Source organism: Borostomias antarcticus (genome assembly GCF_949987555.1).
Source record: "Borostomias antarcticus genome assembly, chromosome: 2".
NCBI classification, from domain to species: Eukaryota; Metazoa; Chordata; class Actinopteri; order Stomiiformes; family Stomiidae; genus Borostomias; species Borostomias antarcticus.
Window position 1 is genome coordinate 30688800 of NC_140235.1, and position 71445 is coordinate 30760244.

Consider the following 71445-nt stretch of genomic DNA (forward strand, 5'->3'; position numbering starts at 1 on the left):
TGTGTGTGTGCGTGTGTGTGTGTGTGTGTGTGTGTATGTGCGTGTGTGTGTGTGTGTGTATGTGTGTGTGTGTGTGTGTGTATGCGTGAGCGCGTGTGTCTGGAAGTTTTCCATGCATCATAATAGTTTTGCTAATTCGCTATGCTAATTGAGTAATTAATTCGGGAACGGGAGATTAGAAAGGGGGTGAAGAAAATAAAGAAATAAATAAACAACTAAAGCGTTGAGTGTTACCGCCGGGCGACCATTTCCCTCTGACATTAGAAATGCAAACTGATTCACGTACTCGAGCACTTGCTTCCTTAGCCCAAGGCGAGCACGGTGATGAGCCTAGTGTGCAGGCACAGTGTTGGCATCCCCGCCTCCCACCCAGACATTTAGCACACTCAACAGCAATAGAGCTGCATGCTTCAGCACAGCAATTGAGCCCCGGCGGCGTGGTCAGAGTTATTAGAAGGGGTGACGTGACACATACTGCAACTTTGTTGGCCTGGTTCTCAAGGGAGAGTCTGGAGATGTGCCTTTGGATATAAGCGTCTGCTAAATGACTGAAATGTAATGCTTGGTACTCACCCTCTTTATGTGGCAGGGTTATCCTACAAGCTGTTGTCATCACTACCCTTCTGACTGCTCTCCTCACCATCTTCCTCTCTTTCAAATATGGTAGATGATGACGTTCGTGGGCCTACTTCTTCCTGGTTGGGCCTGCGATTAGCTGTTTGCATCCATACTGTAAAGTAAACAGTTGGCTTTTTAGTCAAAAGTGTCATCTTAGACAAGTGGATCTGTATCAGGGATGAGAGGGGAGAGTCTGACAGACAGGATGTCTAATAGCCCCTTTCGGGACTGCGTCACTATCTGGCTGGTATACGCAGTCCCTTATGCCATGGCAGCGAAATCGTCAGACTATGTCAATCCGCCTGGTTAGAAATTCAAAACTCTGCGATAAAGTGTAGCAGAGAAATTTCAAAGGCACTCGCAGACGCACGAGGGTTGTGTCTTCGATCCCGCTGGAGTTTGAAAGCCAGCCACTGCAAATAAACATGTTTATCTTTAACTAAAACGCATGTTTATCTTCAGCTAAAACAATCCTATTTTTACAAAATGAATCTTACCCAGCAATCACAGTGCTCGCTACCGGCCACTGCTGGTCGGAAGCTATAGTGCAACAAACAAACAAAATATGACGTGTGTTTTAGCTAGTGTTTATTAGCAGCGGCTTGCTTTCAAACCTTGGATTTGATTGGATTCAGATATGAAAATCCCATTTCACATGCAGCACTGCTCAGGGGCAGTATAAGGGACAACAGAAGTACTTTCTGAATGTCGGAGTGAAAGGCCAACAGAAAAAATATTACACAGTGCTTGACGCTGTTCTTAATTTAATCTGTCCCTGCCACCTGCTAAGAGGATGAATGGGTTTCTGATCCTGGCTGCACCTATTATCAATAGTTTGCATTATGTTCATGCTTTACTCCTCTTGTGCTTTTCAGAAGCTGGATGACTGAAATTGTTTGTCCCTATGAAAGCGTTGCTTTTATCCATGAGATTGGGATTTTCCCAGCATATTTTGCACATGTGCGGTCATCATCTGTTTGATCATTAACACATTTGTCATATAGCGTCTTACCAGTGATGTATGGAGAAAATCTGTGTCACAAACATGTTGGTACGCAAGAGCGCCCGTTCTCGTAATGTGCTGCGCATCCTTTTGGCTAGCATGCATCTGCACACCAGTTATCTTCTTTTGGCTTGTTGGCGGATTCCGACCTGTCAATCACACAGAGAAAAATAACCAATAAGCCCGTAGATCGTGCTTAACAGACCATTATCACAGGTTTATTTTCTAAGAATGGATTTTCACCCTGGATACTCACCCTGCTTCACACAGTTAGACTCCGCGATTTTCTCCTGATTAATTTCAATCTGGAGTTTGTGAGGCGTTTGTGCCTTCCGCATACATCGCCAACACCTAGCATCAACTCATGTCACTTGCTCCGTCCGAAATCCACATTTCGTGGATATATTCTTGTGTAAAATAGTTCAGGCCTTTCTGTAGAACGCTCTTAGACAAAGTAGTGGCATTTGACAAATAACATACAGCAATATTGTCAGGAATCCTTGAGGGAATCATCAAGTAGGTTATGTGCTGTTCTGTGGACATTTTATTAACGTGCTCCAAAGCTTGTGGGGCATAGCAACAGTAACTAGGGGTGCGGAACTTTGCCGCCCGAATAGGAAAGGTCTCTCGCGCACCAGTTAAAGGAAAATGCTCGCGAGCCATTCTTTCGGTTTTCAAATACGTGGTCTGTAGCCTCTGTAATATGATCTTTACACTGGCTATGCTCCCTCACATTCTCTGCGCTACGATCGGATTGTTGCTGACGAATGACGACGACAATATTCTCGGCACCAACTACGATCGTAGCGCAGAGAATGTGAGCCGGAGAATAGCAGGCTGCGCGCTGGCCTGTGCGCATGCGTGCAGGAGCAAGTGGGGGAGAGGCTTGTAAAGATCATATTACAGAGGCTACAGACCACGTATTTGAAAACCGAAAGAATGGCTCGCGTAGAGGAATATCAACTGTCGATTCATGCAATGTGATTGATGAAAACAACCGTTTAGCGGCCGAAAATGGATTTTGAGAAACTGCATTCCCTATGCCCCGTGCGCCGCCATTACATGGATATACTGGCTCGCGCTGGATTTTAAATTTCTTCTACAGGCCTCCGAACAACACAAAAGTGATCTGGGTGAGTCAAACTTCTTATAATATGTCGTAAATAAGGTCCAGGTTGTCAAAAACGAGCATTTTCCTTTAAGTGCACCGTATGCATCCTTAAAAGAAAAGTCTGGATGCTAGGTCTGATCACTTAAATGAATTGTGTTTCTGTGCATTTCGTCATTTTACTGACATGATATTAGATGGGAATGTTCTATTGAGGTGCAATGCTCTATTGACTAGTGCCTCGGACTGACAAGTGACAGAGGAAATTGTAACTTTACTACGCACAGCCACTGTAGTGTTGATTCATTCACAGACATGCACCTATTTCCATGTAATTCAGCTTTGGATCCACAAGATGGCACCAACCAAGTCCACAGCCGGTGTCCTCTCTCCCTACCTAATTTTTATCAACAGACACAGAAGCTTCTATGTATGGCTGACAATATAACTTTAAAATATCATCCACTCTAAAAGTTCCAGACTAAATTTCAATATTCCCAGATATCTCATTTTTTTAACAGAGTTAGGGACTGGTAAATGTTTGTTTTTCATAAGAGTGCAGTATGATGATGAAGAGCATAATGATGATGATGACATTATAACCTCTGTCCAGACTTGCTGTCTGGAGGTCTTTATAACATCCTGTGGAAGATAAGAACCATTAGAGTTCAGGACAGTTATTTTCACAGGGCATTACTGAGAAAGAGAGATAGGTCAGATAAATATGAGTAAACATCTGAAAAGTGGAGGCAGTCTGTGTTGTTCAGTCAGTTGTCCACAAGGTGGCAGAATTGAGGTTTGGTACAGAGAGAGAGCAAGGCGGAGAGAGAGAGAGAGATACACCGTAGGTGGACATTCTATACACTTATAGCCTATATACCGTATATATAAATAGACACACACACACTCCAATTCCTAGTTAGTCTCACTGAATTTAAAGGCATTATAGTCCATGGAATCTGAGACTACTGATAATTGCAAATGTTTTAATTGATAATATTATTTTATTTTCCCCCTGCTCTTTTGTTGTATTGCACCTTGAGTGTGACTGTTGCCTTGATGTGAGTTTTATGTTTTATGTAGCTTCTACTGCTGCCCTTCTTGGCCTCGTCTCCCTTGTAAAACAGATCATCTTGGGCACCCCGGTAGCTCAACGGGCTGGGGGCGCTTACCATGTAAAGGCTAGTCCTTTCTGCAGTGGTGTGGGTTCGAATCAGGCCCACGCCCTTTGCTGCATGTCTCCCCCCCTCTCTCTCCCACCTTTCCTGTCTGTCACCTACACTGTCCTATCCCAATAAAGCAGAAATGCCCTAAAAAATATCTTTAAAAAGAAAAAAAGATCATCTTCATGTGACAAACCTGGTTAAATGAAGGTTAAATATAATATAATTAATGAGAAAGAAGCCAGTGTTTGCAGTGTAACAGGTGGTGCAACAATGTTACACTCCCGGACTATACTTGAGCTACAGCAACACATCGCTGGTTTGCTCTGAGAATGTTTGGAGAACTACGTGTCACAAAGGAGTTAAAAACCCTCCTATAATGAAGCGTGCTTCCCCTGTGTGATAAAAGCCATGTGCACACACACACATACACAGAGTGGTAACAATGTACTTAGTGGTGAATTTATTCCTGTTTGACAATCCTATCCAGAAACACCTAATGGGTGTGCAGCAACAAAACAGGTTGCAGTACCTTTGATGTGTGGCACATAAGGGCTTTTAACCATGAGGTGATGACGACAGCACAGCCCAGTTTATGTGTGGTGTGTGTGTGTGTGTGTGTCTGTGTGTGTGTGTGTGTGTGGACGGACTAATGATCCTGTCCTTTTTGCAAATGGTCTTCCCGGTGCTATAATGTACTCTGTATGTATGACACAGACAACATGAATGATCGTTATTTCTTATTTATTTATTGACCACGGACAGTACACATTAATCAACCAAATACAAGTACAAAAACATATACATATACATGATAAATGTGCCAGTGTTAGCCGAATGGCTAATTTTCAACAGTTGTCCTTGCAGGCAGATGTAAAAACCCATACACTAGAACAAAATAAAGAAATCATTATACATTATACAGTTATCACAGCAATGACTTAGCAATATGCCATCACTACCTTGGCATTATTTATTTTGTAATTAAGGAAACTAAGAATAACACCATGTTCAGGTAAGTAACAACAAGTCATCACTAGACTATAACTGAACAGGCAGAACAGGGAAGAGTTGAAGTCTTTCAGACTGCATTTAAATGTGTTGTAAGTTCTGCTGTTGCGTATATTTAATGGCAAGGTATTCCAACAATGAGCTCCTTTAACAAAAAATGCAGACTGGCTAAAAGAGCTTGACCTATAAGGGACGAGACAGGCACCTCTCGAGCCACCCTTTCGTTGTCCTCCTGGAAAAATCAGGTGCTGTATTTTTGTGCACTGTGATCAACTTTTGATTTGAACTCCTTGACCTTGTCCCTGTCGATGCAAAACATGAGCATTTGAAAAAGTTATTTAACGACAATTCTTGATTCCTTGATTCCAATTTCAATACTTTCCATTATGAAACATAGAACTGATTGCAATGTTTTCCTATAACCATTTTTATCCTGCCAAGCAGTGACCTCCTTCCAGTAGCTTATCATATTGGCATATTGGCCTTCATGATTACAAAAATATTACAGATTAATTATGATATCAAGAATTCTAATTGAAATGTCCTTATGTACAACATGTTATCATTCCAATGAATTTGTATTTGAACACTTTGGCACTTGAAAGATGTTTCATGTATAGTATGGTACTTGAACACATCTCACCCTGGCCTCGCCTGGTCATTCCATCAATACATGTGTTGTCCAAATCAATGCGAAAAGTAATTGCCGTGCCTCATCAGATGATGCAGTGCACTGTAGATCTCAATGAGACTTCCTGGATCAATGAAGGTTGAATGTAAACACCTTCACCAAGTATCTATAGCAGGTTTTTTCCAAGGTCAGATCCAGTTGAATTACATCAACCCCCCCCCCTCCCCACACACACACACACACATACACACACACACACACACACACACACACACCTGATTATAAGCAGCCTCCATGGTGTGATGTTATTGGAAGAACCTACCTTCTCTGAGGTGAATGACAGTGACAGTGACTTACGAACTGGTTTGCTGGAATGCACCTCATTGCCAAAGAAAAGCTTTGCTGCCTTCTCAATACGGGTATCTGGACGAAAACCTGGGTCCTGTGCACAGTCATAACCTCAGATATGCAGCATAACCATCCAAGTCGTTGTGCTGCTGGACAGATTGTTGTCACTTGGGCCTTGTAAAGAGAAGTCATAAGAAAGGAGATGACAACGTATCTTTGACAGCACAACGTGCGTCATTTAATTCTCCAACCAACACAACTACTTTACCAGGAATAAGAAGAGCGTCACACATAGTAAGAGTGGACGAAAACAGCCACGACCAACAAAAGTTCCGTTCACAGCCCAGGGTGAATTATGCTAGAAATGCAGTGTGTAACTAATAGAGTCTGCTACACACGTCTCCTACGCCCCCAGAATTCACCTCAAGAGGAGAAGTCAACGTGAAGGGGGGGGGTGGCCGGTCGTGCAACCAGCTGGAGAAGCAAATGATGCTACGGCAATCCATGTTCTCAAACGCCTCCTTGGCGATGCCGAGTTAGGCAGGGTGGAGGTCCCGTGCTCGGGCGTAACCAGCGGGCCAGCTGTGGCGATGCTCGGTGGTGGATGAAGAGAAGGTGGGCTGAGTGAGGGCCAGGGACTCGGGCGGAGGGGCAGTAGAGCGGTGGTGGAGCGGGTCGTCCAGTGATCGTAGGGTCGGCAGTTCGAATCTCGGCTCCTCCTGTCCACATGTCGAAGTGTCCTTGGGCAAGACACTGAACCACAAATTGCTCCCAATGAGCAGGCTGGCACCTTGCATGGCAGCTGCCGCCATTGGTGTGTGAATGTGTGTGTGATTGGGTGAATGAGAGGCCTTCATTGTAAAGCGCTTTGGATAAAAGCGCTATATAAGTGCAGTCCATTTACCAACGCGTTCGAGAGCACGCTGGACATTCCGATAGAGTCCACTCCACTGAGTGTGCACGTGTGTGTGAACAGAAGGTGACAGCGTTGATCAAACTGTTTTTTTGACATCCACCAGCGTCCTGTAGGCGCATAAGAAGTCGAGGAGGGGGACAGATATACGTTTGCTGTGACCGAGTCCCAGCTCTAGTTGTCTCATGCATCTCATATGTGCGATGGTGGTGCCGTTAGCGGCTTCCATATGGGGGCCAGGATGTCCACTCTCCATGCAAGTAGGACGCCCATCTGCATGCCCGTGTCGCACACGAACTACCGTCCGGAGATGGTGTGTAGGATGACAATCTCTGCTTGTATAACCAAGTTAAACAGAGTCCTCCCTAGAGGCCTACTTCCTGAGTAGGTGGTGAGTTGTTGGCTAAACTCACTCTCCCAGTATAAATACCATCCACCCGCGCCGATGAAGAGCTAGCTTTTCATGGAGAGCTAGCATTTAATCGGCATAGCCGGTTAAAACGGTGTCTGTCCCGCGGGAGACCTGGGTTCGAATCCCACCCGTGGCATGCCGAAACAGATGGGTTACACTGGTGCCGTGACCCGGATGCCCTGTGGATGTGGAGTGAGTTTCCCCCGCGGAAGACCTGGGTTCAAATCTCACTCTGGGCACGCCGAAATGTAAGTCCACCTCTCATGGCTACCATTGACTGCTTTGGTGTTTCCCATCGCTGAAACTGCATGGAGATCGGCATCGCTTGGCTTTGGTGTCAAACTTTGCGTGATAGAAACTAGGGGTGTAACGATACACTAATCTCACAATACGATACGATACACTAAGGGCAGGTGTGAAGCGTTGCAGTAGCGCTGCTGTTCACACCAATAGTGCATTTCTCCACATCTCTACTCCACTACACTTTGTGAATTTAGAGCTTAATTGTTGTAATATCATGGATAGGCCTAGAGACAAAAGACGTGTTTGTTACCAGCGTTGTGTAGCCAGTGATCACTTATTGTTTTCACCTTGACGATACGTATTATGACGTTTCTGTATCGCGATATATTGTGGCACGATATATTGTTACACCCCTAATAGAAACACAGACCAGGGTCCTCTCGCCGATTAGGAGCTTTTAGTCTCCTCAACCAGAGCTTGGCAGTCAGTGATGGTAATGTTGGTCAGAGTAGCCCATACCTGAGAAGGTAGCTGTCACTGAAACAGTTGGATGAAGAGGAAGTTGTTGTTTTTTTCCCCCCAGAAGTTTCAGCATCGTGTCCGTGAGTTCAGGCGGTTTGCCGTCTCCGAGGCCTGGTAGAGAGCAGAGCCAGCTGGGCCGCTCAGCAGCAGAGTTCAAAGTCCTAAGAAAGGAGGGGACGACTTCTCTTTGACAGCACAACTTGCAATTCTTCAAACAACACAACTACCAGAAACAGGAAAAGTGTCACACATAGCAAAGTGATGACAGAATGGAATAACTTTGCTTTATCTTGCTGTTGTGACTGATGGCTATAGGAGTGCAGAGCAACATCAGTTTATTTAAACTGCAACCAAAAACACATCAATGGTAGATTCAGAAATTAGGCTACCGAATCAAGGGGCTTAATAACTTTTTAACTTGGTGAAACCTTTATTAGCTTTTAATGGATCTGAGACAATTTAAAGGTTAGGCACTTTCTTTGTTTTTCCTAAGATGTAATTAAAGGATGGACTGTCTGGGACATTAGCTAATGGTCAGTACGTGCGGCGTGAGACCGGTGCACAAAATGTCAGTTCCCGAGGGCAGCTATAACGAGGGATCTCTACGTCGGAAGAACCCAATGCTGCGGCAGACGCACTCGGTTTTGACAAACCGCCGTGTCTCATGTTCAAATCTATACAGCCCCTTTTAATCCAATGAAAAAGGAGACGTGTGCGGTAACTTTGTTAGGGGAGTGCCTAATGCAGCCAGGGGAAAATGGAACAGGAGGACAGGATGGCAGACCCCGCTCTGCCACCACACACGGTGTAAGAGCTAACTTGATTTTCACTCCAGCTAGCTCTGGGAGCAATATCTCCCAGCACTATAACAGAGAATGATTTAATAAGGACGATGAATGTTTGTGTGTGAGCCTGTTAGCTGTGACATCCATGACGCATGTATCTGTGCATATGTATATCATATATCATGTGACACTGGGTTATCTGAAATAGGAGCTTGCACCAAAATGCGTCAGCAGTAATACCTGCCGATGGAATGAAATACTGTACCCTGCTACACGGAATCAAGTGGCTGATCTGAACCCTTTTTCCATTTCGAAATTACACTGGGTTGTGGTTATCAGACTATGGCCAACATTTCAACATCTCATCACGTTCTACTGCTCTGCTGTGTTTACTAAGCGTATGTTCTTGTTGCCCTCTTGAGCAAGACTGCTTCAAATAAATTATGTCAGAGCCATTTCCAGGGCTGGATGACACATATTTGGTCCCTAATGTTGCTGAATTAGTTTTCCCAGGTCCTATCTGGGTGGACAGCAGGACAATGTGATAGTGATTGCTGGTTCCTGATGAACTCTTCCCCTCTCACTTGACCTCAAGGCATTGTGGTCCACATGCTGCAAGCACGTAACGCACATGTGCCTAGGCTGACTTTACAGTATCAAGATTCAAGGTGGTTTATTTGTCCTTATGTGCAAAATATGGGTCCCATGTCCAGTGAAATGAGACAGCTTTATAGACAGTATGTGCCCGACCTTCCTTGTAGAAAGAGATCATAAACAAGCCTTTCCTTTTCAACAAACAACTCTGTCACTTCAAGTCAACACTGTGACCAAAAAGCTCTCTGATGAGCCTAGAATACAAATATATAACCAGTTACTTTATATAACCATTGCGCTACCATTGCTGTGTAATGACAATAAAGTGAATCTAATCTAATCTAGAATATCTTGGTTGAGAGAGATAAGCTACAGTATATGAATGTGCTAAGCTACTGAGAGAGTTGAACTGTGTTCATATTGATGTCCCATCATGGTTTTCAGACAGTGGTCCACACAATCACTTCACCCTGTCTCATTCCCTGAGTAATTCATTAGGAAAGTGAGTAGAATCAGTCAATCAGCAGGAAGCAAGGAAGGAAGGAATGAAGGAGGATGGAAGGAAGGAATGAAGGCAAGAGGAAGGAAGGAAGGAAGGAAGGAAGGAAGGAAGGAAGGAAGGAAGGAAGGAAGGAAGGAAGGAAGGAAGGAAGGAAGGAAGGAAGGAAGGAAGGAAGGAAGGAAGGAAGGAAGGAAGAGGAAGGAATGAAGGAGGAAGGAAGGAAGGAAGGAAGGAAGGAAGGAAGGAAGGAAGGAAGGAAGGAAGGAAGGAAGGAAGGAAGGAAGGAAGGAAGGAAGGAAGGAAGGAAGGAAGGAGGGAGGGAGGGAGGGAGAAAGGGAGGAAAAGGGTGAAAATATTTACAGAGCTCCCAGGAAGGGATTTCATTGGGAGTCAGACCTTGTGATGACCTTGTGCCGACACAGCGTGGGAGGGATCTGACACTTGACCCTGAGTGTCCAGGCATGTGGTGACTGTCATGATAAACACTGACGCTCATACAGTACAGTACACATCACAAAACATGATACATATACTTATAATACTACAATAACTACTGATACTACTACTAAAATACTACTTCTAAAACATTACTGCTACTACTACATTAGAGCTTGGTTTTATTTTCTTATTACTTTTCTAAGACAAATAAGCTCCCATACAGTGGGGTCACACAGTTTACATTCAGACATACTCTGAATGGAGGGGATTAATCATAGTTAGTGTGTTAGACTGTATATTTTCCAGGAATTAAACCACATTGCATCCAGTACAAGCCCCCACATCACACCGGAGAATGCAGACAGTGTGACGACAATGCATACTGTGTGCATACGGTCAATCTGACAAAATGAACAAAATGCCATGCCTAAACTGCTCAACGACACAACACACACTGTTGCTTCTCCCGAAAACACACACACACACACACACACACACACACACGCACGCACACGCAGTCCACCATGGTTATTATCTCTCACTTTGCTGGGTTGTTGATTGGCATTGGCATGGGACGCCCCACGGATGTGTTATTTCCCCGTGGCTCTCCTCCACCTCCTCCTTTTCCTTCCTCCTGTTCTTCTCCTTCACGGCCACCTCCTCCTCCTCCCAATCCTCCTCCTTCTCATTTTCTTCCTCCTCCCTTCAGCCTCCACAGGGGTTAATGCAGGTCCCGTGACTTCAGAAACACTTCACGTGAATTCACCCATGGGGGGTGGGAAGGACTCTGTTATCATTGTCTGTCTGCGCTTCAATAAAACGCGAGGCAACAGTCTGACTGGCATTCCAGTGAGCTCACAGTCACACACACGTATTCGGAATGTCTGTGTTCATTTCATGACGCTCCCATACAGTATTCTGGCATCCATTTGAGTGCATTATATTTGATTTTTTAAAGTGCTTGGTCCCACTTGGTTGGCTGAATGGCAGCCCTTGGACCAAGGGCCAAGCTATAACTTTATTTAGCACTGTTTATTGACTGTTGAGGGTAAACAAAAATGTTGTTTTCAGGGCTGTTAGAGGTTTTAACCAAATGAACTGCTGAGTGATGATGGCCTGTTATCTTGGGCGGATGCTAGATGGGTGAAGGTCATATGAACGTTTACTGTCTTGATTATTGTTGATGATTATTGTGTAAGATTTCATGTTTTTGTATGAATGTTTAATGAAATGTGAGACAAAGGCACATTTCTATCCTCAGACTGACAACCATTGGATTATTATATATTCTATTCTAATTGCATAAGCACTGATTCTTGACTAGATAGTCTTTTCTCAGTATATTATTCTGCTAATAAAGTAAATTAGTGGTCTGAGGAGAAAAGGAAACAACTGTTTTAGGGAAAAGAGCCGCGGGCTGTGGATGAGCTAAAATGTGCCGACCCCTGCAGGGGTCCAGTGAACCCACAGCCCCTGAATAGGAGGAAAGAACATGGAGAACTGGGTGACGAGGCAACGGATGTCAGGAACAAAAGTGAGGAAAGATAAAAACACGTGAGTTCTCATGTTTCTGGAAACTTACTGTTTGTACTTGGTTTGTGACGCCCACGGTTTAGACGGGCACATTATCCTCCTGTCAGATGGCATGTGCTCTGAATACATGAGTCACATCCCCAAGAATCCTCAGAGGATAAGATTTCAAAGTAAAAACATAGCAAAAACAAAAACAAACCCCATACATGTAGGCGCCAATGTTCCTATGTACACATACTACACTTCAAATAAACCATTCCCACATGCAATTTGCTGTTGAACACGGACAGGGGACAAAAACAATTATATACTATTATTCAAACATTCAAACATACTGTAACAACCATTGTCCTAACTTTACTTGGAGGTCATTTGGATTTGTCATTTCTGAGATAGGCTATATGAAGAGTTATTCAATATCAAGGTCCCAAAATGATGCTGCTCATATTGTTTCAATATCCTAACCTTGGTTAGTACAGAGAGAAATAGGACCCTCGCCGCTCATTAAAAGCACAATATATGGGTTCAATTTCAAAGGCAGTTGTATCAGTAGGAACTGGTTTATTTGTTAACAGACGGGGATCGCAGAGAGTGGGACACAGATCCAGCCCCAGTGTATTATCTTAAACACATCTGTCAAAGAGACAGATTTGTTTGTTACTACAGAGTTGAGGAGATGACAAAACAACGGCAGCATGACGCAAGTCCTCTTCTCTCCCAGCGTGTGGAGACGGTTCTGACCAACGGGCCCTGAGGCTGTTGACTCAGCTGAGTCCAGAATCCCCCACAGAACCGGGGAGTTAAAGGAATTGTGTGTGTGTGTGTGTGTGTGTGTGCGTGTGTGTGTGTGCGCGTGCGTGCGTGCGTGCGTGTGAGGTGTATAAAGGTGGAAAGACTGGGAAGAAGTCGAGAGATATAGTTAGATATTCACATGAAGAGTATTTTGTTTCACGCGGTGAAAGTCATATCTCTTGAATTACAAGGCAAAACCTGAATATAAATCATTAAATCAACCTTGAGAAGCAGCACGTTGGCATTTCTTTCATTTTAAATGATGTACCTCTACCTTTTCACTGTAAATGATGTATTATATACCTCAGCGACCAGCCTCTGGTCTGCAGCAGGTCCTGTGTGTCTTGGTGAGGTGGATGTTTGGATGGATTTACGAAAAGAAAAGGTCACGGGTGAGATTGAAAACTCAATACCCCTCCACATGCTGTTTATACAAGTAGAGTTTTGCCTCTCCAGTACCCCAAGAAACACACACACGCACGCACGCGCGCGCGCACACACGCACACGCACACACACTCTTTTTTGGACAGACAGTGAAGATTTGTATCCTCAGAAACATAAACACAAGTAACTTCGGTACAGTGCATTCACCCCCGACTCTGACATTCTACACATTCATAGCTCTGCCAAAAATCTGGATGTGTAATGCAATACATTTAAAATTCAGTTCATGCACTGTAATGGATTTCACAACAAGTTGCATGATACAAACCAGTCTCATATTCAGAATTGAAAAAAGAGAACGCTAACTGTATGATTTACTCCTTTTAAGACAGTCTAAAAGGTTTGTTGACCAATGCAGGAAACATTAATTTCAATCCAATTTCTTGGCTAACTGTGCAGTATCTGTCCTCTTCACAACATTCATCAGACAGTATGAATCTAGAACCCCCCACACCAAAAAAAGATGTTTGTATGTTGTATGTTTTTCATGTTCCATAGACTATAATCGAATTATATTGAAATTCCCTAATTTACAAGGAATATGATTTTATACAGATGTATATTAAATCATGAAAAAAAACGGTCTTATTCATCTTTGATCAACCAAATGAAACGCAAAAGGCCTAATAACAGAGAGGTTACCCTAGGGATTTTGTTTTACTACCCCTTGACATTTTTTCCCATCCCTCACTGTGTGGACCTAAGGCCCAACCTTCAGGGAACCCAAACAATGTGGTAGTCAGGCTCCCTGGGTCCTTCCCACCACTTCATTCCCAATCCAGGAAACACTTCCTGTTTGCATAATAGATTTGTTGTTTTTGACATATCTTGTTCGTTCCCTCTGAATGTGAGTGTGGTGGTTATAGCGCTCTACAACCTCGGGTCAATGGTTTCCGTGACGTCGAGGAGTGGCTACTATCGGGTCCGTTAGCAAAAGGCATGCCCCAAAAACCACCGAGAGCATGAGGGGCGTGCTAACAGGTTTTATCTCGGTGGCCATCAGGAGGATATACTGTCTGTTTGGTCAAGTGTTTCTAATGTTTGACCATGAGCTAGGAAAAGCATTTCCTCTTTGAGGATAATACACATCTAATCTAAAATAAAGTATCGTTGCCAAGCTCAAAAACAAAAAAAATTATTGAGCTGGGTATTGACAAGGACCTCACGATACGATACATATCACAATATGATTATATAATGATACATATGATATACAGTATATTGTGATACATTGCAATGATATACAGTATATTGTGATATATTGCATACTTTACTGAAATTTTAAAAAATAGAGCTGAAAATAAAATAAAAATATATCACTAATACAAGATACAGAATAAAATAGAGCTGCAGCAATATAGCTAAATGTAAGATATGAATTATATAGTGGAAGTATAAGTATAAATATATTGGAAGTATAGGTATAAATATAAATCTATATGATGTTTTGATATGTATACTTATATGTATATTTACAGAAAGTCTATATGTATATTTTACCGAGTATAAATATCAAGTGTTTTTGTGCACAGTAGCTATTGAGTTTAGTCTGGAGTTCAGTGGGCGGTCTCCTCATTCAGGATCATGATGGTCTTGTTCTGTTTATGTTCCTTGTGCTAAAAAAATAGATTTGCCACACTGTTAGATATGTAAAATGATTATTTTGATGTATCGATACGAGGGGCGTATCAGCACAGTATTGCGGGGGAAGAAATACTATGATACTCTGTATAAACTGGACCAATTTTATTGCACAGCCCTGTGTCTTTCATGTCTTTGTCTCAATATACCTGTCTGCCTTTTGGTCTCTCTCTCTCTCTCTCTCTCCCTCTCTCCCTCTCTCTCTCTCTCTCTCTCCCTCTCTCTCTCTCTCTCTCCCCCCCTCCCTCTCTCCCTCTCTCTCTCTCTCCCTCTCCCTCTCTCCCTCTCTCTCCCTCTCTCCCTCTCTCTCTCTCTCTCTCCCTCTCTCTCTCTCTCTCTCACCCTTCCTCTTTCTGCCCCCCTCTTCAATCTCGTCCAGTGGTTTGTCCCTCACCTCCCTGTAAATCACTGCCGTCATAACGTACAGTACGCCATCATCAAAACAGAATAGAGAATCATTAGCGTCAGGCCCAGGAAACAGTGACTGGTGGGCTAACAGAGCGGCTTCTCGTCGGGTGTGTGAGAGAGAGAGGCTGTAAATATTTTCTGAGCCTTGACTGCACCAGGTGGACGGTGCTAGGGAGTTATCCTTGACACCCGCACGCACCACACAGAGAAAATAAAAGCCCAGTTAAAGTCACACCCCTTATGGAGTGTTATCATAGGCTGATACAGTATACGGAGATCGATGTGGCCATGACGAGAGGCAGTTCTGTGTAGGTGGATGTGTGGATATAGAAGTAAAGAGTTACAGTAAGGAGAGAACACTAGCTATCGTTTATCGCCTTGGCTGTTTACATTCGTGACATATAAAGGTCATTATACCAGACAGATTTAGGCTATATTAGTCTAGAGGCCCCAGGAACCGATCCTAACTGAACTGAATCTCCTAACTCACCCATTTTTCTATCATAACACCTTTTGATAAAGATTTAGATTCGACAAGTGAAACCAGTTTATTTCTCGTCACATATCTAACAGTGTGCCATCTGATATATTTAGACAGGTGTTCAACAAAGAACTCTCTTTCTCTCTCTGTCTCTTTCTATCTCTCTTTCTTGCTCTCTCACTGTCCGATTTACAGTGAGCCCTCCACCCCCACCAAACCTAAAGAGTATTGCTTTACCCAGCCAGGTGGGTGGCTTGGCAAGCGTTTGTCATTTTGGCGGGGGAGGGCTGGTCATGTAATGTCCATGTTATTGGTTCTAGCTGTCAAGAGCTTCCCCAGCAGTGTCCTGTGTTCTGGTGGTGGGTGTTAGGTGCTTGGTCAATTCATTCTGCTGCCGCGCTGGTGCTAATACCGCTAATTGTGTTAGAATGATCTCATTTGCTGGACATTTGCGCCCCGCTACGCCTCCGGCCGCGTCAGAGTGATGGGGAAGGGTCCTCATCAGGTTTTAGAGGCGTGGGTTCCATCAGGAAATTAGGTGTTACCTGAAGAAGCATGGACAAATAAAAGCTCCAAATGCTCTACATGAGTTATTGTTTGGATGGATCTCCAATTTAAAGTAAGCAAATCACCTTCTTCTGCATGAATATGGTCCTTTTTAGACAGCATCATGTGTTGTGCATGATGTAGAGGTCCATTTACAAGCAAAGAGTGAACAGTACCAGAAAAAGTGCAAGAACCAACTGCAATCCCCAACAAGCACGGAACTGAACATTTGAGAGATAATCCTGTCACGGGTTAGCCCCGGTCTTCCTCCAAATATGTGTGTGTGGGCCCTAACCCTGACCTGAATCCTACAAATCAGTAGGAAACTAAACAAAATTGGCACATGGCAGTCCCCTCCCAGCATCCCAGCACTCACCCTCTTCTCCAGGCTGGACCAGCACCGTCTACGGCCCCTCTCGGCCGGCGGAGCGCAGGTTTTTGTGTGTTCGTTCAGGTGGGGGACTCCAGTCCTCCGCTGCTGTTTGTTTTGATCCTTTTTAGTTTTATAGTTTTTTTTTTTTAAGTGTCTTAATACAACAGGTCCGTCAATGAGTGACATCCGAATCCGGGCATGGCTATGCTAATGAGCCACCACTGGTGCGACGCTTCGTTGTCGGCAGCAAACGCTCACGCACAGCGCTATCCTCCGTTCCGTACATGGTCTTCACAATTGCCCTTCGTGGACAACGTTGTGCCCTTGCCGTCCAGTCCAGTTGTCTACACCACGGCAAACACACACCTCATTATCCGTTCACCTGTTCCATGTTTAATGGCGCTCATATCGTCCCCTCAGGGGACCGCGCCTGCTGCATCATCACACAGACAGGAAGTGCCACATAAAATCAAATGAGAAAGGTGTATATGTACTGTATGTGTATAGGTGGAAAACAGATGCCTATCTAACCTTGCAACCATCCACAATCCTAACAATACTTATTCCCAAACCTTCTGCTATATTAATCAATGTCTTTGTGTTGCTGTGGAGACAACATCCTGTTCCCATTGTGGGTTGCTTGTAATGTTTGTTTTGACAGAGACATACTGTATGTGGATTTCCCACATTTCACCTCCTCAGGGACTTGGGGTTATGGCTGATTGTTGTTATGAAACTCCAAAAAAGAATACAGGCTTGAGCGTTGATACTGCGCCTCTTCTCATTGCTGTAGCCAAAGGGATCTACCTGTGCAAAGCTAACAGATAACATTGTGATCCAAACACACTTTTTATGGTTAAGCCAAGCATTAATGGAACCCGACTGCAGCGCAGCGTCATTCGGGGGTGTAAATAACACCGTCACTGTGAGAGACCCTCTTCTCTCCTCTTCCTGGTCGAGTAGGAAAGGATGTCAGAAAAGGGAGTCGCCCAAGGCCCTGTCCCAAATTAACCCTAGAGCCGTACCATCTATGCCCTTGTGGAAATATGAGTAGAATGGACAGGCGAAAGCACCATGGTGGCAATCCCAACCATCCAATCAGGGGTTGGAATTGTTGAAACTTTGACCACATTGTTGAAGCTTTGACCACATTGCTTACACGTGGCAAATCCTCTCAGATTTCACAAGGGGGGTAAAGTGGCTTAGGGATTGACCTGGAAAGTGTTGGAACCAGGCCGGTGAATCACAACTGCTGACATGACCCTGTTTGACCCGAGATGTTTCCAGGCGAGGTGGATGAGAGACTGGGGCTTTGTAAAGAGTGACAGTTCCTAAACGAGAGGTCGCGCTCGACTTGGCAGAAGCGACCAAACCAGGACCTCCACTTAGTCTTCAGTTTGTTTTTCCACTCTCTCCTCGTTTGTCTTTGCGTGTCGGGCGACAGGTATCTCTCGATCGGGGACACTGTGGACGAGGGGGGTTTGAGGGCACGGCAGTCCCTCAAAGGTCTCAAAGGTAGTGTTAGTCTGCAGGAGAACCGATTTTTAGTTATGGGCACCTGTCAAGACCGAGACGAAGGAAGGTTTATACTCGGACTGGCAAGGAGTCTTTTTGAATCAAGCGCAGTCAGATTTAATTGCTTTTGCTAGTTGTGGAATTTACTTTCTTTGTATTTTTTTTGGATCCCATAACCTGAATTTTCTGGCTCCCATAACCTGGTTGTTGCACTTCGGGTATTCCATGATGATCTGAATTCCCTCTTCGTTTATCTTGGCCCCCATAACTAGACCCATAAAGACACTTTCAATTAAAGTCAACTAGACATGACTGGGCCAGCATAATCAAAATATAAATCTACTGTATGTGATATTTAAGTACTTTTTTTATTCTTACCGTACAGTATACAGTGTGTACTTAACATTTTCACCTCAGGACAATAAAGTGTATATTATATATGACCTTGTCACTGCATACGCCAGATAAACAGATAAATGAGTGACAACTGGATGACAATGGAAACATGCTACTATTCTAAGGCACCCGTTGGCGGCAGAAGTAACCCTACCCCATCACCTACAGTACCAGCCTCCCCCTGCCCATGCCATCTTAACACCCCCCAATCCAAACCAAGGGCACTGCTGAGGCCAGCTATTAATAAAGCACTTATACTGTCAGAGTGAGCCAGGCTATTCTTCTCACTCCGAAGAGAGGGGGGTTTCAAGTGACAATGGAGTTACATCGCTGAAGACAAACGGAGGAGGGAGGAAGAGAGAGAGAGAGAGAGGAGGGGGGAGAGGAGGGGGGGGGGGCGAGTGGTTTGACCAGTATTGAGTGGTAGGGGTGGGGGGCAGTTTTCTGTGTACACTGTATGTTTCTGTATACAAGAGTGAGTGTGTGTGTGTTGCGTGTGTGCGTGCGTGTGTGTGTGTGTCAGGGAGTATCACTGCTCATCTCACTCCTCCAGCTTGTCCAGTGGAGCTGTATCAGGAGCAGTCAATACCAGTACGCTGAGGTGGTCTCTCCCTCCTTCTCTGAGGTAGCTACAGCCCTCTGGTTCAACACCCCAGGTAAGAACTATGCCTTTCTCAATCTCAGGAAGATACCTCAGACATACGCCTTCTTCTATGGATATATACAGAATTCTCATCTATATTTAATGTGAATGTCTTGTCTATTGTGATGTTTGATCAGCTGTACCTTTTCAGCAGAAACATTTTATTTATTTTTCACTGAATTCAAGAGTGAGCAAACTGTTCTGGTCATCTCTAGTAGTCATTTGAACAAATTGCTGGATTTCCAATACTTTAATTCCAAATTCTAGTAGAAAAAACTTTTCTCCGTTCGGCTAATTATGCCACCTGTTGGACTGTTAGTCTTTGTGGTTCATGTGAAAGTCCAGTGTGGTCAGGGAACCTGGATCCTTTTGTAAATAGACTGCAGTGTGGGAATGGATGGGAAAGAGCTCTTTTACCAAGGGAGAAGTGTCTATGTACAGTACATACATGTATGAACCGTAGCTGACATTGCAAAACTTCGAATCCCTCTGGAGAAGAGGGATCGCTTCCTGATAAACACCAGCTGCCGGTTTCTCTTAATAATCCTCACTTATGAAGGAATGAATTCCCAAGGGGAGATGGAGAGACGAGGAGAGAGAGAGAGGGAGAGGGGCTGGAGAGCAGATGGTGAGATGGACAGAGGTGAAGAAAGGGTTAGTGAACGCAGAAACGGAGGGAGGGATGGAGGGAGGGATGGGTGCTGTTATATGTCTAGATAGCGACATGATTCTGTAATTGGTTGGCAAAAAATAAGAATGAGAGGGCGTCTAGGAAGGGGCCAACGGAAGAGAAGAGGTAGAGGAGGAGAAGAATGGATTGAAAGAGAGGAAGCAGGGAGGTGAAGAAGGTGCAGTGCTGTGTGTGGAGTTAGAGGCCATGCGAGTGCGCGGGGGACGAGGGACGAGGGAGGTATATCGAGCCAGAGTGAAAGGTTGCTCACAGAGTGGTGGGAGGCTTCCTCCCTCTCATGACCGTGTTTAGAGTGTGGGCTGACCTACATTCCACAAGCACAGCTCCATTGTTGATCAGCTCTGTATTTATTTCCTCACCCGTGGAGCTCATTGTCTTGTCCCTCTTTGTGGAATACGGGAAACATAAAATTACTCTTTTCAAACAATGAGTGTTGAAAACAATGATTTATTTATTTATTTCTACATATGGACTATTTGAGTGGACTAACTTAAGGAAGTTGTTGACTGTTTCAAGATTGCAGGGAGTGCAGTAAATAAAGCTTCCAAAGGTCAGGGATGTTTTGCATTGAGTTAGCTAACGTTTATGATTATGATTATTACTATTATTATTATTTATTAAGATGTGTCCATTTGTAAACAGTATGCTACAATTAACTTAACCCTCAAATTTTTTAAGCGTCAGAAATGACCACACACTGTTTAGCAGAGAAAACCCCCAAAATAATATTTTTTCAACTTGAAATTTGATGATCTTTCCTAGCGTCACCCCAACATTAGGAAAAGTGAAACATCGCCTTCGTTCTGTGTTATGTCCACCTCCGAGGCCAGCCCCTCCGATGTTTGAGGCCTCCCCGTACGCTCGGCCCACTGCGGTCGAACAAAGTACCCCATCCTGTCCTTGGGCTGGTCTCGGCCCACAGAATCAAACAAACCTACCCACGCGTGGATCAGACCCATTTCAGCCAAACTATAGGCACGGATCCACACCCCCATTAAAACCCATTCAGTTTAGACTGCCTGCCATTCATTCTCTATGGGGGGACTTTTGAGACCCCTAGCTCAGCCTCCAGGGGCGGCTAGGGACACAGGGTCTTGGCCAGGGTGTACGGGGGCTGCTCCTTGCCGTTTTTCCAATGTTTTTGCTCTGTATCTATTTACTTATTTTATTTTTATTGAATGGCCCTTATTTATCAAAAGGAGTGCAGATCCGAGTGCAGAAATTATGGTACGATAGCGTCCAGGCGTGATCTATCAAACATTCATATGCCGCCAATCCCAACGTACAAATTATCGGGCGTTGATAAATGTGACGGATGAAAACAATCGTTACTTAAATATCACGCCCCTACATATTCTGGCCTCGCCCCTGTAATTTATGGCATAGAGATACGAAATACGGCCAAAACGAGAAGTTTCTCCGACTCTCGTCCAATAACAATTCTTCACTCTCCATGGAAAGATTCAGAAAAAACATCTTGCATTTCACAATTTTTTAAGGTGTAGTTCACGCATGTAAACTCACACCAGACAGCATGCGAGCTGGGCAGTTTCCTTGTTTAAAGGTGGGATAGGTAGTTTGCTTTTGGCTTTATTTGGTAAAATTGGCATAATATCCTTTCAGCTATCAGTAACAGAAGTGCTCTGAGAATAAACTTGGATCTCCGTGTTTACCGCTGCCTCTGTATTTTGGATTCAAAGAATACCAGTCATGTTTGGAGGGAGGGACTACATCATGATTAGGGACTTTAAGCAGCGACGGTTTGAGGGACGGCTACGGCGTTCGAGAATTACTTTTGCGCGTCCCCGATTCTGTTAGAATTCTGTGCCGTTGCAGCCCGACTGTCTACTACGGGGGAACAGCTGACTTGGTGTAGTCCCTAAAACGTCTAAGCATTTCCATGTAAATATTGTATTTTAGACAGTAATCCTGTTCAGACTATGTTCTACTAGTAATAGCCTAATGATTCTAAGTGTATTTGTTAGATATACCCGCAAATTATATCGATTTTCTTGTTTGTCTACAGACATGTCATCTTCCTCGTCTAACGTTGTCACTCCAGCTAACGTTGCTTAGTGATAATGGATTTCCACCGCTACGGCAATGCGTGGGAATGTTCACGGATGCCGTAGCCGTCCCCAAACCGTCGCTGCTTAAAGTCCCTAATGACAGGAGGGAGAGGCGGGTTCTTTTGAAAAGGATGACCAATCGGAGGCCTTGTTGACGTTAAACTACATACCCCACCTTTAATTCTATTCGAGCACACCAGTCGCGCAAGCACAACAGACGCTGTTTGCGCGGGTGGATTTGAGCGGAGCCGAACCCACCAGATGCTGGTTCAGAGCGCACAGCCGATATCGCGCTTTATCGCTGTGTGTTGTTTCTGTAAAACTCAGCAGTTAGATCATATAACTCTCTTCGTTTTTCCACTTCAATGATCAGTCTGATGTCATCCGTCTTCTGGGTGAGAGTAGTTAGCTACTGACGTACTTTGTGAAAGTTTAATAAATACATTGGGAAAAAAGTTAGCTACTGATGTCTGGGAGGCGAGAGAGGATTTGTGTTGTGTGATAGCGTGTTGTGACTTCTGATTGGATGGTAGGATGCAAGCATGTGGAAATTATATTGGTGCTTTGATTAGGCCTATATAATAATAGTAGATTAAAAAACATTATGTAGTGATATGATGAATATATTGTAAATATCCAATGAATTTCTATGAGATTGCGCATGTGGACGCGCGGAAAATTCCACCCCAACGGAAAAATCGGTTCACCAGCATTCGTTTAACATGGGTGCTGAAGTGAAGCGCAGCAGTGCGCGTTTTGCTTCCGCAACTGGTGAGTTGGAGGCGTTAGAAACTGGTGTGCGCCAGGTTAATAGCCTACCTCGCTCACCCATCCTCTCACCTCGGCCGAACGATAAGACGCGCATAGAGCATGGCATTACCGATATGACTGTCAAAGGCTTTGACATGCTCTATGCGCTCCTAAGCTCCTGTCACATGCAGCTGTTGTGACAGGCAGTGTCATGGAGATGCACACAAGTTTATATAGATCAGCAAACGCATCCTTGTATGGCCTTAAAGTCGCACTGAAACGGACGTTTGAGATCATCTAACTTCCTTAGTTTGACGTATTTCCGACGCAAACAAGCTATGAGGGTGGTACATATGTTTAGAGGAATTTGATTGGAACATTGACAAGTGGACGGGTTTTAAGAACTTTAGACAGATTCGATAGAAGGATAGCGTTGATTGACGAGTGGATGTCGTGAGATTATTGGCCTAAAATCTAAGGTACCTGTTGTCGTCATTGCACGTGAACTTCCGTTTTCCAGGAAGTAAGAAATTATATACTTTGATATAAGATTACAACAAAAGTAGAATTTTGTATTTTTTTTGGCATACATTGTTGAATAGGTGAACACTATGACCAATTATGTGAACCAAAATGGGACACTTTTTTCATTTCAGTGCGACTTTAAGAGCACCAGCACGTCATGGGTAGTGTCCACGATATTCCCACTTTGTTTTTTATTTTCTACCAGTCGCTTTGCCAGGTGTTTTTCTGCAGAGAGGTTTTCCTCCGTTACTCCATAGTGTTTAGCCATTGGCAAAAGGCAGTCTTAATTCATGAATGTCTTGTGCTTGGGGTTAAGGGCTGTTGATCCTCTCAGGATGTGGCTGCTTTCACATGAAAAACGCTCAACTCACTGACCAGGCGGTCGATTACTGGGAAGAAACAGTGGATACGAAAGTCACTGGAAGTTTCCAATCACTCTCTTGATCCTGTTTGACTGTTCACCACAAAACCCTGCAGGTGGCGAGGCCAGAGGCGAACTGGCGCGGCAACTGGTCTGGCACGCGGTGAATGGCCTGCCCCCCGTCCGTCAACAAATCGTCGGACTTTGAGTAGCTGTAAACCGTAGTGATTCAAGTTACGTTTTTTCAGTACCTGACGTCACTCTGTACCTGCTATCTCAACTTCCAGGGCAGGTGCATTCACTCAACTTTACATACTGATTCTCAGATGTATTCTGCAAATATTTACAGCTGGAATTGTGAATATCTTGTTGTCTTTTCATTTTAGGTTGCATTTCCTGTCTAAAAATACGCCAAATAATATTGTTAATGGGTGTATGCAGTATTTTTTCAATATCTCTTAAGTTTTTAGTATATTGTCAAAACAAAAGTAAAACTTTAAGCCTGACTTTATCCATTGTTTAGATAGTAGGTACCAAAATATATGCAAATGTATGCATATTTAATGAGTTATTGCCTAATTTGCATAGGCTACCTAAACTTTTTTTTTTTTTTAGAGAAAGTGTAATACAAAAAACATTTCTCTTGATGTGAAGATGAAACTGGTAAAAATGCATGAGGATATCTTTAAAGGAAAAAAAAAATCATATTCAACTGTAGTGTCTCCCCTTAAAGGAGTAGTAAAGTAAAATGCATGTTTAGCCTTGTTTTAAGGTTACTTATGATCATATACAATGGTTCAGATCAAAACGTTGATAAAACTAGCACTTTTGAGAAAGTCTGATAATTGCTCTACTGTACCACCATTTAGGTCATACAATGGATGTAGGTGGGCACTGTGAAAGATAATTCAAAAAAATGTTAAACTCTCGATTTCAAAGACAAGAAGCTCACCGAGGGGGTAATTGGTGTCCGTTGGTGTTCTAACATCAAATTCGCTGCAAAGTATGAATCCTGTAGGGTTTTATTGATCATTTTATGAAATCCATTGACTTTTATTGAAGCGACCGTTGTAGATGTGTAGATCAATCCGCAGAGGGGATTCAGACTGCGCGGCAGTGCGTTCTGTGAAAGATGATTGGCTAGCTCGTTGATTGTGGACCGCTTTACTTTTATTTTTGTTTGGGGGGGGGGGCTTAGGGGGGGCTAAGGCTTTTTCAGGGGGACTTAAGCCCCCCCCTAGCTCTCCCCTGGAGCCGCACTTGCGGCTAGCATTAGCAATCAAAATTAACAAATAAAAAGCAATCGGTAGGCTTCAGTCACTTAGGCTTTTTAAATAAGAGCTTTGACTCAAAGCTCTTATTCAAAACACCTAAGTGACTGAAGCCTACCAATTGCTTTTCATTTTGTTAATTTTGATTGCTAATAATTATGTCACCAGTACATTGATTGATTAGTGTAGCCTAGCATTAATTTCGCTTTAATTTTAAGACTAGGCTGAAAATGAAAGAAAATTACTCTTACACCAAAAACCTGTTTAACACACCTGTTTTTACTTATAAACAAGTGGAAAATACCCATTTATGTTAGTGATATAGAAGAGGCATTTACAACATTTTGCCACAGGGTAGGCTACATATTTTTAAGTGATATAGGCATATGTGGCTATGCTGCGCAGATGCCAGTCAGAATCAGTATCATGACAACTGTAAAATATGTGTAGTGCGTACGCGGTCTGAGCGTGGAAATGACCGTATGGCCAGTTTTCTGATCGCTTAGTAAACAAGGGCCAATGTGTGTTGTAGTAAAAACGAGTGCCGTCCACTGATTAAATGCAGTCTTTCTGCACTGTGGACAAAAGGAGTAAACACAATGTTAAGACATCACAGGGGATCTATAGCACTGGAAAATTAATAATTCCTCAGTGTCATCATATTGACAGTGTCTGTCTCTCGTCATTCTAAACAGGAAATGACAGAGCTGTTTCAGGGCCAAAGGTTTGTCCGTGACATGCCAAATGAAAGCTTTGTTCTGTAAACAGAAATACACTGATGCTGTCTCTCATGCCAATATTACCATTAGCAACAATCCTACAGCTACCAGAGAGCTCTCAGGCAGTTAGCCATCCATCCAATCCCAACCTAAAATGAATCATTAATATTATCAATGTATATTCCAAAGGGGGGGGGGCATAATAGTTGTTTTATGGTGTGCACAGGGATACTGCTGAGGTAGTTTTCCAGTGTGTCTCCAGTAAGATGAGACCAGCCAAACAATGGGCTAACATGAATCATTAACTCCATCAGGAGGACATTTTAGTGGCCCTTCGCTACAGCCTACCAGATGGTAGTGCTCATGGCAGAGCATTCAGGCGCTCGGGGCAGAGCTGCAGATAACTCTGTTGGTGGGAACAAGGTTTTGCTAGCAACCCACTTTTAACCTCTTCAGATCTATCCCAGAGCCCTATTGGTTTAACCTTGCAGAGATTCCCATGACCTCCAGTACCAGAGGTTGGGAGTGAGAGTTTTAGGAGTTGATGGTCATTCAAGTTCACTGTTGATGTCGATGGTCAATCAAGGATCGTCAGCTGTTGCGTCGAGGAGATTAGGGAGTTTGTGACATATCCTCAAGGTTATTGTGCTCTCTCTCTCTCTCTCTCTCTGTATCTCTCTCCCTCTCTCTCTCTCTCTCTCTCTTTCTCTCTCTCTCTCTCTCTATCTCTCTCTCTCTGATCCTGTCACTCTGTTCCTCTCCCCTTTCGAGTGGGTTGAAGTGTTCACAGTCACTGTCAAGTGGTTGTTTACCTTCCTGTATACGGTCACCCGGGCTTTATGGCCAGTGTTCTGTAATGCGCCACCCCCGCTTGCCCGCTTGGCTCACTGGGCAAGGCCACACTAAATCACCAGGTTGCCTCCGAGTTTCCCTCCTGTCTGCGTAACCTGCCTTTATTAGGGGCCTCATTAAGCATAGCCTAGCTAACTAGGGACCATAGAGGCCAATAATGACAGGGCCATACAGTCGGATCAGCCCTGTGTGGAATCATGGGTAATTTGCTGCTCATGGAAATATACTAGTGATGTGGACATGTGTCCAGCCTATTTGTTTACTTTTCTGAAGGTGAGAATGACCTGTAGGATTTTTCAGTCAGTATGAGCGGTCAAGTTATATATATATATATAGCATTTTTTAAAACATCTCTATTTCTGGATGGGGAAATGATAGCTATGTAGTTACACCCTCTCTCTCTCTCTTTACATTCAGTGGTCAAATTTACAGTCACCCACTGTTCAAATCATTAACAAATGAAAACAGGAGTAAATCTGAGCGGTGACATCTGTTGAGCGCTTTATTTTCTGGGTCTGAGGACGGAGAGAGACCTCTGAGGTGTGTCATTATTCTGTTGCCCTTGGCAAGGTGACACTCACAACAAAACCCACATCTGCAATCCATATCTCTTCTCACTTTCACACAGGAGCGATTTCACCACGAGGCCGAGGAAAACAGGAGAGGCTTGACTTGGAGATAAAATATCAGAATTGAAAGGAACTTGGACTTTAATTGTGTGAGAAAAAAAACACCAATGTCATACAGAGGCTATACCTGCAGTCAGACAGACAGAACGAGAATGCATCTTTGTTATGGTGCATTAAGTCAATGTCAATGTTTTGTTGCATATGGCGACAACATGGAGCATGTCACCACTTCAAAAATGTAGAGTAAATAGATAAGTTGACTTAATTTAGCGTTTATCAAGTTGTAACTGAAAATTTCATACAATATTGGTGCGTCATCATCAGCAAGCAATTTCATGATGATGTTTTTTTTTAAGCTAGAATGCCATCTTGTGGCACACAGCCAATATGTTGAAATGTATTTTGGACTTACTGTAAGGTATGGTTTTTATGCTTGAAATTCAACTGAATCAAACCCTTTATTCTTCCAATTTCTTCCAACAACCTTTTTCAATCTAACCCCTTTTTTCATTTCACATTGAAAAAAACTTTACAGTACATTCACTTGATTATTCAAATAAAATACCTGGCTTGGACTTTTTCGTAGCACTGTAAAAATATATTGTACCTCAGACTACTCATATTACTCCGCACACACTGCTGCCACGCATTTATTCCCGTCATTAAACATAGAAACGGTCAAGGGAGGGGTTGAATGGGTTTTTTAGTCCCATTTCACATTCTACTCTTTGTAACGAAGCAAAAGCTACAGCCGCGGGCTAATTTTCCACAGCACACAGGTTTGATTTTCTCACAGAGACAAGTTTCCACAGAACCGGTCTCTGGCTGTCCTGTTTGTTTAGGTGCGTGCTGATTAGAAGTTCCCATGCTGCCGGTGTATCTCCGCACACAGCGCGGCCTGAAACGTGACATGTCTTCACGGTGAACGGAGCGGCCCCAACTCTCTCTCCTTCTCCCTCTTCCTCCCTTTGTGCCTCCCTCCCCCTCCCCAGTGGGCTACCTCCATGCTTAATGGCGTTGTTATTTGAGCACCCTCTTTGGCACGTAGTTTTCATTAACACAGGTCATAACACACAAAATAAATACTCCTTCCGGGTACCGCGACCCACCCAGATGGACGGCCCATTTGATTAACACTGTACAGCTTTACTGTTGCCATTCATTAGCCAAGAGACGTCTTAAAACCCAGACTGTCTGTGTAATGATTATTCAAAGGGGGAATTTTTGGAATATTGAATAACATGCAGCATCTGTTTTTGATGGCCTCTTGTTTTACTGAAATAACATAAAGCGCCAGGATGGTTTTAATGTGCAGGTCTTTAACGAGCTGGTGTAGAGTGTTTTTCTGTCCGTTCGTGTGGATTAGCGTTTATGGGCTGTGCCTGTGGTAATGACCGCTCTTCCACTAGAATGTCTGTGACATTTTTGTTGTGTTTCCTTTATAGGAGTCGCCGGCGAGGCCCCCTCACTCCAAGGCGTCGTATCAGACGGCGCAGACACACCCCGTCGACAGGGCACCTCGTTTAAGCGTTCAGGGATCCGGTGGTTAAAAAAAAAGAAAAAAAAGGAAGATGGAGAATGTAACAGCGGGAGAGACAGAAGGGATCCACGTGCATTGCAGCACAGGGAGGCACGACTTCATCTTCACCCTCATCCCCTTCGTCTACGGCTGTAACTTTGTCATCGGCATGGTGGGAAACAGCATGGTGGTGGCCGTGATCTACCGCTACATGAAGCTGAAGACGGTGGCTAATGTGTTCGTGCTCAACCTGGCGGTGTCCGACCTCACCTTCCTCATCACGCTGCCCATGTGGGCCACATACACGGCCACCGGCTACCACTGGCCCTTCGGCAGCTTCCTGTGCAAGGCGAGCGCCAGCTTGGTCATCTTCAACCTCTACACCAGCATCTTCTTCCTCACGGCGCTCAGCATCGATCGTTACTTCGCCATCGTGCACCCGATGGGGTCGCGCCAGCGCCGGACCGTGGTCTACGCCCGCATCACCTGCGTGCTGATATGGTTCTTCGCCTTCCTGCTCAGCGTCCCCACGGCGATGACGCGCGACGTCATCTCCATCACCAACTCCAAAACCAGTGCATGCGGCCTCCTCTACCGCAACGCCACCACCCAAGACGTCAAGCACTTCCTGTTGGCCATCAGCCTGATGAAGAGCCTGCTGGGCTTCCTCATTCCCTTCCTTATCATCATCACCTGCTACTGCCTGATTGGCCGGGCGCTGCGAAGGGCGAGGAACATCCAGAAGAGCACGCGCTCGCGCGACGACGAGGTGCTGCGGATGCTGGCGGCGGCCGTGCTCGCCTTCTTCCTGTGCTGGGGTCCACATCAGGTCTTCCACTTCCTGGACGTCCTGGCCCAGCTGGACGTGGAGGCGGTGAAGAGATGCACCACGCTGGACATCATCGACACGGCTATGCCCTTCACCATCTGCGTGGCGTTCTTCAACAGCTGCGTCAACCCCATCCTCTACGGCTTCGTGGGGAACAACTTCCGGAAGAATCTGCTGCGTTTGCTGCGCTGCAGCCCGGCGGCCCACGGGGCCCACCCCAGCATCACCTCCAAGATGAGCGCCCTGTCCTACCGCGCGTCCGAGACGCTCAACCTCACGGCCAAGCAGAAAACCAATATGGCCGACATTAAGTGATGAGAGGTTAGAGGGAGCGTGCGGGCGTCCTCTTTTTCCCGCCCTCGCGGGTCCATTTTAAGAGGGTTGTGAACGGGGGCTAACGCTCCGACTGAATGACCAAAACACTGAACCGTGGGGGGTAAAACATGTCTGAAATGTTGAGTACAGAGCCCGTAAAATATCTTATTGTGTTTGAGCTCAAATATGAAGCAATCCAGGAGTAAGTAAGTAAGTAAAGTTTATTTATATAGCACCTTTCAAGATACACAATCACAAGGTGCTTTACAGTAAAATCGAACATAGTGGCAGACAATTAAAACAACCACATACCAATTAAGACAAGTGCAACATAACCAAATAGAATAAAGCAATACAGAATGAAATGACACAAGTAAAATACAGGAGACACAATGCTAACAGCTATTAAGACCTATTCTGTTTAGTGAGTTTGATTTTTGTTAACCAAGCTAAGCTTCATATAATTCACAGACTGTCCCACTATTCAAGCACCTCAGTTAGATTATAGTAAGCTAGCAATTCAACCATTTTGTCAAGACCACTAATGATGCATTCATCTGTTGTCGTTCATTTCTCTATTTCAACACAAAAGTCACATTTTATGTATTGACTTATACACATCAGCAAATGTGACCATTACACTGACATTAGGCCTGTGCTTCACTCAAGTCCTGCAATGAAAGGAGAACAGTGCTGTGTTATTCTAGGGTTTGTGTTTAGACAGTTTAAGACATGAAAGAATAATATTCTGGCATTCCTGAATCCTGCTCTCTCCCACTACTGTACATATTTTGGAATATACTCCTAGTGAGATGATGCTGTAACAAACACAATAGTATATTCCAACATTCAAATTCCTATTTCATATTCCATCTATTGGCAAGCAACAAAGAGGTCAACGTGATGCCAAAGGTTAGATTACGCAAGAAGTCATCAGACTGGCTTATATACTCTTGTGTGCTCTACCAGAGCAGTTTGTGAAAGCAGAACAACTTGATTGGCTTGTCTTAAGTGTGGTGTATTGTAGCGTCTTGTTTGTAGATGTAAAATAAGACCTCTGCATAATCCCAGTGTGTGTGTGTGTGTGTGTGTGTGTGTGGTTGTACCAACACAAGGTGTATGTAAGCTGTATGCTATTTGTGACATGTTGTATTCATCGTGACAGTGTTGTACAAATGCAGTAATCTGAGATGTTCTATTTGTCTGGGAGAAATACATAATAACCAGATTTGGGTCAAATATAATTTGCAAATACTGACATACTTCAGTTCACCCTATTCAATGAGAGTAGTGTATCAATCCTATGAATGGAGATTTTGAGGTAAACCAAACACACCTAAAATACATACAAATATTTTTTATTACAACAAGTATTTGATGGTATTTCATATATGTATTTGACCCAGGACTGATTATAAGTTGTATGTAACAACTCCAGGTAGGGCGATTTTTGTCAATTATCTGGGGCGTTTTGTCTTTTTGGTATTTAATGTTGTTTTTTTTCAGTAAGTGTACAGTTCATTGAAATATGTATGAGAATATATGAATAAAAGGTTAAAAAATAAAATAACAAAAATACAACCACCATTTTGTAACTTGCATTTCTAACAGATTGGAGAAGAGAGCCCGGAGATGGTCAGTTAATTATTGCATATGACCCACTGACCACAGATCATAGAAACATTCACAGGAAGGACATTGAGTCCCAAAGAATCAGCGAAAACAAATTCTGTCCTGATTGGTGAAGTAAGTAAGTAAGTAAGTAAGTAAAAGTTTATTTGTATAGCACCTAGCTCAGCACGAATGCACAGAGTGCTTCACATAAGGTGCAGGTGACAAAAAGTGCATAGTAAAATAAATAACATACAACACAGTAAAACGAGAAAGTAAAAGTCAAGTAAAATAAATAACATAACAAAAAGTATACAAAGAGTGGGCAAATTCAAAGGCCCTTAAACTAGTACAATAAAAGAAAGAAAGACACAGCAGGACCTGCAGGTGTGGCCTCAGCAGCAGGGCTCAAACGTCTGCCTGAACTGGTACGTTTTCAGGTGCCCCTTGAAAATATTTACTGTCCCTGCAGATCTCAGGTCCAGGGGGAGCGCGTTCCAAAGTCTTGGGGCAACCGCCCCAAACGCTGGGCCCCTTTGGTTTTTAGTCAGGTCCGGGGGACTGCCAGGAGACCTTGGTCAGAAGACCTCAGAGACCGGGTGGCTTGATGTGGTGGGATCAGTTCACAGATGTATGCGGGGGCTAAGCCATTGAGTGCTTTGAATGTGGTCAACAGGATCTTGTCTGGTGGTCAGACTTGGAACAAACCGAATGACCTTGGCTCAAGGTGTCACTCCAACACATCCATCACAGGTTAATCATTGAATGATGAATATTTCGGCGTTGAATACTGACGTAACGCCCAAATGTAGCAGGTGAACAGATACCACTCTGGACAGAGAGTACTGAGGAACATAACATGCAGACGACAGACGCCACACCGAGGATGGGGATTGGTGGAGAGAGAGAGGGTCGGGGGGGTATAAGAGCCGTCCATTGGTGAGGTCGTACACACAGGCAACATGAAGGTCCTTCTGCTCTTAGGATTGGTGGCAGTCGCCCTGGCTGACGTGACTCGCTTCGATGGGTAAAACAACCATGATTCTAATAGAATGAATATCATTCAAATGTATACCTGACAGGATTGTACAGTAGTTCACAGATTATATGGTGAATAACAGTGCTAAGGCTGATTTTTGTACACAGATTACATGTAGTCTGGTATAAGAGGCCATTTTAATGAAGAATACTGTTTTCAGTTAGACTTAATCTGTGTCAGGTAATCTGATAAACATATATTATTAATCCCAGCTACAGACAGTTCTTTGAATTCTAGAGGAACATGATATCAGCGAAAATGTCTCCTTGTCCTTCGATCACCAGGGAGAAAGTCTTCCGTCTGAAGCCTGTGCTCGATGAGCATGTGGCCCTCATTAAGGATCTGGCTGCCAGCATGAAGGTACGAGGCCTTATCTTCCCAGTCAGCCTCCATCTCTGGTGTGCTATAGAGAGAGTATTCTCACTCTCTTCAGGGCTTCAATTGGTTTGTTAAAGGTGATGGAACTCAAATTGGACCGGTCATTCTTGTCATCTGTTCAGTATTCACCCATACCTGTGCAAGCGTTCCTTTGGGGAGATTCTTAGAAATCTATTGAGGGTCCCCGGGTGAATATCCATAGGTCCCTGTGCATTCCGGCTGTTGGTGGCTTCTTCATGCCGTTTGTTCAAGTCTTTGTATGTGGCGCCATCTGCAGGTGGACTTCTGGAGCCCAGAGAGTGCCGAGCGCGTGACCATCGACATCGATGTGGACATTCACGTGCCTGCCGCCCACACTGACATGGTTTACGTCACTCTGGAGCAGAGTGGCATGGAATACCAGTAAGACTAATTTATTTACAGATATGTAGGCCTAGTCTATGATTCCAACATTTATCCTGTCTTCTAAAAAGAGAAAGATCATATGAATCCTCAGATCATAGACCTATTAATGTATCATCATCAATCCATATAAAAAAATAATAATATTTCAAAATCATTTTACATCTGTCTGCCTAGATACTAGTTAAATTAGAAAATCCCAGGTAATCATTATTATAAAAAGGCAAGGCTACAGGGAAGAATGCAGAGTAAAATGAAAGGGATGCCCTCTGCCTGTTCTCAGGGTCCTGATTGAGGATCTGCAGGCTAGCATAGACGGACAGATGGACAACAAGGACACCAAGAGCCACAGCTACGTCAAGTACAACAACTGGGACAAAGTAGGGGGTCTCTCTGTTTGAGTCTCTCCATGGCTCTCTGCTCTTTTCTCTATTTTACTTGCTCTCTTTCTTCCCCTTACTTTTTGTTAGTCTACCGCCCCCCCCCCCTACCACCACACTCACGCACATCCACTCCTCCATCCCTCTCTCTCTCTCTCTCTCTCTCTCTCTCTCTCCATCTCTCTCTCTCCCTCTCTCTCTCTCTCTCTCTCCCCCCCCTCTCTCTCTCTCTCTCTCTCTCTCTCTATCTCTCTGCCATGCTTGGTTATTTAGATCCAGGCCTGGATCAACTCCATCTCCTCCTCCAACCCTGCTCTGATCAGCAAGCAGGTGATTGGAAAGACCTTCGAGGGTCGTCCCATGAACGTCTTCAAGGTACTAGATGCTCTATTACAATTCTTTACAATAGTTTCACAATAAGATTGGCTGAATAATGAATTCTTTATTATATAATTTAATTCATATAATTATACAGTGGAAATGAAACAACAGCACAAATAGTACTGCTACATACAGCACCACTTAAATATGTCATAACCTTTCAGAAATCTTTAACTAGTGCCAAACAATGATTTAAAAATCATAGAATCGACTCTTCCCCCCAAAATGTCCCAGATCGGTAAGAAGTCCAGCTCCACCAAGCCCGCCATCTTCCTGGACTGTGGCATCCACGCCAGAGAGTGGATCTCCACAGCTTTCTGCCAGTGGTTTGTCAACGAAGTAAGTCGTTCCAATTACTTTCCTCGATCGAGCTCGTCTGGTCGAACGAATAACCCCGTCGGTCACACTTTACAATAAGGGTTACTAAAAACATTAGTTAACTGTTAACTAATGCTTATTTAGGGTTAGGTTAGGTTACTAATGTTAATTAATACGTTAGTTAAGGTTAGGGTTAGGGTTAGGTGAGTTAACCTTAGTTAACATAAATAACATTAGTAAATCGTTAATAGAGTCATTAGTTAACTGTTACTTAATACTTAATAATGCATTAACTAATGCTTATTAATGTACCCTTATTGTAAAGTGTTACCACCCCGTCTTGTGTTGAACAAGTTCAAGAGACTTGTTGAAGTGTTAAACAGTTCAAAGCTCTTCCTGTGTTCCACAGGCTCTGTCCACCTATGGCAGTGACTCTCAGATGACCAGCCTGCTCAACCAGATGGACGTCTTTGTCCTTCCTGTGTTCAACATTGACGGATACCACTACACCCACAAGAGCGTATGTTAGCCCCTACCTACTCTTTGTTCACACACTCTTTTTTTTTTGTGATATTTTTTTAGGGCTTTTCAGCTTTTTTTAATGGGACAGGACAGTTGAGAGAGACAGGAAATGTGGGAGAGAGAGAGGGGAGGACATGCGGCACAGGAGCCGAGAATCGAACCTGGGTCAGCTGCGCGAAGGACTAGCCTTCATATGGGGCGCGCCTTACCCAGTGAGCTACGGGGGCGCCTCTGGTTCACAAACACTCTTGACGTGCCAGAGCCTGTAGAGAGGGAGATGTAGTCGGACAGCGGAGAAGACCAGGTCTAAGGCCTTCGGTTTGAGGCCTTATAATGATGTGTATATCTACTCATTAACCATTTTGAAAATGACCCACAGTGGAAGAAATACTGCAGGAAAGGAATGCTGCATTGACGCCACGCTGTTGGTTTTTATTGAGAATAACGTTTGTGTGTTTGGACCAACAGAACCGGATGTGGAGGAAGACCCGCTCCACCAAGTCTGGGTCCAGCTGCATCGGCGCCGACCCCAACAGGAACTTCAACGCCGGATGGTGCAGTAAGTAGAACACACTGGAAATGTGTTGAGGTCTGAACTCTAATCGTGACTAAAAAAGTAGAAAGGAACGTTTCAGCGGCAACTTGGTTCTCTTCAGTGATATTAATTCCCGAGTCATTATTGAGTATGTCACTTTGAGCATTACAGAGCACGTGACTCCTTTTTTATAAAGAGATCTTTCTCGATAACATTACATCTTCAGGAGGTGGTACTGTAATCTGTGTTCATAAACATATTTTGGGGGATTACAGTATTGCCTCTTTAATTGAAGCAAGGCCAATAGTTATTACAATTGCAATCCCATTGTCATCTCTCCTCCAAAACCCTTAATCTCTTCAGCTACCGGAGCCTCCAGCAACCCCTGCAGTGAAACCTTCTGTGGCTACAAGCCAGAGTCCGAGATCGAGGTCAAGAATGTGGCCGACTTCATCCGCAAGAACAAGCCCATCATCAAGGCCTACATCACGATGCACTCCTACTCCCAGCTGCTGCTCTTCCCCTATTCCTACACCTTCCAGCTGGCGGAGCACCACAGTGAGCTGGTCAGTCCCCTCCGCCTGATAAAGTAGTCCTGCTGATGACATGTGCAACCAGTGCAGTGAGATGGTTTTACTAGCTGGGGGTGAATTCATTTTCAATTCCACCAGTTCAGAATTAAAATTGAGATAATTCCATACTTAATATTTCAATTTAAACTCACTTCAGCTGACTTGAGTTGAAACATAATTTAACCCATTCCTGGTACAATGTAGGCTAAGCAGTTCCATGGGCCTGGAAATTACTTGGGATATTCACAGCAGCATAAAATGTAGTTGAAACTGCCAGCGGTATTGCTGATGAATACAATGCTGTTACAGTCCACAAATTACTCATAACAAGATGATCAAACCAAAATAAAATGAGTTACCAATGATACAAATAACTGTGTAAGCAGGCAGGTTTTATCTATAGAGCACCTAGGGTTAATGACCTTTACCAACTAAATTCCACCATTTCACACTCATCTCTCTGGGTCTCTCTCTGGCTGTCTCTCTGTCTGTCTCTCTGTCTCTCTCTCTCTGTCTGTCTCTCTGACTATCTCTCTGGCGGTCTCTCTGGCTCTCTCTCTGGCGGTCTCTCTGGCTGTCTCTCTGTCTCTCTGTCTGTCTCTCTCTCTGGCTGTCTCTCTCTCTGTCTGTCTCTCTCTCTGGCGGTCTCTCTGTCTGTCTCTCTCTCTGGCGGTCTCTCTGTCTGTCTCTCTCTCTGGCTATCTCTCTCTCTGGCGGTCTCTGTCTGTCTCTCTCTCTGGCTATCTCTCTCTCTGGCGGTCTTTGTCTGTCTCTCTCTCTGGCGGTCTCTCTCTCTGTCTCTCTCTCTGGCGGTCTCTCTCTGGCTATCTCTCTGGCGGTCTCTCTGTCTCTCTCTCTGGCGGTCTCTCTGTCTCTCTCTCTGGCGGTCTCTCTGTCTCTCTCTCTGGTGGTCTCTCTCTGGCTATCTCTCTCTCTGGCGGTCTCTCTGTCTCTCTCTCTGTCTCTCTCTCTGGCGGTCTCTCTGTCCCTCTCTCTGGCTGTCTCTCTGTCTCTCTCTCTGTCTCTCTCTCTGGCGGTCTCTCTGTCCCTCTCTCTGGCGGTCTCTCTCTAGCTGCGTGTTGCTGAGGGAGCTTCCAAAGCTCTGCGTAGTCTGTACGGAACCCGCTATACCAGTGGACCCGGAGCCGCCACCATCTGTGAGTATGAATCAACAAGCCACTTACCTTTAACAGACCTTCTTATCTGAGAAGACCGTCAGACTGAATCCATTTTCGGTTCGGGGTACTCCAGCGGGAATCAAACCTAACCCTGGCTGGGTTAGCACTGAACACATGACCACCTGGTTCATCTGTGTCCTAACTGCTGAAACTCCTGAAACTTTCTATTCATGTTTTATTGTTGTTCTGTATGTATGAAAGCTGGATGGTTATGTGTTTTTATTGTGTGCTGCCCTCTTGGCCAGGTCACTCTTGAAAAAGAGATTTCCTTTAATCTCAACGAGTTTTATCTGGTTAAATAAAGGTACAATAAAATAATAATAATAATAATAATAATAATAACTGCTTCAGCAGAAGAGAAAGTACACACATTTTTTTTGACTTAATCAAGTACTAGGCCATGCATTATAATATGATCATAATGTATATGGATATTATCCTCCAAGTCCTGTCGTTCCGCCACCAGTGATAACTGGGATGCTGAGTCACGTATTGGCGTATTCCCATTGCTTGTATAACGTTGTGTTGGTAGACCCCGCTGCCGGAGGTTCTGATGACTGGGCGTACGACCTGGGGGTGAAGTATTCCTACACCTTCGAGCTGCGCGACACCGGTCGCTACGGCTTCCTGCTGCCCGAGTCTCAGATCAAGCCCACGTGCGAGGAGACCATGTTGGCTGTCAAGTACATCACTTCCTACGTGCAGAAGAACCTCTACTAAAGAGACGGGCCTACGCTACGGACACTCCTCTGGTCATCCCACGGTCCAGAGCCTGGAACCTCTCAGTCTGTCACTGTACAGAACCTCGGAATGAGTGCCAACAATAAAAACTATGATTTCTTTCATCTACGAATGTGCTGAATCAAATTGTTCAAGTCAAAGTGCTTTATTGGCAATGGATGAAACCGCAAGTTCTCATGTAACAAACTGGTACACAAGATGAAAACAAGACACTGTGTTATAATAAGAACTATTCTCATAAGAGCATTTATAAACTTGTTTTCCCTCTATGCAGGAATGCAATGTGAGCCAGACACTAATGCGAGTAGGCCTGCTGTGACACTCATTTCTGCGTGTGTGTGTGTGTGTGTGTGTGTGTGTGTGTGTGCTGTACGCTATGTAGCAAACTGCTCTGATTGATTCTGAGCTATTCAGCAATTAAAGTTGTGTGTTTCTCAAGCAGCGCAGACCATATCAGCTATCATCCAGTGACTGGTAACCAGAAAATACCACAACTGACATAGGAAAATGACATCTCCAGCACCTTTACTTGACTGTCGATCTACAGGTAACTAATACGGGTCTGTTTGGGTGGTACCTCTCCTCTCCATCCCTCACACTGCAGATTTATAACTGGTAGGAGTGGAATGAGCGTAAAGCCTAACCAGGCTGGGGTCACGATCTAGCCTCGTGAGACCATCCAGATCTTTTGTACATTCTGTAGAGAACTGTAGCTTGCAAGATCAGAACGGTCTCATCATGAAGCTATACATGTTCTTCATCCCCCAAGAACTCATACATTTAGATCGGTAGGCCTTTAGAAGCCTGTACAGACATCTGTGGTCACTTTTGTCATGGTTTAATTTCAGAGGCTTCCTAGATGTGACTTCGACTTTGGTCTGGAGCAGGGTTTCCCAACCTGGGGCCCGGGCCCCACTTAGGGGGGTGCCAACGATCGCAGGGGGCCCCCTACTATAAGCTTAAAATGGCTTCCTTGGGGCGCCCTTTTCACGCATCAAACTATTGTAAGATGACTATGTATCTCTGTGATGATGTCTGTGGGAAAAAATGAAAAGGCCTCAGACAATTTGAGGCCTTAATATTAGCTAGACAAATATTTGTGACTGTGAATCGTGTCAACATTAATATTACTGCTACACTGGCGAAGCGCTTCATTGTACCCTAATTTACACCTGATGGAAGTGTGTGTGTGTGGGGGGGGGGGGGGGGGTTGTAAGTGAGGGAGGCTCTGGGGAAGCCCTGGTCTGGACGCATGTTTACCACAGATGGAAGCTAGACAATATCACCATGTTGGCACCGTTGGTACTGTATGTAGCATGTAGGCTAACCACTGTTACATTTACATTCTTCTGTTTGTGTTTCTGGGTAGGAAACACGTGGTATTGGGGGAAAGGAGATGAAAGGTTTCGGGATGCGCGTTACCATAGGTCACAGGTACAGGTGTGGTAGAACTGCATGGCCGTCTATGAGACACATGACCATTATTCGAGCAAGAGTTGGGGTCACTTTCATTCCAATTACATCAGTCCAGAATATAATAATTGAATTAATAATTCCATCAAGCGGCCAAAATCAGTTTGCTCTGGAGGGTCTCCCTGAGAGATTGGGTGAGAAGTTCAGTCATCCGGGAGAGACTCGGAGTAGAGCTGCTGCTCCTTTGCGTTGAAAGGAGCCAGTTGAGGTGGTTCGGGCATCTAGTGGGGATGCCTCCTGGGCGCCTCCCTAGGGAGGTGTTCCAGGCGTGTCCGGCTGGGAGGAGGCCGCGGGGTAGACCCAGGACCAGGTGGCTGGACTACATCTCCACACTGGCCTGTGAGCGGCTAAAGATTCCCCAGGCAGAGCTGGATGATGCTGCCAGGGAAAGGGATGTCTGGGGCCCCCTGCTGGAACTGCTGCCTCTGCGACCCGACCCCGGATAAGCGGATGAAGATGGATGGATAATTCCATCATTGAAGTTAGGTAAACAAACTATGTTACAATAAACTGACGCTATATATATATATATATATATATATATATATTAAAATGAAAAATGAAATACTCCCGCACACTTTTTCTCTGCTTTTAATCTGCCAACGTTTCGGTTAGACCTTCATCAGGACAGATTTTTGTAACAATGAGAATGTGAGTTCATTTTAAACACCACCATACAATGTGATTGAATAATAATACACATGACAATAAAAGACTTGAACTTGAACTTGAACCTGAAACAACGTGAGCTTGCAAGATCAGGATGGCGAAACTTATGTGAATTGACTGGATTGACATGTAATTTACTCCAATCCTGTAACACTAATAAACAGGCATGAAATTCCACAATTCAAGAAACTACTGTGACACATTCATAGCAGCCCCTGAAAATAATATACTGTAGGTCAAATTGAGGTCTAATTGGACATCGTCATGCAGTAAGCCTTACAATGCTGTCAAATGCTACCAATGCTACCATATTACAGTACCAACACAGTCACACCCATCCAAATTGGTCACAAATGAAAAAATACACCTAAATCTAACTTAACATGGAAAATAGCTACTCAAATGACTTGTGTGCTTAGATAATACGGTCATGGGCCTATTTCCCTATACCAAATCATCTCCACCCCCCGCCAACTGGGACAGCTCTGAATGTGTTCTCTTTAATCACTAATCTCAAACCCAGACTCAGCTGCAGTTCACAACCTGACTCCCTGCTGCACATTATCATATTACAGCCACTTCCTGACATTCACACTGGGGTGTCCCGGAGCCAGGGCTAACCTTCACACCCCTGCTCCATCTTTCACTCGGCTGGTGATCACACCCACTACTGTAGGTGACGCTCTCACACCTCCATGCATATCATAGAGCCATAGAACTTTCGCAATACTCCTAAGATAATGACTTGTTAAAGCAATAATTCCCCTACCTGGGGTACAGTAGATGCTGCTAATCTGCCTGACTACGTTGCTGTGTGGTTGTTTGATCTAGTGTGGTTTAGCTGGCTATGTTTTTTAACTAGTCTCTGACTTTCCTCTTTCTCTCTCTCTCCCTGACTATCTCTCCATTGCTCTCTCACTCTCTCTTTCTCTGTCTCACTCTCTCGCTCTATTTCTCTCTCTTTCTTTCTCTCTCCCTGACTAACTCTCCATTGCTCTCTCTCTCTTTCTCTCTCTCTCCCTGACTATCTTTCCATTGCTCTCTCACTCTTTCTCTCTCTCACTCTCTCGCTCTATTTCTCTCTCTCTCCCTGACTATCTTTCCATTGCTCTCTCACTCTCTCTTTCTCTCTCTCACTCTCTCGCTCTTTTTCTCTCTCTCTCTTTCTCTCTCCCTGACTATCTCTCCATTGCTCTCTCTCTCTCTCTTTCTCTCTCCCTGACTATCTCTCCATTGCTCTCTCTCTCTCTCTCACTCTCTCTCTTTCTCTCTCTCTCTCTACCCCCCCTTCTCTGTAGTTGAGTCTGGCTGAGGGAGACGTCCTGCAGGCCGAGTCTCAGGTCAAAGGTCACGCTACTGTAGTGAGACCGTGCTGTGAGACCATGCTGGCCGTCAAGTGCATGAGAGCAGACGTGCAGAAGACCCTGTACTACTCCCACCATCAAACTCCGCCCCCACTCTCTGGCCTCGTATCCATGGATACACACCAGCAACTGCCTTTACTCACAGAATGTCATGAAGAGTGTAACATGATTAAATCATCCCAGAATGCACTTGCCTGAACGATACTTTATAGTGATACAGTGGCTGATGGATTTAACCTTCTACTGTGTTAAAGTGATAAACAATGGAAATAATTATGTGTGGTGCCTAATGAATGCCACTGTATCATCAACAAACATATCAGCTCCCTCAACCATCAGGAGAACCAGATGAGATATGGAGGCAGTGTCCATGTCTAGTAGTATACGGTTTCCATTCAATCTCCATTTAAATCAGGACCTGCATCGTTAATGCGGAACAATAATATGTTAAATAAACACTTATCTTATTTAATTTGTAGTTCTAGGTTACCTTTATTCATACAGGCCTGTCCATTAAGACCAAACTCTTATTGAAAATGGCCAGTGGACCGGGTATCACAAAACGCTGATAATAACTGTTTAAACTGCCTGATTCAGCAGAGAGGGCTTTAAAACTGAGGCTCCCTTAGTGCTGCTCTCTGGCTCCGGTCCAGTTAGAGGGGGTGGACCGCCCCTGGGGACTCTGGTATGGTGACGGTACGTGACAGACACAGTGTACAGACTCCATGGTAGCACACACTAGCCTGCCAAGCATGTGCTTGACATAGAAAAGAGACCAGAGATGCACAGTCTGGGCCTACTGAATCTCACTGAATGGGCATGAATGTTGAAGCCAGAAGTCCAGCCGGTTCCATTCTGATTGCCTGTTTTACCATGTTGTGTGAAGCGTACAGTATGTGACGCATCATACTGGATGAATTAACAAAATCTATGTAATTCGAACTCATTACCCTATAGAAGATAGCATATTTGGTCATCTCACTGAATGCTACTTTAATATGGTGCACACACTCATTTTTTAACAATCGATATGTTTGTTCAAATAAAGAACAATTCTCTATTATTTGTGTAATTTTTTGTATTTTGTTTTGTGAGGTTACAAGGGCAATGCGCGTGACCTCCATTTGCTGGGTGCTGCCCTCTCCACTAGATGGAGACAGTGCATAATAACTGCGAGGTAGAAGAACATGCTGTTCCCTGATCTTTCATGACATTTCAAAAGACATCTTTGACCCAAATCTGGCGAATGAGCTTTGTAAATCATAAAACTACGGGGTATCGAGAGGGCCAAGTGGATTACCGCACCTCAGTCACTCAAGTGGGGCTTTAATTTGTGTGTGTGGTACGATGCAGGCTATAAACTCAAAATCATTACATGGCATTATTGCAGAGAGCAGTAATGCTCAGAATGAGTAATACTTGAATACCTAGTGTAGTAGGCTATAACTTGGGAGTTTAATAGCCTAGCCTACTTACTGTGGATGAAGTTTGAGTAACATAGAAAGGTGTAGTTGCTGTCATTCCATTATTAGGGCTACCAACTCGACAGACGTGGAACTGAGAGTAGGCTATGCTCCTAACCGCAGCGGGGTGGCACAAGCACTAGGCTACTGTGCTCCCCGTCCATGGCGCATGTTAGTAGGCTACTGAAGTGGGTGTGTGCGCTAAATTTTGCCACGTGACAAGGCGTCCATCGAAAGTGTCATGCTGGTATAAATTCACCTCGGTGTAATTTGACAGCCTTTTCCTCAAGTAGCCAACTACTGGCGTGCTCAGAAGTCTAGGCTACAGAGTAGGCTGGCTTCGACTTCTAATCTCATCATGGCAGGTATGTAACATCAAAATGTATCAAATGCATTCTTCGACTATGTTGATGGTAGAATTAGGGAGCAAAGTCACTATTTTAGTAGGCTATGCAACACTAAGTTGTCTGCTGCTGTTCGGAGGTTGTCGATCGTTTCGGTTTGGTTGGTTTGGGCTTTTGGATGAGTTGCTGTAGACTAATCTTCAAACAACATGCTTCGGATGAACGCGACATTTAATTTGGATTTCGTGGTTTGCTATAAATATATATATCTGTCTGTCCGGGTTCATGACATGCCATGCAATTGTCTTTGCCTTTCAACGCAACTATAAGTTTCGGATTTGTCACGCACTTTCAGGTCAATGCAAGATTCTCGACTATTTCCGTATACGGAAATACTGTTGGCTTGCTTCTCAGACTCCCCCAGTAACCATGCTGCACGTTACGCACGTAACCCCAATAAGCACTGGATGTCCTACTGGAGCCCGGCCTGCGATTTGCTGATGGGTAGATCTCTGTATTCTCAGTGGGCATGTTGAAGGTGATTTCTTACTCATGTTAGTCATTCCATAGTAGTTCCATACTAGTTAATGCATCTAGAATTATCAGCTAGGAGTATAATGACCGAAGGCATTATCTGTGTTAAGACAACGTTACAATCTTCATCATTTTGCCATCAGTTCATTGAGGCGGTCCTACCTCCCCATGGTTATATGGGGCATGTGCCACAGGCTTATGTAACTGCTTTTCTTGGGGAGTGGGAATTCACTGTGCATTGATTCAAATAATGGACCTCTGTTTTTGTGATTTTTTATGACTGTTTATTGCATTTGAGCAGCCAATTGGAGTGGAGGTGTGTGTGTGGCTAGGGGGGAGGGAGGATTACAGTAGTGAACTCAAAAACCTTAACTGCATACTGTGGCTGTCGGTTAGACTGGCTGCTATGACATGTGAGCGCATAGAAAGTGTCAGGGTGTATGATGCTGCAGGCCAATGGGGTGTGCCGACAGGCCCCTGCGTCCTCGTTAACTCACCAGATGCCCGTATCATCATCATGACTGCATGCGATTTGCCATCATACAAGCAGTCTATTGTTGTGAGACTTTTTAGAGGGTTGGCAATCCCATTGGCAGTTGATAGATTTTCCTTGTAGTGCCACAGATGGGGATAATGGTTCTCTTGTTACCGCTAGGCAGTGTAGAGCCTTCTACCTCATCAACCTGGAAAGAACAGTCACTTTTTGTGGGATGTTTCAGACATTTGTGAATGTTGCATCTGATATTCATTGTTTGACATTATTGTTAAACTTTCTAAGTTGTAACTGTTTTCTTGAACTCAGATTGTATTCTTGAACTCAGATTGTATTACATAGATTATGTTTCACAAATAATGGTAGCTATGTTTCATTGGAAATGCCTTCAGCCTAACATCACTAAGAAATGGTGAGTGAATCCAGTGTTCTCATTCCTCGTGCAGATCACGCTTTTGTGACGCTGGCTACCAATGACAATTATGCCAAAGGGGCCATGGTTTTGGGCAAATCCCTGCGCAACCACAAGACATCAAAGAAGCTGGTGGCACTCATCGGTCCCCAGGTTTCAGAACCCTGCCAGTAAGAAACCTTACCTTTGTTATGACTCACTACCATCTGCAACTGACCCTGGTCCAGTTTGAGATGTCTCTATACCCTCCACTACACCACTGACTATACCCTCTACAACTGGTCTATGGTCTGGTTTGAGATATCTCTATACTGGTCTATCTTTTGGTTAGAGATATCTCTATACTGGTCTATGGTCTAGTTTGAGATATCTCTATACTGGTCTATGGTCTGGTTTGAGATATCTCTTTACTGGTCTATGGTCTGGTTTGAGTTCTCTGAAAATGCATCCTCCTTCCTAATGACAAATGCGAACAGGAGCACAAGCATAGACCTGTCTAACCATGTTAGGTGAGAGAAGCCATGTTAGGTGAGAGAAGAACAAGTTGTCCCTATGACGATGCTATGAATCATCAAACGTGATCGTAAATGAACGTCCTACACCCAACATTCTTTTGTCACATAGCAGAGGTTGAATGTGTCCTCACAGCAAGCTACTGTGTGAAACTCGTGATCACTACACTTCTTTATGGTCTTCATGGATTCTGACACACACTTTTGTTTACTACTAGTGCTACACATTACTTGCATGGTTTAGAATGCCTAAGAAGGGGTAGTGTGTTATTTTGAACAATTAGCTATTTTATAGATCTCACAGGAGAGCATACTGAGACTAGTAAGATTACACCCTGTGCTTCCCGTCTCAGAAAACAACTTTATCATAGTTTTTCAAATGCATTTACGTGTGCCCCATTGACTTCTATTGTAGCCCAGCGAGAGCCTGCATAAAAACCGCAGCTAACTCAATACTGGAACGATCAGTGAAATGATGGTCTCTGTGTTTCAGGTTCATGGTACACAGACCACAAATAGAGATGCATGTCCATAATGGCCCACTAGCCCTTTAACTATGACCTGTCCCTCCAGGGCCACGCTGAAGAGGGTCTTTGACGAGGTCCGGGTGGTGGACGTGTTGGACAGCGGAGACACGGCGCATCTGGCCATGATGAAGAGACCGGACTTGGGGATCACTTTTACCAAGCTGCACTGCTGGACCCTCACACACTTCTCTAAAGCGGTGTTCATGGACGCAGACACGCTGGTGAGAAGCTGGGGGAGGGGGAGGTGAGGGTGTGTTCAGGTGGGGACGATGTGACTGTGGAGATTTGTCTTTGTCCATGCTGTTGAGCGGTGTCTCTGGCACTGTGGCCCTGGGATTCCTCAGATCAGTTTTCACACTTTGAGACCGGCGTCAGTACGTTGATAATTGTCCTGCTTGCAGTGTGATAAGTGTGTGTGTGTGTGTCTGACTGACAGGTGGTAGCAAACATAGATGAGCTGTTTGACAGAGAGGAGCTGTCCGCGGCCCCAGACCCCGGCTGGCCAGACTGCTTCAACTCCGGCGTGTTCGTGTTCCGACCCTCCATGGAGACCTACGGCAAACTTCTTCAGTACTGTACAGAGCATGGCAGCTTCGACGGCAAGTCACCTTTTACTACCCTTTTTAATGTAAAAAGAAAAAAAAGAAAAAAAAGAAAATATATATATATATATATATTCTTTTTTCTTTTTTTTCTTTTTTTTTGGGGGGGGGTGGGGGGTTGGTGTCATCGGCTTGTGACACCTTGGCATTGTCAACCTAGGGGTAGTAATTAATTCATGTTAATTAATAATAATAATAATTCTTTACCTAACCATTAGAATTGTATTCCAATACACCAACTGAAAGTGAGGATAATATCTTTCTTAACATGTCTGTGGGCTGCTGTGCAATGTGGTGGTTTTACAAGAATGAGGATGCAATATATGTAGCATTCCAAACGTCTGTGGTATTTGCTGTTTGGCAGAGTGTGCGCGCCAGCCGTCTTGGGACGGTCCATTTCAAGCGTTTTTGGGGGTTGGGGTTAGTTGCTTCTGTATATGATGGAAAACCTATTTGTGTGTATCTTTGCTCTCAGTGAGGGCTTTATCAGGGCTAGAGCCCAGGCACAAGGCTCTCCACTCTTCACTCGCCAAGTTATTCTTGGTCTGGGTTAAACTGGAGAGGCTCCATGGGCACTGGTTGACATGAAACGACTAGCTGCTCCCTAGGGGACCTCCTGAATTGTGGAGTTCATTTTGGCTCCAGTTTGTCCTAAAACTACTGGCTGCTTCTTTCATTTGCAGGGGGGCTCAGGTATTGGACCTAATTCAAGTAGTCCACTGCGGTTCTTTTTTCACTTGGAGATGAACTTGAAGATGAACAGATACGTTTATGTGGCGATTCAAAATAAGAGTTGGCGGTGGCACTGACGTGCAGGCCTGGACACAAGAAGCTCATTCATGGCCAGATTTTTTTTGTGGCGTTTATGCTAGACCCGTTTTGTTCAGACACCTCATTGGAGTTTAGCTTAAAGAAACGTTATGAGGGCTGTGGGGAAGTGTGATGGTGTGCGTTTACACCACAATGAGGAACAAGTACAGTGTTTTGCTAATGACACTTCACTCTAAGCCTAGAGTGCATGACACCTACCTATACAGTATAATATACTGTTTGTATAGTGTTTGGTATTAGGATTTTTTCAGTGTCTTTGTAGCGCTCAAAACTATTTTTAGCACAAGAACTGCTCTGTTGGTCTGATATGGCCAAACTATTCCATTATTTAGAGTTAATCAAGAAAGCAATGTGTTTGCTTAATGGTGGTCCAGTGTGTGTTTTGAAGTACACTCATTCTGGCTGCCGCTAGGGGCTGTTGGCAAGACTCTAGGGATGGTCTGGCGTCACTGAAGCTGGACCCCAGTCAAAGCATAACGCTGCCCATCGTTTGTGTGTAGAATGCTCTCTCATACTGTTGTCGGGCGAAGGCCTTTTGCTACTTCTACCCTTTTTGCCACTTTATCCAAAGCATGTCAGTCGGTCACATTACCAAGTACTTATGTTATCACAAAGATGATTTGTTTAAATGTTTTATTTTTGGTCAGTGTGTAAACCCGTCAGATTCAGCGCAAGTGAATCACACACAACCCCCTGGCACTGTAGGCTAATTGGAAAAGCTATTGGATAGACAGCCCTTGCTATAAATACATGTAGGCTCTGGCTATGACTTTGACCTTTAGCGTCTGCTTCTGCTGACATACTACAAGCAATACATGATGTACTGATGCTAGTATTGCCTGTAGTATGTCAGAAAAAGACTATCGCTTACTAGCTCTTTAGTAACGGCAGATGAAGTTCAACTGGCTTGTTGAGGGAAGACTCTCTGGTCACAGGGCAACCCGACTCAATTTCCCCTGCGCTGCGACGCCTCTGCCCAGAGGCCTCCTCTCTGGATTTCGTTTGTGGTTCCAACATCGTCAGGTGCCAAAGTCAGCAGCCCGCGGGAGATGCACATTCCTGCCTCGCCCGCCTCATCCCTTCAAAATGAAGATCCTGCCGGCTCGTATTATGCGCCGGACCTTGTGAGCGCCGGAGCAAAACCCCGAGGGGATTTTCCGGCCTGTCGCGAGTGAAGGGAGCGGTTACAGCCAGCTTATTTTAAACTGCGCCAGTCTATGGCGTTGGAGGCAGCGTAGCCCCTGTGCTCGGGACCACGCTCGGGTCCAGTTTAGAGGCTCAAAGGACAACTTGTAGTGAATTTGGGCCCCTTACTTTTCTGTTCATAGGCCAGTGCCAACATGTGGTTGATAAACCCAAAGGTCTCCTTACCGTGTAGCGCCTTAGGACAATGTACCTTTTGTGTTGTGAAATTCGAATGTGTGCCATGGCCCACTTAAACCTACTGTAGGTATGAGTGTATGAGGGATTTGCTGTGACTTGTTCAGCTGGTAGCTCTACTTTCTCATATGAATCGCTGCAGATGGCACATGGTAATTTACACATCATTATACTGCCACACCTCTACTATGCTCAGGATGTACCTAGGTAGCCACTTGACTAATAACAGCCAAGATTAAATTGAAGTACTAATGCTTGTCCAATAATACAGGATACTCAAACCACAATGTATACTTTTAGAACTTGTATTTGAGTTAATCTGGCAGAATACTGTATCACCATGGCTAGGTATACATTAGACCTACATTGCCATCTACAATGTGAAGTGGCGTTTAACTGAAATACCCCTGCTGCAACAGATTAACTACATCAACTCCCTACTATTTTTACCCTCGGGGGAGGTGGGGGGGGGCTTGTTACAATACACCCCTCCTTGACATCCTGCTAGTCCCAGAATGCACCTCCCCTGAGCGTGTTCTGTACATTGTGTCTGTTACAGACTCTGGCACTGCGAGCGCTCCACGGAGCCAAATCTATATATACAACTCGGGAGTCTAATATAGAGACTAATATAGAGACTGAGTCTGACAGATTGCATTGAGAAGATGAGTGATAAAGGGGTCTTGTCCCGGAGTTGAATGGTTTATGTATATAGGGATTTGATTTAGAGGGGGGGGTGGAGGGTCGGGGTGGGGGGGCGGGTTGGGTTTCAGGCACTTGCTCTTTCGCGTACTGCCATGGCCTCCTAAACTGCCCGGCTGAGCCCTCCTCTGCAGGCTCTCTACAGACTGCACATTACCTCAGCTATGTTACTTGTATGCGATTCCCGTAAACTCTTTTAAACGCCCTCCCTAACATGCATCTTCTTTTGAAGGCAGAGTTTACGGACTGTGTCCAGCTAGCAGCCATGTCGAGTAACTGGCTGTCATTCGGAAATTAAAAGAGCGTTTAGCGTGCGATTTCACCGATCGGTGTGAACGCAGGCTGTCGGATGCAGTGGCGCTAGTGGTTTTCCTGCCTGGGTTGATTGGTGCAGTCTGACTAGCGAGGGCCAGACAGCAGGAAGCCTAATGACTCTGGTGTGTTACAGATGTGCTGTGTAAGAGCTGAGCGAGGCTGGCGGCTAACCAACTCATCCACCCACCCGTTCAGGAAAGCTGTTCCAAAATAATTACGCTTTGCTTTTTAAGCCATGCAGCAGTGTTCTTCAGTTCACTGTACAACTTTTTGTTGCCGTCTAAGCTCTGAGAAGATGGCAAATGTGTCATTTTTCAAGCATGGCTCTCACGGTTACAAAGCCACACTACCGTTTTTTCCAATTGCTCTAAAATATTATTAATTGACAGTACTATTGTTGTTGGAGTGTTCACGTACATTATATCGACCATGTTCAGAATCTTCAGGGTTGACTGTTCAGCCATTTTGTTTCTCTTCTGCAGGAGGAGACCAAGGGGTTTTGAACGGCTACTTCAACACCTGGGCGACGACGGACATCGCAAAACACCTCCCCTTCATCTACAACCTCAGCAGCATAGCCATCTACACCTACCTTCCTGCCTTCAAGCAGTAAGTAGGCCTACAGTCTAATCTTATGAGGAAAAAACAAACAAACTTGTGAACATTGATGGAAAGAATGGATGCAAGAACACCAGTATAATGACTTTTTTTTATTTTTTTTTATATTGCTATTTTGTCTGAGTACTTCTCGGACAAAATCTACATAACATCATGGTCTCTTTATTAGATGCTTGCTCCAATATCCTCACCTAAAACAAGCAGTGACTCAAAACACTACAGAAGTTGGTACACAGTCACATGAAAGTCTAGTCATGCATCAGATTACCAGGGGGGGGACGGCGAACGGCAGCAAACTGTTTTCTAAGCCTCCCATTAGCCTCCATGTTGGGCTGGGTTGGATTTCCACCCTGAGCACCACACAGCTGATACCCAGACTCCAAAATAGACCCGGTAAGACCTTTACGCTCGGCTGGTCACTCACTCACACTCTGCCTCCATCTCTCTCTCTCTCTCTCTCTCTCTCTCTCTCTCTCTCTCTCTCTCTCTCTTGTACTCTCTCTGTCCATTTCTCTCTTTCTCTTGTTCTCTCTCTCTCTGTCTGTTTCTCTCTGTCTCTCTCTTGTACTCTCTCTCTCTGTCCATTTCTCTCTCTGTCCATTTCTCTCTCTGTCTCTCTTGTTCTCTCTCTCTTTCTCTCTCTCTCTCTCTCTCTCTCTCTCTCTCTCTCTCTCTCTCTCTCTCTCTCTCTCGTTCCCCACTCTGAAAGCACCTCTCATTAGCAGAGGCACTTTGCTGGCTCCAAGTTAACAGTAATGGCATCTCCTGGCAACCATCTCAAAGAATGGAGGGTACACATGTACTTCACTTGCTGGTAGTTCTCTGGATGGGCAGAACTCCATGTTCTGGCAAACAAGCTCCCTTCCTAAGTGGCAGCCTGGGTTTGTGCAGGGTTTGTGTGGCAAATATACAGTAATGGGTGTATGTTTATGCATTAAAGGATTGATGACTGAAACCTCAGCCAAATAAATTGCAATTAGCAACTGACAGATTTATTTCCACTAATGATTATACTGTCCTGGGTTTTGTTATGTACAATGTTTCTTGATTGTAGGCGACTGTTGACAGTAGTGTGTGTCATTTGGTTGTATCGAAAGCTGTCGTTGCCACCTGTATTGCCAAACGGAAACCATTTTGAGAAGTTGGCCAGACTATTTTCTCAACACTAGTACTTTTTCGTTTTTTTTTTAACCTGACCAGCTGTAGTTCCGTTGAGGTCAGCAGATCCGCCCCCCCTCTCATGAGGCAAAAAGCCGTAAAAACCCAAACTCGAACCGTACGCATATTCCGCCCGTCTGTTTGCAGATACGGCAGCAACGCCAAGGTGGTCCACTTCCTGGGGAAGACCAAGCCATGGAGCTACACGTTCGACCCCAAAGCAGGGAGGATCCAGGGAGACGTGCAGGAGGCGTCCACTCACCCCGCCTTCCTCCTGGAGTGGTGGGTCCTGTATTCCAGCGCTGTCCTGCCGCTGCTCCAGGAGAACTACGGAGACCAGCCCTTCAACACCGGATGTGTGGAGGTGAGACCACAACACTGATTTATCTGCCCTGTTTTATCCTTCATTTGGGTCTTTTGCTGTTGTTATTTTGTTACTGTTTATTTTTATGAATCCATTAAGTTATGGGTAACTTACCTTGTTTGGTAATGTGCACAATTTCCTTTTTGTATTGTATCTGAATTTTGATATCTAGTTATCTGACAATTCCAGTTAAGTGACACAAGGTCATTTTTAGAATGAAACGATGTGCCAAAGAGGAGACTTGTCGGCCGTATCAGTCAACACACTCTTTATGTGAAAGAGAAATCGGTGTTGGTGCTAACGGTCAACACCCTTGTCATCACCCTCATCACTCATACCGATTTTGGCAGGCCAGTCTTGTCAGAGCGTTTAGCCAAATGGTTGTTTTGGCATCATGTCAGACGATCAGCACTGATCGCAAAAAGCAGGTGTTCTTTTGGGTGTTGGTCGTAGCGCTTATCCCTCAGATAGTGGACCATCTCAGTTGTGTAATGTAATATTCTGCTCTTCTCTGCCCAGGTGGATGCTTCACACTCCGTGCAGGAAGACCAAGCCGCCATCTCCTCAGAGGAACGCAAGCAGAGATGGGAACAGGGCCAGGCAGACTACATGGGAATGGACTCTTTTGAGAATATCCAGAAAAAGCTAGACGCTTTTCTCAAATAAATTCGGGATTGAAGGGAATTCCAGCAAGAGAGCACTTGCAGATTTATAGATTGTAGATCTTGCTGAGATCCAGTTTAGGTTTTCTACCCCTCTCCATCTTGGTCTGCTATTTCTTGAACCACTTCCTTCAAGCTCTCGCCCGTAAAGTACCGACCTCTCACCCCTACAGTGCCGACTCCAAAGACAGCGCCGTACTGTTACACTGAGGAAGTGTTGACAACACTGTAAACTGTGCACTTCGCCTATGCAATGCTGCGTCTTGTCACTTTCTTCAGATGCTTTATACTGTCCCTACACTGTGAACTAACTATTTGCCAACTCACAAAAAATGTGATGCAAGAAAATTGTAACGGCCAATAGAAATCCTGTTTGGATAGGTAAAAACTTTTTGGTCAGAAAATGACTCGCCAAATTAGTGATTTTTGCACTTAACCCTTACTGTGAAAAATATGGACCCCTTTGCGTCCCCATGCTCATGTCTAAACAGCATTTCATGAATTGTCTGGCTGTGTTTGTCTATCTATGGAACATTGTCAAACACTACAATTTGTATTCAAAACTAATTCAAAATTAAAGTAGCACAGTTTATTAAATCTCTGAACTTTACATGTCTTTGTAATGTTGTGCTTTTACTGCTGCTTTAGTTTTTCTTTTTTAATACTGTTAACCACACCTCCACCTGAGGGTCACTGGCTTTCCATCACCCAGGTGGGGTTTCCTGTTGGGGTTACGCCCCACAGCAGAACCCTGGGTGCCTGTTCCCCCCTGGTCCCTAGTGCCTGTTCCACCCCAGTCCCTGGGTACCTGTTCCACCCCAGTCCCTGGGTCCCTGTTCCACCTCAGTCCCTGGGTCCCTGTTCCACCCCAGTGCCTGTTCCACCCCGGTCCCTGTTCCACCACGGTCCCTGGGTCCCTGTTCCACCCTGGTCCCTGGGTGCCTGTTCCACCCTGGTCCCTAGTGCCTGTTCCACCTCGGTCCCTAGTCCCTGTTCCACCCTAGTCCCTGTTCCACCCCGGTCCCTGGGTCCCTGTTCCACCCCGGTCCCTGGGTCCCTGTTCCACCTCAGTCCCTGGGTCCCTGTTCCACCCCGGTCCCTAGTGCCTGTTCCACCCCGGTCCCTAGTCCCTGTTCCTCCCTGGGTACCTGTTCCATCCTGGTCCATCCTGGTCCCTAGTGCCTGTTCCACCCCGGGCCCTGTTCCACCCCGGTCCCTGGGTCCCTGTTCCACCCCGGTCCCTGGGTTCCTGTTCCTCCCCGGTCCCTGGTGCCTGGAGGCAGTTCTCTCACCTAACGGTTCTGCTCTGCCTTCGCTCGTCTTGGCAGAATCTACCGCTGCTCTGACACTTAGTTGCATAGTTCACCCTGTTCTCTCTGCTCACCACCGTCGTACCCGACCCAGATAGTGCCTGTACCACAGCCCCTTTTACACGCTAAATAAAATGGTACAAAATCAGAGAGCTGATCTGTTTTCTTTCAAACATCTGCATTGTACTATTTTATACATTGTTACATTCTATAATATGTTTGGTAATTTCATTGTTTATCCTTGTTTATTTTCCCCACATGAAGTGACCTCTGGAGAAGAATTGGGTTGACAAAAAGAGGGTGAAGTCTTGATACTATATTTTGCACAGTGTAACAGACACTAAAGTGGAACGTAACAGTGGAGGCTATGTTAACACAAGTCCGTTACAACAAAACTGATGGAAATGCAAATGTGGGCAGGTGCGCAGAACTATAATTTTGTCAATATGCGCATGTTGGGAAGTAGCCTAAGGTAATATGATTGATTTTGACAATGGTAGCAGCTGCTAACTCCCTGAGATGTAAAGTAGCTTGGAGTGAGAATATTGGTCCTCGTTCCTCAACATTTTAAGACCATCCCGAACTCCGTAAGACCAACCCTAAGAAAGATCCCAGCCGGATTCATGAAGGTGTGGAAATGTGTTCTTAAACTGCCAGTGTACTCAGCTGTGCTCCCCCAAATGAGGAATGCCACTGCTTGTTAAGTTGAGTGTGCGTTCTCGTACACCTTAATTTGCATAGCCTACATAAACACCCCGCCAGCTCCTTACTACAGGACTTGTGCACACACAATAAGCACACTAACTGCTTTTCAACAAAAAAAAACGATATTTGTATCCAGTGGTGGGATTTGTTTAATATTCACAGGTGGGGATCTGTTCTAGACAATCAAGAACTGAGGTGTAGGTGTGAGGCAAGACAGGGGGTGGGGGTAGATCTGGGGACACAAGGGGGGACTAGAGGGAGGAACCAGGGGGTGGGGGGTAGATCTGGGGACACAAGGGGGGACTAGAGGGAGGAACCAGGGGGTGGGGGTAGATCTGGGGGGACAAGGGGGGACTAGAGGGAGGAACCAGGGGGTAGATCTGGGGGGACTAGGGGGGACTAGAGGGAGGAACCAGGGGGTGGGGGGTAGATCTGGGGGGACTAGAGGGAGGAACCAGGGGGTGGGGGTAGATCTGGGGGGACTAGAGGGAGGAACCAGGGGGTGGGGGGTAGATCTGGGGGGACTAGAGGGAGGAACCAGGGGGTGGGGGTAGATCTGGGGGGACTAGAGGGAGGAACCAGGGGGTGGGGGGTAGATCTGGGGGGACTAGAGGGAGGAACCAGGGGGTGGGGGGTAGATCTGGGGGGACTAGAGGGAGGAACCAGGGGGTGGGGGTAGATCTGGGAGGACTAGAGGGAGTGTTGTAAATCCATCATAATCAGCGAACACTTTCAATATGGCATGCCTCTTTGTCTAGACTACATTGAATTCACAGGCATAGCCTACTTTATGTGCTTTTTTGGGTAAGGTAAAATAAGAGACTATTCTCTTTTCATGGTTCGCCTAGAGGAGAACTTGTGTATCACACCGCCACCCAGTGGCCATATTGAAAGGTTCCGGATAGTGCGCACATTCATTTTGTGTAGTTGACATTTTTAATCTTTCACTATGGTAATTCCATATCATCATCTGTTAAACCTATTGTTTAACCATCTTACTGGGTAAACCTTAATTTGTTGAAACTTTAAATTGGTAAGCAATTTAACTCACAACTAGTCAAACATTGTCACTTTTTTTTTTGTTCTTGTCACATTTCAAAGTCATAGGCTGCCTTGATGCCGCCCTAAATATCATGCTACTGCAGGACTTCACTGTAGTGTACTTGCTTGCTAGGGGGCGTGAAAGTAAACCAATACATCCATGAAGTAAACACAACTCGGCAAGATGGCCGCGGTTCCATTCGTACGAGTTGCACTTCTTGTATCATTGTCAATATTTTTGACAGTTGTGTTGGGTTTTGGAATTCCGGGACTGTTGAATATCGTTGCCAGATGTTTTGGCTTTCCTGAGACGAATGTGACCGAGTGCATAGTTGTGATATATTTACTTTTTGTTGTGTATGTCGCAACGCCTAAAATTCCCCGTGGATCAGTTGAGGTAGGTTGCTCACTATCGATATGTTAATGCAACAGTGTATTTGCCTACGTGTATCTCGAGATAATATTCTCATGCATAATGGATTTCCTTGGTGAAGTTATCTAAGTAGGCTATTTTGAGCGTTTGAATTCAATTTCCGCAAGGAGCCTAATCAAGTAGCCTAGAACTTATCATGTGTCTATTTTTGTATGCTTATATCCTACCACCGTCGCTGAGGTTTTCAATCTAATTTGTAACTTATTGGTAACGCGTTTCTCCATATAGGTGAAAGGCAAGGCTGTCTTCGTAACAGGATGCGACAGTGGTTTCGGTCATGCTTTGGCCAAGCATCTTCACAAACTGGGCTTCACTGTTTTCGCGGGATGCCTTCTAAAGGTAAATGATAATAATAATCATAGCCTAATAATCATAATAATTCGTTTTATTTATAAAGCACATTTCATTGTCAGACAATCTCAAAGTGCTGAAACAATCACAAACTCATTAAGAAAACAAAGCAGAATAATAGCAAGAACAATAGTAAACAGAGACACTAATAGCCTATAAAATATAGCTTGAAAGGTAGTAAAGTTGACCGAAGGTTTACACTGGCATCCAACCTCCTGCTATTTCACACATTGAATGCATTGAAGTGTGTTTATGTTTCAATTCACATGAGGGACTCTAAGTGAGATCAGTTGATGCGCTGAGGTAGGCTACGTGAGGTCAGTTTATTTCGTGAGCAAAGAGCTATTGTAGTACAAGACTTGTACCTTTCAGGACAAAGGTGGGGAAGGGGCTAAGGAGCTACAGGACATCCGGTCAGACCGTCTGAAGGTAGTTCAGCTGGACGTGTGCAGTGATGAGCAGGTGGACCAAGCTGTGGACGACATCAGGGCCAACCTGGAGGACTCGGAAAGAGGTGAACTTCACCATCTGACTGCCACCGTCTGGAAGCTGATGTTAGGATTACATGGTTAGGTTACTCGGTTACAAGCTACTCATTACAAGTAATGGGACACCTGTTTTACTAGACAAGCGCGCGCTCACACACACACACACACACATATTACTTCGCATCATATTACAGTTTGCTGGCACTGCATGGACCACATTTTCCTGCAGTCTGTGTTTTTAAATGAACAGTAATGTTGATCTGAAGAACAGTGGCCTTAAGACAACTCAACAGATGACGGAAGTGTGTTGAACTGCTTCTCTGGTTGTGAGCAGGTCTGTGGGCCATAGTGAATAACGCTGGCGTCTCAACCTTTGGGGAGGTGGAGTTCACCACCATGGAGACCTATCGGCAGGTGTCAGAGGTCAACTTGTGGGGCACCATCAGGGTCACCAAGGCCGTCCTGCCCCTCCTACGCAGGGCCAAAGGTGAAACCTGGGCACAGCAGCAGAACTTAATTTACTTCCAATAGAGTGGTGAGGTCTGACGTAACTTTGTAGGCTGAAAAGTAAGAAACCATTTTTACCACTGGGGTGTCGTCCAAAATCCCTATGGGAAAAATGAATGGGATTTGCAAAAAAATGCCTAAAAGAATGTTTGTGTTTAACAGCCACTCCCAGAATACAGTATGTTTTGTTCTAAAAAGAAAAAAAAAGAAAAGAAAATACAGTGTAATTGCTGATGAGTTGTGAATTCTGAAGCCATTAGTTGCTCCGGATGTTGATGTTGTTGCAACACTAGTATTTAATACGACTTTATATGTCGGAGAACAGTAAATGATTACTGCAGTTACTTCACTCCACTATTCAGTTATTTTTTGTAAAGGGTGACCTATTTCACTCACTAAGCATGTTGATGTATTCAATTCGAAGAATAACTTTTAGTAAGTACTGTTAGGGTTAGAATAGGGTTTGGTATTTATTTCCTGCAAGTAAATATTGCAATAAGATTTACTTGCAGGAATTGTAGACCTTTAATCTAATACTTTAATCTTTATCCAAGATGATTAGGCAAGTGAAAAGAATTTGGTTGCTGAGTTGTCACCGTTATCAGGACATAAAGGCATGTTTTGACTGGTATTTATTTTTATGAGGATGCTCAGTCAAAAGGAAAATTAAGTTACTTGGGAATGCACTACTTTGAGAGTTTGTAAATGAACGACTGTTGTGTCAGTAGTAAACCTCAAGTGAACTGTTTCAAACAATCAATCTGAGAACAGTTGAACTATAGACTAGAGACCTGCATGCCTGGGGACTTTGAGGAAAAGCCTTTAATGCAAAACTAGAAAATCACACAATTCTTCTTGGGTTTTCATGTTGCATATCTTACTTATTTACTATAGTTCACTATCATTTTTGTCTTGAGCTTGAAACCAGCACTATGATTTAGGCCACATGTTATAACTGTTGTAGTAACCATGAGGAATGACTGTTATTAACTGCACTATCCTGTTGTTGTAGGTCGTGTGGTGAACTTGGCTAGTATGTATGGGAGGATGGGCAACGCTATGCGCTCCCCTTACTGCGTGTCTAAATACGGCGTGGAAGCCTTCTCCGACTGCCTCCGCTACGAGATGAAGTCCTGGGGGGTCAAAGTCTCCGTCGTCGAACCCGGCAACTTCATCGTCGCCACAGGCATCCTGACGCGCGACATTGTGGCCTCCACGGCGGACAAGCTGTGGAAGGAGGCGCCCCCTGCAGTCCAGGAGGACTACGGGAAGCAGCACTTCGAGCAGCGCATGGCTGTGATGCGTTCCTATTGCAACAGCGGGCAGAAGGACGTGGCGCCGGTTTTGGATGACATCACAGACGCCATCGTGTCCAAACACCCGTACACGCGCTACAACCCAATGGAGCCCCATTGGTGGATTAGGATGCAGGTTATGACACACCTGCCGGCCATCTTGTCTGACCGCCTATATTTCTAATGCCGGGGTCACACTGCTGGATATTTCAAATCCTGATCAATTTCAAAATCGAGCGCACACGACTAGGGATGCCGATGCATCGGCCGAACATCGGCATCGGCCCATGTTGGCCTTGTTGACTGCCATCGGCCCATCGGCAAATAAAATGACATTCAACGATGGTAGTGGCTGATGTTATGTCGCAACAATTACAGATTTTTTTGTTGCAAAACGTAGCCTACCCAGCTGCAGATTCGGAGAAGATCCGTGACGTAACGCCGCAAACGCACGTGTAGTTTGCTTTCAAATTAAAGTGAAATCAAAATCGGCGTTTTGGAACCAAACACTTCATTTCTTTGTTTCCCTGACACAAAAGGGGGAATAAAAATAAAATAAACATGGGCTGGATTGTTATTTTAAACATCGGCATCGGCATCGGCCCAGAATTTTGCAATCGGTGCATCCACGACAATATGTGAAAATAACGCCGCATCACACACTACGGGATATTATCGTGCCCGAGGGAGCAACAAACCACTGGTCTCGCCGTCTCACTTGTAAAGTCAGGACATAATAATCTTAAATATCATGTTTGATGTTCTCTGGGCGGCCCCGATGGGTCTGCGAGCCGATCGGGAGGTTAAGTTTGGATCTGTAAACCCCACACATTACAAGATCATCTGGGCCCAACATCGGTACCGCCCAACGTTCCAGACCAGATTTCTCCTCCGATTATTGGGAGGGCTGAATCAAGGATAAACCGGCCCAAGAGTCCTGTAGTGCGAGCCCGGCATAAGAGAGGGAGAATGATCGAGTAGTAGATGATTCTAAACAGATGCATACCCTGAGCTGACTGGATAATGCTTTGTATCTTTGATTCTTCCCCTTGCCACCAATTATTGGATCATAAACTTGCTTGTAGCGTATTATAGGCCAACCAAGTTGTCCTTGAAATCACTGGTCCAGCGTTAAACGGTATAGTCTTAGCAAAAGGTATGGATAAATAATTGCACTTTAGATTTTTGACTTCTGTATGAGCAAGATGAACAGTACTTCCATCTTGGGAAAATGGGATACAGGAAAATAAAAACACTATCAGCCATGGAAACTGGAAAATGATAACATGTGACTTTTGTAATTGATAACATGTGACTGCTGTAATAACTGCGCACTGCTGTGAATCATTTCCCTCTACGAGATTTGAGTTCACCCAATAATCCAGAACAATTAAATCATCAAGACAAATTGGGGTTCTTGTGAAGTGAAAAATATCCTCATTTTTAGCGATGCCAATGGAACAGGTGGTCTCAGTAAATTGACGATTGCACATCTAATTTGGGTGACCTGTCCCTTTAAAATGCCTCGTGTGACACTCTGGGGGCCCCACTGACCAAGGGACCAAAGCTGGCACTGACAAGAAGCGTCTGGCTGTGCTGTTGATCTTACCGGAATGAGCCAGGGTTAACTACAGTCAGTCCAAGACACTTGGCCAGCCACACTCCAGATTACGTAATGAAAAACACAGACTGGCTTTGTGCTTAGTGCTCTATGAGATTCTGGTTGCTGCTGTTGCTTCAAGGTTTCTTTTAATAATTAAAGTACTTGTGGAATTCAGACACGTCTGTTGCTTTTCACCCTGTGTGCTTGGCTGCTTGCTGTAAAAATGGGAGTGGCTGAATGTATGGATGTTTGTATATAAAAGGAACATTGCTAACAATAGAATAACAAGGTTATTTTCATAGTATCCTTTAAAATAAATGATTTGAAATAAATGATGTGGTGTGATAATGTTAGTTTGCGAGAGACAAGGAGCGGAGCGTGAAATAGATCTCTGTATATTAAAAGAAAAATTCTGGACCATGAGGGGTCTTTATTTGACCACGCATGACACACAAACACACGAGAGTGGGCTACACAGCACACATGCACGTCTTCGGTGGTCGCCAGTGGAGATGGTTCCCTGCATTTCTCCCATTTCTCCTCCAGGGGCAGTGGGCAGTCATCGTTCACCAAGTGCTCAGTCCAAGTCCTGCAGGGACCACACTGAAGAGCATCTGTTCTTCTGCATGTTTTTCATAATGGGTTCTTTATGGGGGAAACCCTTGCAAACACGGGGAGGACATGCAAACAGAAAGGCCCAGAGACCTTCTTGCTGCGAGGCGACAGTACTACCTGTAGGTACTGCGCAACCATGCCGCACGTGAGCAATTTTGGGGGTTCAGAGTGTCTTGCTCAAGGACACTTTGGCACACTCCGGAAGCTGGGATCGAACCGGGAACCTTGCGATCCCCAGCCGGCCGCTCTATCTCCCGAGCTACATGCCGCCCTGAGCTAAAAGCTAATTAGAGCTAAATTGTGTATCCATGTTCTGGCTTTCATTAGCTACAGTACAACTTTTCTAAAATCCCAACACAAGCGCGCATTCATGTGATTGGCCACCAGGTGGTGTTAGAGCATAACATTTCACAAGGAAGAGACAAAAGACATCAGTTTATGTGGTTTATTACTTCCTTTGAACAGCCTAATAAACTCTTCTAAAATATTACATGTGAAGATCATTTCCCCTCCATAAAACAGTATTACGAGTATGAATAGATTAATTTTCACAGCTCTGCCTGTATGACCACCGCGCCTGCATCATCTCTCTCCCACACACACACCCACCTGCACGCACGCACACACACACACACACACACACACACACACACACACACACACACACACACACAATCTCCCTCTCATACATAGAATGTTTAAGATAGAATGCATGACAAGAGCACAAACATGACAGCAGCACAAAAGCACTAAGTGATCAGAGATCATAATCACAGAGATCAGAGATCATAATCACAGATCATAGATCACAATCACAGATATCAGAGATCATAATCACAGATCATAGATCACAATCACAGAGATCATAGATCATAATCACAGAGATCATAGATCATGATCACAGAGATCATAGATCATAATCACAGAGATCATAGATCATAATCACAGAGATCATAGATCATAATTACAGAGATCATAGATCATAATCACAGTGATCAGAGATCATAATCACAGAGATCAGAGATCATAATCACAGAGGTCAGAGATCATAATCAGAGATCATAGATCATAATCACAGAGATCAGAGATCATAATCACAGAGATCATAATCACAGATCATTTCTATTCCAGGCTCTTCTTCTCTGTTTTTTTTTAGTTGAAACACATGAAATGCAGTTAAAGCATTGAGGTGAGAATGAACAGAAAATCCACTATGGGGTTTTTCCAGATCATATCAAACCCACACACTTAAGAGGGTCACCTAATATCAGTTACATTTGACCCTCCCATGTCTTTGTGGGCAGATCTGAACCCATTTCTGTACAGCAGGAAGGCTCTGCTCATGCAGCCTCCAGAGATGGGCACATACAGTACAGAGAGAGAAAAAGAGAGAGAGAGGCCCAAAGTCCACACAGTACAACAGGAGAGAGAGTTCTGTATTCAAGTGACAATTCAAATTATTTACTGTATGTGTAGCGTTTCTTTTCTTCTTCTTTTTTTTTTACCTATTTGAGTGTCTAAACCTGAAAGGTGAATGCTTTTTACACTGTTGTTGAAATACCAAGTACATTTTACAAACGCAGGGAGGGGACTATAGACATTAAAATACAGCATTTGGCTGGGTCTTAGGATACAGTAAGCATTTCTTCACAACAAACTTTCTCCACTTAATGGAAGTTCACAACCCTGGTGCTCAAAGGTCCTACCCGGGGTTATGATCTGTACTGAGCACCAAAGCATAGCTGAATATCACGTATGTACTGTATAGACATTTAGGCATTCCACTGTTAATCACCTTTTTAAATGAAATAATCACTTTATTTGAAATGAAATCAGCTATAGTAAGGTCACTTAATACTACACACATTAGCATCTATTATTTTCCAAGATACAAATCAAAGGGTCACACTCACATTTCAAACCAGAAGGACCTGACCACCAAAAATCAACACTGTCTTGATAGGGGAACAAAAAAAAAATCAAAATCTCAATAAGGAAGTCTTCAGAAGGTGGGAATTTGAGGACATGACCCCCGCACAAATTTGAGTCTGTTGACGTACATGCAAAGCTTTAACCAAATAACAAAGTGGTGTGACAAGTTAGGAGGGTGGGGGGGGGGGGGTGCGATGGGGTGGCACTGGGGACACCAAAATCCTTTGGTTTTGACAGTCAGCATTGAAGGCACATGTTCAAAATGACGTCCTAGTAATCCTGTAATCCAGGCTACTTTGAGTTGGCTGTGTGGCTTTGTAGATAGTCAGAAGTGGAACTCATAGAAAGTCCATGCAGAACAGAAAGCAGTGCGAGTCCTAGATATTTCACTTATACCTGAGTTGTGTGTAAATCCGTCTTCCGTTTCACTACATAAGACATCCCATGACCTACGACCTACAACCATGACCTACGACCTACAACCAGCTCCCCAAAAAACAACCCTCCTTTTCCCCCACCAGCCCTGGGCCTGGACTCCGCCCCACACCCCTAATCACAGGGATTGATATTCCAGATATGTAGTCACTGGAGTCCATCTCCTCCCTCCATCCTTTCTCTCTCGTTCTCTCTCTCTCCTGTTTTTTTGGGTCATTTTTCCATTGCTCCAGTGAAATCCCCATTCCTGGACCGAGACTCCGGTCCAACTCAGCACAGCTGGGGAAGTCATCATGGCGCCGGCGCAATCGACCCTCACTGCTGAGCGGATGGGCTCGCTGCTGGCTGATTGGCTGCCTTCTCTGATACTGCCTGCTACACTTTCCCCTCAACACACAACATCCCCTCTTCTTCCCCCCACAAGACGTCCTTATTCATCTGTGCACACAAACCATATAGAACGAGGGTCACAAAACCATAGTTAGTTACAGCTAAATCTTAACCAGAGGCCTAAATATGTCCATGGCAACATACAGTATCCCATCATGCATTATCAGTACAACGGGACAGACCTAAACTCTATGTGGCACTCGGCATGTATGGTCATCTCAATCGTCAGCTCCTTAACTTCCCGTCCCGTGACAAATCTCTGACGTCACCGGGAGCTGGAAGCACGTGACGGGTGACAGCGTGAAGGGACCGGACCACAGACGTGGCAACCAAACTACGATGGCTACGCGATCGCCAGCATCGAACGCAACACTCCTGTAACTGACTCCACGAATGCGCACACACTCGACAGCTTGTGTGAAAACGGATAATTTAATTTGTGTGTGAGTGGGAGGACAGGGGTGTTTCCTTGGTGAACAATACACAGACACACACACACTCTTTATGACCCATTCACTCAGTCGTTTTCCTTCTCACCCTCCCTGCCTCCAGTGGGCCTGACGTCAGCTCAGTGGACTGTCTGGACAGGCCAGGCCCAGTGGGCTCCTCTGAGACCCGGCTGGTCCAGTTCTGCTCCTCTCCCCCTATAGAGAGACTCCCCACTGAGACTCTCTCTCCCTATAGAGAGACTCCCCACTGAGACTCTCTCCCCCTATAGAGAGACTCCCCACTGAGACTCTCTCTCCCTATAGAGAGACTCCCCACTGAGACTCTCTCTCCCTATAGAGAGACTCCCTACTGAGACTCTCTCCCCCTATAGAGAGACTCCCCACTGAGAGACTCCTCAGAAACACCTCCAGGCCACACAGAGTGGACGCATCACCTGTCAATCACACTCCGGAAAGGGGGGGCGGGGGTTCTGCATCCTCTGGTATTGGTAAAACTGCGGGATGAGCAATGCTCGACACACACACGCACGCACGCACGCACGCACGCACACGCACACACACAGCACCAAGCTAGCCTCTTATCCCCAAGGCCATCTCTGCCACCACTGAGTATAGTGTGACAGTATCTGTGATTAGTACTTGCCAGTCACACCCACATAGAAGCATGCACGCACGCATGCACACACACACACACACACACACACACACACACGGCAATGTAGGAGAGATGGAAACACCACATTCATGTACTGCCTCAACCCAGCGACATTCAAGTGACTCAGACATGGCTACAAGTAAGACAATCAACCCTCTTGGTGTAGAGATGCCCTATTGACCTCTAGTCCCAACTGGGCGTTACATACAGAGTAGCCAATACACAAAACCCACGGCTGAAATCAACTTGATATTTCTCATGACAAGAGACTAACCGGTCAATACACAGTCAAATATCTCAATATCGTAATTCTGAATTATCAGGAAATGAAATCCTACCAATAAATATACTTTGGTCACTTAATTATTTTTATTCAGGTTGAGCAGTTAGCAAAATGGCGGATCATCATCCACACACTGTAGCACTTGTATGACGCTGAGTAAGTTAAGACAGACAAAACGATGAAACAAATAGAAATGCGTAACTCTATGCTAGATTCTGGATCCACAACACCCCAAAATGCCTCTCATGGTCGATTTTGTCGTTGGGTATGATTGGGTAGAGTTAAAAGCATCATCACATTTTAAAAAGAAACTGTTAAAAAGAATATATACATATATTATTAACGAGAAAACAACAACGACGACGACGGAAAAAAATTAAATGCAGGCCTAATAGATGTCAAGGTGGAAATCATGGTTTGGCCTATTATCTAAACACATCTGGATACTTTTCAATGTCCAACCGAGAGGCTTGAATTGTCCTCACACATGGGAGTCCATAGTCCTTCTCCTCCCTCTGGACCCCTCTCTTCCTCCCTGTCGTTCGCTCGTTCGTTCATTCATCCCCCCGTCCTCTTGGAATGCTCACAATTTCCCGCCACATAAGTCCTGACGTTGTGTAAAAGTCTCCAGGCTTTACGAGTGTGAGTTTGTACGTTAGTGTGTGATTGCGTAGGAGAGAGTGCGCGCGTGTGTTCATACGAGTGAGTATAAGGGAGTGTGTGTGTGTGTGTGTGTTCAGGATGCAGCCAGGGCCTTTATCAGGTACAGTTTGTTTCCCTGCTCGCTGGTGTGTGTGTGTGTGTTTATGAGTGAGTTTAAGCAGGAGTGTGTGTGTGTGTGTGTGAGTGTGTGTGATCAGGACGCAGCCAGGGCCTTAATCAGGTAGAGTTTGTCTCCCTGCTCGCTGGTAAAGATGGGAGCCTTTTTGTAGTGTTCCACCAGCTCCTCCATGGAGCTGAACTTGCGCTGGCCGATGCAGTAGAGGCCGTCCTTCAGCTGCACCTTGAAATGCTTGTTCTTCCCCTGCGCCTTCAGGGAGATGGAGAAGTCATTGGGCTGCAGGGATGGAGAGGGGGAGAGAGAGGGAGGGAGAGAGAGAGAGCGAGAGAGAGGGAGAGAGAGAGAGAGAGAGAGAAGAAAGAAACAAAAGCTATAAATAAAAGCTAACCCAGTATCAGATCAGGGCATGTCTTTAAAGGAGTAGTAAAGGGAAAAATCATGTTTATCCCTGTTTTAAGGTTACTTATGATCATATACAATGGTTCAGATCAAAACGTTGACAAAACTAGCACTTTTGAGAAAGTCTGATAATTGCTCTACCACCGTTTTGGTCATACAATGGATGTGGGTGGGCACCGTGAAAAATCATTCAAAAAACATGTTTTAAACTCAATTTCAAAGACAAGAAGCTCATGGAGGTGTTAGTCGGCGTTCTGACATATAATTCGCCATAAAGTAAGATTCTAGTTCATCTGGAAAAGCTTTTTTAAATATTTAGCATAGAACTATTTAGTCGCAGCACATACGTGTGTAAACTTCCGCAAACTAGGTAGCCTAGCAACATAAACAATAACAATAGCTACCGTAAGTAGTTCCGCTTCCTGAATCCCCTCTGCGGATTGATCTACACATCTACAACGGTCGCGTCAATACAAGTCAATGGATTTCATAAAATGATCAATAAAACCCTACAGGATTCATACTTTGCACCGAATTTGATGTCAGAACACCAACGGACACCAATTACCCCCTCGGTGAGCTTCTTGTCTTTGAAATCGAGAGTTTAACATGTTTTTGAATGATTTTTCACGGTGCCCACCCACATCCATTGTAGGACCTAAACGGTGGTAGAGCAATTATCAGACTTTCTCAAAAACGTTTTGATCTGAACCATTGTATATGATCATAAGTAACCTTAAAACAGGGCTAAACATGCATTTTCCCTTTACTACTCCTTTAAGAGAGTATGGTTAAATGTTATGTTAAACATCCCTAGATTTTGACACACACACATTGCGAACACATCGTAAATACAGCAAGTGTTGAAAAATGCTTTCATGCGTGTATCACCGGGGGTGATATACGGTGTATATTTTTGACATTTAATTGAATGATATTTACCCCTGAGGTGAATGTGGGTGAATGTGGGTGTGCGCGTGCGTCTGACTCACTGAGGACTCGCTGTCCCTGATAAGGAAGTCTCCCTCTGAGCCTCTCTGGTTGAGGGCCACCTCGGCCTGGTGGCGTGTCACCTTGCCGTAGTACCACTGCTTCCCGGCGAAGCGCCCGGCGGTCGAGGGCGAGATGTAGTCGCAGTCGGGCGTTGGGGGCCCCGCGGGGCCGGCAGAGGCGGGGTTGAGGGCGCCGGAGTCCGGCAGCACGGTGACGTAGTTCTTGGGCACCAGGCCTAGCTGGCCATCGGCCTTGCGGCACTTCCACCACTCGGGGTCGTTCTCCGGCTTCTCCACCACCTCCATCACCTCGCCCTTCTCGAAGTTCAGCTCCTCGTCGTTACCCGAGCTGAACGGGTAGAGCGCCTGAACCGTGTGGAGCACACCGCGGTTCCCGTTGGCCGCGCTGCCCACCACTGCCGCCAGCTTCTCCGTGAGCGAGCCGGCGGGGTCGCCCGCGCCGCCCGTCCCCCCGCCGCCACCCCCCGCGGTGCCGTCGGCGTCCTCCGTCACGTAGTTGGAGGGGAACCAGCCGGAGCGCCCGCTGTAGCTCCCTCGCCACCAGCCGTCGCTGCACTTCTCCATCACCACCACGCGCGTGCCCTTCACCAGGGACAGCTCGTCCTCGCGCTCCGCCGCGTAGCTGAACTTCACCAGCGCCGGGAGGTTGAGGTCGTACAGGCGCTCGCCGTTGTCGGCGTACATGTCCGCGTCGGCGTTGGAGGCCGTGTCCCGCATCCCGGCTTTCCGCTTCACCTTCCCGATCCCTGGGGGGAAACACAAGGAGACGCGGAAACGATTACTCAGCGCCCCCGCACCCTCGCGTGTTGGGAAAGAGCTACTCGCCCCGCGCCCCCGCATTGGGTAAGAGCTACTCGTGCAACGGGGTCCCGGGAACCAACGGTGTAGAGATTTACCGGCTGATCGCTTTTCCGTAGCGCGGTGATTCGTGCGGACGCTCACGTCACATTTGCGACTTGCTATTTTCCGAGGAGTTTTCCGAGGAATTAAAGAGTGACTGGTGATGACTTGTCGCAGTGCCAGGGAAAGAGGAAGAGCCACACTGATGATTGACACCGTGACAAGAATAGAATAGAGGGACGAAACAGCTAGAAACACATCACACAATGTGGTGAGCTTTTTTAGGTCTTGGTGAGGCATGGCTTCACAGCTCTGGCCACAGTGTCCCCTCGTCTGGTGATTGACTAACGCAACACCCTGGCGTCTGACCCCCCCCCCCCCGTGTGTGTGACCCTGCCTGTTGGGTTGGTTGCTGCTCAACTTCTACTTTAGAACACTTTAGATATCTTATTACATATCTTATTTGTATATAACTGTTTTTCTCTGTGAAAGCCTGATATTGTATTATACAGCTGTGAGGAATTAATTGCACAAAGCAGGCAGCAAATGCTGATAATTTGTCAACACAACACACAAAATAGCCTATAAGCTAAATAATGCTTGGACTTAGACATTTGTCATTTTTACACTTTACGTATTTAGAGGGAAAATTGGAATTAGAAAATCATTTGACTGTGCGGCCACCATGACACCCACTGTACCGGCTATCGTTCTCATAAAAAATTTAAATCCTTTAATAACTGGTCTTTTCAATTAGCAAATTGATTGATTGGTTGATTTAAAACAGATAGCAAAGAAGTGTCATTTCAGTTGTGTGTGAAATCATGCGTGGTGTGTCCAGAGCATGGCAGCCCGCCACGGGAAGAGCAGGGTCGTGGTTCAGCCGAGGAGCGGCTTCGACCCCAAACCCGGCCAAACAGGGAAGTGAAACGAGCAGCCACAAAACAACTAATCAGAAAAGAGGAAGTGTGTGTGTGTGTGTGTGCATGTGGTGAATATCACTCTTTTTTCCCATGCTAAACAGTCCCTACTGCCTTTCACAACCTGAAGCCTTCCTCAGTCAGGATTGGCCAGTGAAAAGACAGAAAGGTACTGTAGGTCCGGCGCTGCTGGGCTGAGCCTGCATGCTAACACTAGCTCCTCTCCTCTGTGTGTGTGTGTGTGTGTGTGAGATGTTTCCCCTACTCCTGGCTCAGCGGTCAGAGCCGCAGTCACATTTCACTGCTGCTAATCGCATTGCGCTAATCACCTCACTCAGGCTTGGGCGCAGCTGGACTCCACTGGCAAGATCTCTCTCTCTCTCTCTCTCTCTCTCATTAACTCTCTCTCCCTCTCTTTCCTCACTCCCGAGATTCTAAAGATTATCCTGGATGGCTAGGTAACAGTGTGGTAATGTACACGTACTAGGCCCGGGTGGTGCTTATTGACTGAGCGAGTGAATCAACATGGCCGCCCACCTGGTACCAGGCTGGACATATATGGGGCCACACAGGTCCTCCTGCAGCTCCTGCTCCACCACTGATGGAACACTTGTTATGACTGATAAGACATGAAGAGCACTTTGGCTACATGAGTGGGCTATACAAAAGACATCAGGCCCGGCCAGTGTCACACACACACACACACACACACGCATGCACACGCACACAAACACCCACAAACACACACGCCTAATGCAGCGAGTGACAGAAAGATATTCGGACAGAGAGGCATCGGTAGACAAAAGACAGAGAATGTCCGCACACTGTATGTAGCTCCCACGGTGAGTTTTAATAAACAGGGGGGCACAATGTTTCGGCCAAAATGGCCGCCTTCAGGAGCAATACTGAACATGTGAGGGGGCAGGGTGTATATACAAGGGTAAAAGGAAGTGGGTGTGTCCATAGTGAGGTCAAAGTTTAAAAACGGGTACAACCTATACTTCTGCAAGGCATCGGTAGACACCCCCCCCCCCCCCTCTCCGAAGAACAGCGACTAAAAGACAGAAACCAGGAACGTAGATGGAGGCGGTCTCTCTCTAACACACGGAGGGGGGGGGCATGTACTCTTTCACACATACGCTCTCACGATGCGCGCACCCCCCCCCCCCCCCCCCCCCCCAACAACAGCTGGAGGAGTGACCGGGGGAAAAGGCGGTGATTTCGGGGCGCAGGTCTCCGCCAGCGCTGGGGAGGATTCTGCCTCGTCATCCCGACTCTCCGGCCCTCCAAGAGGGCAGGGTCCTGGGGGGGGGGATTACCGGGGAAAACCTGGCACCCCGACCCCAGCCTCTCCTCTTTGGCGGAGGCCTGTTGGGATGGTCTTACCGGACAGGAATTCACTCTTGGCCGTCCCGGAGGCGCTCTGGCCTTGTGCTGTACGCACGTAGCCCCGGAGAGGGAACGCAGTCCGCCGCTGCCCACTTTCCCTGACGATGAGGCTACAGTACGCTAGTATATAGTATACAGTACGCTCACATGCGCATAGTATACAGTACGCACACCAGACTCCACTAGGCCTCGCTATGGGGAGCCCACACTCACACTGTAGAAGATGCCTGTTCAGACATTTTGCTAGTTGAAAAATGCCTTAGTGATAAGCTTATTCACACACACACACACACACACACACACACACGCAAACATGTCACAGAGAATTCTGACATGGCCGTGACTGCCCAGAGAGACAATAGACAGACCTGTCTCCTCTCCATGGCAACGCGTGCTGTGACCATCTGTGAGGAAGTGATTGCTATGCATTTTTCCCCCTGCAGAGGCTGTTGCTTGTGTAATCAAGTCAGCCTTCTGAAATTATACAGGGAGGCTGGGTGTAGCCACACAGACTGCTGGGAGCTTAATGTGTGTGTGTGTGTGTGCGTTTTCTGTGTCAGTGCATGTGTCAGTTTGTCTGTGTGTGTGTTTGTGTGTACGTGTGTGTACGTGTGTGTGTCACAGCAGCCAAAGCATGACTAATATATAGTATGTCACAACCTTTCAAATCCATTTAATCCCAGATGTGGTTTGTCACCAAAAGGTGTCCAGCGAAGGGACAGCTGAGCCTTGCCTGGCTCCAGGCCCCGAATCTGAATTTTCTAAATGCGATTCAGGGTCTGGAAAAGCTCTCGTCCAGAGTGATCTCTTGGTTGGAATGCCAACCGGGCCAATCAGTGTTAAACTGCATGACGTGATTGGTTAGCGGGTCAACGAATCGCTGAGGACTCTTTCAGCAGCGCTCATTTCAGAAAACGTCTGCATGGGTCATGGGAGCCTCTTCAGACCGAATAGTGAAGTGAAACAAAGGCTGTGTTCGGCATCGCTCCCTATTCACTACACAGTGCACTATATGGGGCGTCAGCCATTTTGTTTGTAGTGTCTGAATTCTCCACAGAATGTTCGTTCCCTATATAGTCCACTATTTATTACCCACAATTCACCTGGATTTCCAGGGAACAGTGCATATACCCTACATTTTCTCCGTTCCCTAGGTAGTTCACTACATGGTTAACCCTATATAGGGAATAGGGAGTGAGGGAACGAGGGAGCGATTCCGCACACAGCTAATATGTGAATTCAGTCGGAGTGATCAGGCTAATGCCGGGCTCAGACTACAGGATTTTTGGGCCAATTTATCCCCGATTCACCCCTCCCGACAATCGGAGGAGAAATCTGGTCTGGAACGTTGGTCGGGGCCGATGATCAGCCCAGATTATCTTGTAATGTAAGGGGTTTACAGATCCAATCTTATAGGCTACCTCCCGATCGGCTCGCAGACCCATCGGGGCGGCCCCGATAATATCAAACATGTTTGATATTTAAGATTATTACGTCCCGACTTTAGAAGTGAGACGGCGAGACCAGTGGTTCGTTG

At 45.2% G+C, this 71445-nt stretch overlaps 5 protein-coding genes across 7 annotated transcripts in view; 4 read left to right on the forward strand and 1 right to left on the reverse strand.

Moving 5' to 3' along the window:
* Positions 1 to 28502: 28502 nt before the first annotated feature.
* On the forward strand, positions 28503 to 29594 carry agtr1b (angiotensin II receptor, type 1b; the record flags this gene model as incomplete). Its single annotated transcript, XM_084449857.1, has 1 exon — positions 28503 to 29594. The coding sequence occupies one exon, from the start codon at positions 28503 to 28505 to the stop codon at positions 29592 to 29594; it is 1092 nt and encodes a 363-aa protein (XP_084305983.1).
* Positions 29595 to 32122: 2528 nt separating this feature from the next.
* cpb1 (carboxypeptidase B1 (tissue)) lies at positions 32123 to 37759 on the forward strand. Its single transcript, XM_084450650.1, has 11 exons — positions 32123 to 32232; positions 32529 to 32604; positions 32900 to 33024; positions 33308 to 33404; positions 33678 to 33779; positions 34020 to 34124; positions 34513 to 34623; positions 35094 to 35184; positions 35524 to 35726; positions 36805 to 36889; positions 37443 to 37759. The coding sequence occupies exons 1-11, from the start codon at positions 32168 to 32170 to the stop codon at positions 37628 to 37630; spliced, it is 1248 nt and encodes a 415-aa protein (XP_084306776.1). The 5' UTR covers positions 32123 to 32167; the 3' UTR covers positions 37631 to 37759.
* A 5143-nt stretch (positions 37760 to 42902) lies between these two features.
* gyg1b (glycogenin 1b) lies at positions 42903 to 53092 on the forward strand. Its single transcript, XM_084450917.1, has 7 exons — positions 42903 to 42985; positions 44438 to 44573; positions 45489 to 45663; positions 45879 to 46041; positions 49755 to 49881; positions 51196 to 51412; positions 51932 to 53092. Exons 1-7 carry the CDS (start codon positions 42979 to 42981, stop codon positions 52076 to 52078), a joined length of 972 nt encoding a protein of 323 aa, XP_084307043.1. The 5' UTR covers positions 42903 to 42978; the 3' UTR covers positions 52079 to 53092.
* A 2216-nt stretch (positions 53093 to 55308) lies between these two features.
* Positions 55309 to 60214, forward strand: bdh1 (3-hydroxybutyrate dehydrogenase, type 1). The gene is made up of 5 exons (XM_084460694.1): positions 55309 to 55527; positions 55792 to 55902; positions 56287 to 56428; positions 56737 to 56889; positions 57922 to 60214. The coding sequence occupies exons 1-5, from the start codon at positions 55315 to 55317 to the stop codon at positions 58386 to 58388; spliced, it is 1086 nt and encodes a 361-aa protein (XP_084316820.1). The 5' UTR covers positions 55309 to 55314; the 3' UTR covers positions 58389 to 60214.
* Positions 60215 to 64470: 4256 nt separating this feature from the next.
* Positions 64471 to 71445, reverse strand: part of nck1b (NCK adaptor protein 1b) — a 42139-nt gene continuing 35164 nt past the window's right edge. For all 3 annotated transcript variants that reach the window (XM_084449331.1, XM_084449333.1, XM_084449332.1), the window contains 2 exons: positions 66739 to 67505; positions 64471 to 65623 (listed from right to left, as the gene is read on the reverse strand). In XM_084449331.1, coding sequence (XP_084305457.1) covers positions 65423 to 65623; positions 66739 to 67505 — 968 coding nt within the window. In that variant the 3' untranslated portion in view covers positions 64471 to 65422. The remainder of the gene's footprint in view (positions 65624 to 66738; positions 67506 to 71445) is intronic.

Excerpts from the sequence above, each read along its gene's own strand:
- cpb1 (XM_084450650.1), top strand. The coding sequence starts at position 32,168 with ATGAAGGTCCTTCTGCTCTTAGGATTGGTGGCAGTCGCCCTGGCTGAC. Across the intron at positions 33,405-33,677 it reads AGTACAACAACTGGGACAAA|ATCCAGGCCTGGATCAACTC; the intron begins GTAGGGGGTCTC and ends TTGGTTATTTAG. Across the intron at positions 35,727-36,804 it reads CGGAGCACCACAGTGAGCTG|CTGCGTGTTGCTGAGGGAGC; the intron begins GTCAGTCCCCTC and ends GTCTCTCTCTAG.
- gyg1b (XM_084450917.1), top strand. Across the intron at positions 45,664-45,878 it reads TCATGGACGCAGACACGCTG|GTGGTAGCAAACATAGATGA; the intron begins GTGAGAAGCTGG and ends TCTGACTGACAG. Across the intron at positions 51,413-51,931 it reads TCAACACCGGATGTGTGGAG|GTGGATGCTTCACACTCCGT; the intron begins GTGAGACCACAA and ends TTCTCTGCCCAG.
- bdh1 (XM_084460694.1), top strand. The coding sequence starts at position 55,315 with ATGGCCGCGGTTCCATTCGTACGAGTTGCACTTCTTGTATCATTGTCA. Across the intron at positions 55,528-55,791 it reads TTCCCCGTGGATCAGTTGAG|GTGAAAGGCAAGGCTGTCTT; the intron begins GTAGGTTGCTCA and ends TTCTCCATATAG. Across the intron at positions 56,890-57,921 it reads CCTCCTACGCAGGGCCAAAG|GTCGTGTGGTGAACTTGGCT; the intron begins GTGAAACCTGGG and ends CTGTTGTTGTAG.